Source organism: Chenopodium album, chromosome 11 (genome assembly GCF_948465745.1).
Source record: "Chenopodium album chromosome 11, dcCheAlbu1.1, whole genome shotgun sequence".
NCBI classification, from domain to species: Eukaryota; Viridiplantae; Streptophyta; class Magnoliopsida; order Caryophyllales; family Amaranthaceae; genus Chenopodium; species Chenopodium album.
Window position 1 is genome coordinate 26,307,530 of NC_137844.1, and position 72,089 is coordinate 26,379,618.

Here is a 72,089-nt window from a genome sequence, read left to right on the forward strand (position 1 = left end):
AGACATCAGCCCGGATCTTGCTGTCCACAAACTCACCGTGGATCCTAAAAAGAAACCCATCCGACAAAAGAAAAGAAATCACGGCGAGGAAACAAGTAAAGCAGCAGTTTCCATGGTCAAAAAGCTATTAGACGCTAGGTTCATTCGGCCATATAAAATCCCTGATTTGGTTGCGAATGTTATGCTTGTAAAGAAGCCGAATGGTACCTAGCGCATGTGTGTAGATTACACTAACTTGAACAAGGCATGTCCAAAGGACAGTTACCCGCTTCTAAAGATCGACAGCCTAGTCGACTCCACAGCCGGGCATGCCTTGATGAGTTTTATGGATGCCTAATGAGGCTTCCTGGAAGATCAAGAGAAGACGGCCTTCGTCACTAATCAGAGGTTATTCTGTTATAAGGTGATGTCGTTTGGCTTGAAGAATATGCTGGCTACTTTCCAGCGGATGATTAATACAGTCTTCATTAATTAGATTGGGAGGAATGTAGAGGCGTACATTGATGACATGATAGTCAAATCCAAGCTACAGATAGATCACCTTGATTATCTCCGGGAAACCTTCACCACACTCAGGCGGCATAAGGTCATGTTAAATCCCAAAAAGTGTGTTTTTGGTGTTGAGTCTGGGAAGTTTCTTGGATTCCTGATTAATCAAAGGGGGATAGAGGCTAACCCCAAAAACATACAGGTGGTAATTGACATGAAGTCTCCCTGTACTTTCAAGGAAGTTCAAAAGCTCACTGGTTGTTTGGCTGCGTTTGGGAGATTCCTCAGTCGGTCAGGTGACAAATGCCTTTACTTCTTCCAAGCAATCATGAAGAATACTAGATTTGAATGGGGAGATGATGCTGAGGCAGCCTTTCAAAAATTGAAAGAACATTTACACTCTTTGCCAACGCTTGTAAGCCCTCTTCCTAAGGAGACGCTTTACATGTACTTAGCTGTCTAAAATCATGCCCTTAGTGTCGTTCTCCTAGTTGAGAGAGACGACATCCAGCTCCCGGTTTATTTCATCAGCCATGTGCTCAGAAATGCTGAACTACGGTACCCCATGGATTGAAAATTTTGGCCTCGCCCTTTACATGGCTGTCAAGAAGTTGAAACCTTATTTCCTGGCACATCCGGTTGTGATCTACACAGACCAACCTCTCAAGCGCAAAATGAAAACCTTGGAGTCATCCGGTGGGATGCTTAAATGGGCTATTGAAATGCAAATTCTTAAAATCACTTACGAACCAAGAAAGGCGGTAAAGGGTCAAGCGTTTGCCGACTTCATTGTCGAAATGTTAAGGTCGGTTGCTCCGAACAATCTTGATCAGGTTTGGAAAGTGTATGTAGACGGGAGCTCTACTATGAACGGTTGTGGTGCAGGTGTAATCTATAAGTCTTCTGAGGGGGACAAATATGAGTATGCACTACGGTTCAAGTTCCAAGCCTCAAACAATGAGGCAGAATATGAATCCGTATTAGCAGGCATCCGCATGTGCAAGGCGGCAGGGGCAACAAAATTTGACGCCTGCTCTGACCCTCAGTTGGTCGTTAGCCAATACCATGGTGAATATGAAGCCACCCATCCGGCAATGATCAAATACCTTGAGGAGGTCAAAATTGAAGCTGGGACACTTGAATAATTCCATGTGAGTCAAGTGCCCCGGTCTGAAAACAACCTGGTGGATGCATTGTCAAAATTGGCATCCTTCGCCTCCTGTGATACACCTCGGTCAGTCTTTTGGGAAGTTATGGAAAAACGGAGTATATCTGATGAAGAACCCATTGGAGTACTTGACCGAAGCTCTTCCTGGATGGATGGCATCTAAGCGTATTTGACAGACGGTACGCTTCCTGGTTCACCCTAGGAGGCAGTCGTATTAAAAAAACGTGCTGCAAACTTCTAGATGAGAAAAGGAGAGCTCTTCAAGGCGGGTTTCCTAAAACCTCTTTGAAGTGTGTTACCTCAATAAAGGGGAAAGAAGTTCTCGAAGAGCTGCACGCGGGATACTGCGCCTCTCATATAGGTGGTAGATCTCTAGCTGTCAGGACCGGACGACAAGGTTACATCTGGACAACTCTTGAGTCAGATGCCATGGAGATGGTCAAAAAGTGTGACAAGTGCCAAAGATTTGGCAAGCTCATCCATCAACCGGCTAATGACCTGACAGCAATCCATAGCCCAGTCCCGTTTGCTAAATGAGGCATGGATTATTTTACCAAGTGGGTGGAGGAAGAGGCGGTCAAGAGCATTAAGAAAAAGGATGTCATCTCTTTCATTTTGAAGAACATCATCACTTGGTACGGGGTACCTATGTCTATGGTGTTTGATAATGGCCCTTAGTTTGAAATGCCTCAGCTTAAGCCTTGATTAGGAGATCAAGGGATCTCACATTGTTTTGCATCAGTCGGTCGACCCCAAGTAAACGGCCAAGTTGAAGCCTTCAACAAACTCATCTCAGACGGCATCAAAATGAAAATTGAAAGAGCCGGTGGTTTATGGGCTGAAGAATTAATTCACGTCCTATTGGCCATCCGGACAACTGAAAAAGGGGAGACTAGTGAAACCCCATTTCTCATGGTATACGGTGCTGAAGCCGTCTTGCCCATCAAGTATTATGAGCCGACTCTACGAGTCATGCTTTACGATGAAGAGGCAAACAGGGAGGCCATGTGGCTAGCATTGGACTCGCTCTTGAAATACAAGGGCAATGCCGCCTTGCGTCATGAGATTTACCGTCTGAGAATGACCCGTTCCTACAACAAAAAAGTACACAAACGACCCTTGAAAGTTGGGGACTTTTTGTTACGGAAGATGGAGCAACCGATAGGGCCAATGAGCACGGAAAGCTGACTCCTAATTGGGAAGGCCCCTACCGGATCTATGAAGAAGTAAGAGATGACACCTACTTCCTGGAAACTCCAGACGGCAGGTGAATGCCCAGAACTTGGAATGTAGACAACTTGAAAAAGTACTACTTCTAAGGGTTGTAAATTTTTGTAAATGAAAAGCTTGTCGATGAAAAGTTCTTTTCGTTTTCAGTATTGTTGTTTATTCCTTGGTATACAAGCATAAATTTCCATGTACCGCTTGTACAAGGTACAAACGGACATTGCTAATAAACTATATCATAGTCAACTTAAACTTAAAGAAACGAGGCCACAAGCCAGATGATAAACTGAGCTAAAAACTCGGTGGCTAAACGAAGTCTAACAGACGTGAGGCCTATGGCCGGATGATTTTAAATATTATAATTCGTCTTCTCCAGCATAAGTAAGGCGTCCGGCGACGTCCATCCGAGTGGAATCGTCGCGGAGAGTTACTCCCATCCGGGTGACAAAGTGCTCTGCAACTGTACACAGACGGCAAAGATTGAACGATCAAATTGGTTAACTCATAGCCATCTAACGAAAGTAATCTAAAGGGAATACAAGCGGACTTTGAGACAGGCTGTGTCTAATAACATATCCGGAATTTGCATAATTCCCTTACTTAGATTACGGCTTGAAATTATTAGCCTATACAAAGTATTCCCAATGGGGTAGACAGATGGGTGTATAATTGGATAATAACTACTCCACTTGGGAGTAGGCGACTCGTCTGTTTGTAATGCATCCGGGTGGTTTTGATGCAACGAGTATAACTTAAATGAAGTCATTGTTTCTAATGTACACAAACGACCTAGACTGAGTAGCCTAATTGGTTCACTCATAGAAGTCTATTTTAATAACTTATGAGGGTTAAGTATGCCCTACAAACCTGTTTAAGTGGGGCAGGTGGCCCCCATATGGCCGCTTGTTGTACCTCTGAGCTGTAAAGCCGTCTGTATTTGCAACAAAGCAAAGCAGGCGGGCGAAAGCAGATAAAACATTTTAGTCCGCCTGCTCCTTTCGAGCGAATTGGCGAGAATTTAAGGGCTAAGGCTCGAACATAATATTCATTCGGCCACCTAGAAAAAGGTCCAAGGCCGTTTGTCAAAATAATCGGATGGTCAGTGGCCGGCTGTACGCTTGGTTTGGGGCAATCACCATAGTGATTATTGACTTAGAAATTAGTCATATTCTTTTAAGTATCAAAAATTTCCAAGTCAATCAACCCACTCTTGAACCCAAGCATACAACCGTCCAGGGGAAATAACACCCGGTTCGCCGCCTGTATCAAATAAGATGCAGCCATTCACGCAAACATTTAAGGAGCTTAACTTTAAAGTAAGATTGACCAGATGGCTGGCTGATTCATAAAAAAAAGCTGACCCCTTAACCAGCAAATTAAAGATTTTTACCTAGAATACATCCGGGGGAAACAGAGACATTGTTGTAATAACGCGACTCCTTAGTCGGTAAAAACAAAGATACTCGGCACGCAGGCCGGAAATGTATTTGAAATGGCCATCCGGCCGCAGAAAAAACTTAAATAACCCGACTCCTCAGCTTCATTTCATCTGCCACTTCATCATTGGTCGGATGATGCTCGTTGTGCTCTTCGTCCTCATCCTCATCCTGGACATCCGCCCTATGCTCAGCCTCAAGGTCCGCCTACTCATCAGGCTCATCAGTCGCTTGCTCATAACTATACTCCCAGACGGCGTAATCGTCGTTGGGAAAAGAGACTTCCACACCATTTTCATTCGAGTGACGCAGTTAGCCTCGTTCTCCTGTATTAGCGGCTTCTTCTCTTCTTCAACTCAGGCGATCCACTTGGATGTGAGCTACTTCTCCTGGTTGGCAAGCTTATTTTACAACTTCTCATTTTGGCACCTGACACTATCCGTGTCCCTGCCAACATCTTGTAGCTTCTCCAACTCAATTTTGGTCGTCTTCAACTCCGCCTTCAGCATAGTCACCTTCTTCTAGGCTGCCTCCAAATCTTTCTTGACTTGCAAATTTGCAGCCGCCTGTGAGTACAGGATATCTTGAGTCAGCAACTTAGTCTTATTTACATCATACATGGCTTTGCCAAGATTGGAAGCAGCCCTTAGGTTGGAAGCCCTTACCTCTTTTTGCTTGTCGTTGAATGGTTTTTTAAGACCATTCACTCTCGGCATGGCCTACATCTGGTCAAAAAAAGAGGCGATTAATATGCAGTCGGCCGGTTGAAAAATTGAAAAATAATCTAACTTAAAAAGAAAGTTACCTCTGCCAGATTTGCCATAATGGCATCTAAGTTGAGGGAGCTGACTCCTTTAATGGAGTCACGCTGTTCAGAAGAGACGACCTTGATCATGTCATTGGCTATTTGCCGCGCATTCGACGTCTGAGGAGCATCTGCACATGCAAAATTGGGTGAGAGGCTGGCATAGATCTGGCCAATAGACTCGTTGGCTTCAGAGCTTGATGGCAACTGGCTATAAGTCTTAACCTTGCAAGGGTAAGGCAAAGAATCAAAGGTAGAGGTACCTAGAATCAGGACTAAATTTAGGCGTTCTTTTCCTTCCGCCTGTTGGAAAGACCGCCTAGGGAGCCGGCAACACCCATCGGAGGCTTATCCTTTGAAGTCTTGGACTCCTCCGCCAATTTAAGAGCAGCCATAGCAGCCGATGACTTGCCGCCTGTTGAGGGGTGGGATTCAGATTGACTCGCAGAAGGTTTGTGAGAAATCGTCTTCCGTTGCTTTGTGGGCGTTGGCCCCTCCCCAGAAGCGGGTCGTTTGGGGGGCCTCTGCTCCAAAGACGGCAGTATAGGCGGCTTCACGGATCCTTCCTGAAAAAAACACAACACTTAGCAAAAGCATATAATTCAAGTCCAAAAGGAAATTGGCGGATGCAAGAGAGCTTACATGCTCCAATTGATCTTTGTTGAAGATCTGGCTCTTCTACCAGATCATATGGCAGTATGCGGCGGTTGAGTTGCCAAGCTTTTTCTAGGGTCCAATGAAGACATAGCTTCCTCTGCAAAAGGCCGACTAGGTGGTTAGTAAAACAAGAAAAGTAAAAGTTTAACAAAATGCTCCACAAAACACTCATCCCGTTACCCACCTCTTCCTTTTTCTATGCTTAGGCCTTAGACGGCCAGGAAAAAGGGATCCATAAGCCATTCAAATCTGGGGATGTAGCTATTTCGGATGATCTCCTTCTCAAATCCCCCTTGTACCGTTTTTATTTCAACCTCAAACAGCCTAGGCGGCCTGTATTGTGGCCGCATAACATCCAATGCAAGAATCCCCATAGCTTTGGCAAGGCGGTCGGACGACTGTGTCATCAAGAGCCGGGACATTTATTTTATAGCTGGTCCCCATCATATAGTTGTCCTGGATCTCTTCTAAGTTTTTCCGCATGAGCCTTTGAGTTGCAGCAGAAATGTGAGTAAAGTATGGGGTGTACCACTCTTAAAGAGAGGAAGAAGTCTCGTCCTGGCCTCATTCGACAAAGGTGGCCTCCCCCTCAGATTCCACTTCAACAGCCCCAGGCGGCCTCTCTTCGCTCTTAGAGCCGCCTAAGATAGCATCTGACTGGGATGACCCTTATCCGGAGCCGGATGTCTCTTCGCTAGACTCATTTTCTAACTCATCCAAAATAGAGTCATCCGGTGTAGTTGGGATGCCAGACGGATGATAGGAGACTTCATTCCTAGGAACCCTAATAGGACCCTCGTCCTCTTTATCACTAGACGCCTGAGCTGTCCTCTTAGTTCTTGCCATAGTGTCCTGCACAGACACAGACACGGTCGGATTCGGGGACGAGTGCAGATTGGGGCAGGCGGCACCCCTTGTCCTAGATTCTGCCGTCCTAGGTGACCGGCTGACAGCTCTCCTAGGCCATGCTGTGTGTGTTAGTGATACCATTTATAAAAAGGGAAAAACAAACACGGACAGAAAAGCAAAATATATAGAGAGAGAAAGAGCAGACGATTACCTTGTGAAGTTACTTTTCAAAGTTGCTTGAGCCAGCTATGTCAGACGGTTGAAAGCAAGAGGTAGGCGGAAAGTTTTTTTGGGAAAAGTCAAAGATTCTCTTAGATTCTCTTAGATTCTCTCAAGAGTTTTGTCATGAATATGCGAAAAATGAGGGGCAATAATAATATTTATAGAGGGTGAATCCAAGGGCAACCCTGTAATTTTCCCTGATGGGTGAACAGTAAAACTGACCACCCAATGCATGTGTGACAAATGTCACAGATGCCCCGTGGCAAGTCACGTCACATTTGTGAGGGGCAAATGTTTTGGAAAAAATTACCCAAGACACGTGGCCCTATCATAAGTTGACACGTGTCAGCCTCCGAAAGGTCCAAAAGGATCTCCCACCTAATGACACGTGCCACTCTAAACAAATGGGAGCAAAGGCTGCCTTTCTAGCCCAAATCCCGAGAAGGCCGTATTACGGCGCAACCCACCAAATTAGGTCAGAATGACCTAGAAAGGGCAGTTTTCCCAATGACCCTATAAATAGGAAGATTTCCCCCATTTATGGGGCAGATACATTTATTACAACAACCCTACATTCTCTTACATCAGAGACAACACTTGATGTCGGAATCCGAGAAGATCTCACTCTACTTTTCCGCACCTTTTCGTATTCTCCAACACGTTCTAACTTGATCGAGGCGGAGCTCCAACCACCCGGAGTGTCCGTTATTTTGCTGGTACAGGCACCACCGGATCAGTCATCCAGCTGTAACTCTCCCGAGAGACAAAAACACCTAAAACATAATTAATTCAAAGCCTAGTAACAGGTGAAACACAAGCTGTCATTACAGCACACTAATTCGAAAGTACATGTATATAAAAGATAGAATTTTGCCTCAACACACATATTTTGACTAAGATACAATATTCTATATAATCCTAACATGATAATCTAGAAGATATATTCAATTGGTAACAAAAAATAAGATATTTACATGCTCATAAATTCTATCTAATATCACGTCCTAATTCACGTTGGCAGCACAACTTGTCTCACAAAATCAGTCATTTGGAGGCCTTAAACACCTTCAAATTTTACCCATAATTCATCAAATCGATCGTAAACCAATCCTCTACAATAATATAGAATATAATCATTGAATTCATGGCTCATTCACGACCAATAACCGCCGCAGAAGCTGAAGTCTTATACGCACATAATCAGATTACAAAATCAGTTTTAAGTACCCAAAAATCGTCACAAAACCTAATATAATCATAACAAAATATCATACACCTATTAGGAATTAATTGTAAAATAATTCAAGCATGAAAACATGATTCAAACACCAGAAATCTCCTTAATTGTACACGAAATTCTGACATGCATATCAAGAATGAAAACAAACAAATCAATCTAACCCTAACATGATTTCTACCCATCAATTCAACCCTAAAACCTAGAATTTCTAATATAAGGGAAGAAAGGATAGTTACCTTGGCATATAGGCCACCAAAACAAGAAGAAAAGGACAAAAACACCAAGCACATATAGCAACAACAACACGCACAAACACCCACCCAAGCAGCCCTCTTGAAAGCCCTCAAAGTTCTTCAATTTTGACACTTCAAAAGAAGGGGAATTTGAGCACGAAATGGGGTAGGTTTAAGCAGAAAATTAGACTTTTGATTTCCCCCTTGATTTGCCTTTGAAACCGACGAATAATAGATGGGAAGAGGAAGAGATGTGCTGCGTTTTTTTTTGGTGAAGAAAACTGATGAAAGCTAGCCTTGTTTTGTACGTAAAAGGAGAAGGAGAAGAGGAGGAGTTGGGAAGCCATAATTAGGTGTTATTACTATTGATTAGAGGAGGTTAATTAGGGTAAAATGATCAGCCACTAATCCCTCAAAGCTGCTGTGTAAATCAGCATAAAATGGGCTCAAATGAAGCTCACAAACAAGCCTCATCATAAATCGGTTCAAGGCTCTTCTTTTGGGCTTGATTGAGTGATTACTTTAGGCTTAATAATGGGTTTAAGAAATATAATAAACAAGCCTATCTTAATCTATTTATTCATGAAAATGTTAAGGCAATACCCAACCCATAAATAAATTCTAGTAAGCCGGAAACTAGACTAGGAAAGGAATGTAACGAGAGGCGATTTGAAAATAGATTATATTATTGATATCTCAAAATTAATATAAATAGTAATTAAATTAATACTAATGAAAATAATAATTTAAATTACGATACAAAAATATATATAAAGTTCATATTTTACAGAAAAGCAATATAGAAAGGCGAGATGTGAAACTAACAATATTATTCATCTATAATGACCTGTATAATAAAAGGGCATTATAATGAGTTTTATAAATATAAATTAAAGAATAGTTTATAAACAGTATCAATTTGACAAACGAGTTGACGGAATCACCCAATACAACTTCATTTATCGATACTGATACAATTGAACGTAAAACGTCTTAAAAACTCTAAAATCATTTTATACGTATAGAATTGACACTTTAGTCAAGGAATCACCCATGATGACCCATATCAATTTTAATAGGTAAATATCTGAATTGACACTTAAACTTAAGGAATCACCCTTTAAAGCTAATATAAATTCAGACAAGTCAAATACAGTTTAAAATGATCAAAACTCAAATATGAAACCTTTTAAATAATAACGTTGAATCGTTTGCAAAATATAAGGATATCAAAATCTTGGGATGCCCTTTTAATCAAAATAGTAATTAACATTTAAATTTAGACATTCATATTTAAATAAGAAATTAGGTTTAATAGGTTGAAATGCACATAAAACAGTGGTTTAAAAATACGGGGTGTTACACTCAATTTGGGAAAACTTTTGTTCTTAGATTCTAGAGAGAGAAACTTGGTTATTTGATGAATACTACTTTCAATCTTCCACCTCTTTGATTTTGATTAAAGTTTTGTAAGAATTCTTTACTCTTTCATGCAATTTTAGCTTTTTATTCTTGATATTTGATTGAATTACTTGTTGTTTGTTTGATTTGATTTTTGATAGCTTGTGTATATTTTGAATACAATGTTGATGACAAAATTGGTGATTAGTTTAGTTTTGCTATTCAATTTTGCAATGTGTAGTGAATAGATTACTTGTTAGGGATATGGTGAAGCATGTATGAGTGATAATTCATGGCTAATTGGGGGATTTTGATTGATCAATTTAGTGATTAAATTGGTTGGTGAAATTTATGCATGTGTTTGATATTTTAAGGAGTGATCTACCTTAACTATCAAGCTTTATTGCATAATAGTTTTCATTGATACGACAAAATTGATTTGGAAGCAATTATTATCAATTAATCTTGTTTTGCAATTTTCCTTTGAAGTCACTTGTAGAGACATCTAGCTTGACTCTAGGAAATAGCTCTTTAAGTGATTTTGATTGCATTTGTTACCTTTCCTCACATTGTTTGATTGGTTGAATTCTTTCCCAATTAGTATGATTGTCATGAGTGCATGTGGATTCTAATTCCCTAGCATCCTTAATATCGTTCTTGTATTCATTTTTAGTAGCGTTGTTTAGTTTTTTTTTACCAACCCTTACCTAGACTTCGGGATAACTTACCTTGAGACTTTATCTTATACCTTATTCCCTTGGGTTCGACCCGGACTTACCCCTATACTTATGGTTGGGTTTAGTTATAAGATTGGTTTTGATCGAGGGATACTTAGAATTCAACGACCTAGGTTTTCCTCGCGTAAAAAATGGCGTCATTGCCGGGAATGGCATGGTTATTTGCTATTTTTGATTAAGTTTATTCCATTTTATTTGAAAAAAATACAAAAATATTTTCTTTCTTTTAGGCTACATTTGTAGTCGTGCTACTAACCTTTTCTTTGAGATTGTATGCGTAGATCTTGTGTTCGTTCTCTATTGCCTTTCAATCCGGAAATTGAAAGGACAATTACAAAGTTGAGGGTTGCTAGATATTCTCCAAGTCTAAAAGAAGAGCAAGTCATCATGGGAGATAACCAAATAGTGGCATTGAAGGAGTTAGGAGTTCCGGGAGCTTATAGGTACGAGAGTGGGATTGCTCTACCTACGACACTGGCAAACGACTTTGAGATTAGACCGGCCATGATTACCTTGATAGAGAGGGGTCAATATAGTGGTGCAAAGCATGAGAGTCCTATCAACCATCTTAAGAAATTCGAGAAGTATTGTAACACTATCAAAGCGAGTGAGGTTTCTTAAGAGTTTATTCGTCTTAAGCTTTTCCCTTTTTCTCTCATTGGACGTGCATTGGAGTGGTTGGACAAGGAGGTGAAACCAAACTCCTTGAGAACATGGGATGAAGTGACCAAGGAGTTTATTTCTCAGTTCTACCCACAAAAGAAAACGGCCAAAGCAAGAGCTTACATTCAAAGCTTTAAGCAAAAGCCAAATGAAAGTCTTTATGAGGCATGGGAGGGATACAAAGAATACCAAAGAGAGTGCCCACGCCATGGGATTCTCACCTATCAAATCATCCAAATCTTCTATGGAGGTCTAAGCCCTCGAGGAAAATCTTACCTTGATGCGGGAGCCGGAGGATCAATAATGAACAAGAAGGAGGAGGAAGTGGTGGACGTAATTGCAGATGTAGTGAGGAATTATATGAATTAGCAAGATGATGAGCGTGAAATAACAAGCAAAAGCGGTGCTTTGGTGTACTCGGTTGATCATATCAATTCCATCAACAACTTGTCCTCACAAATCTTGGAATTAGGGAAGGAAATGACCTCTATCAAAGCCAAACTTAAGAGTGCTTCATCTCAAGCACTGATTTTTCCCTCCCAAAATAAGGGGAGAGATACATTTCCTTACCCAAATCCCCTTTCCTCTTCTAGCAACATGTTTAGTGGCTATATGTTTTGTGATTTGTGTGATTCATATGATCATAATGCTTCAAATTGTGCTAATTCTTCTTTTGATGGATGTGATGACTATGTTGGCAATGAGAACAAACATGTGAATTATGTGTCTAATAACAATGTAGGACCTAGATTTGATAATCAAAGAAATAATGGGAATAGGAACTATCATAATGGGAATTTTGATAATTATAACCACAATGGGGGTTATGGAAACCATGGAAACAAAGGTTTCCGAGGGAACTATAACCACCAAGGTTTTGGTGGTCAAAACCAAAGCTAAGGATATGGGAACCATAATCAAATTTATGGTAATCATAACCAAAAAGGCCAAAATCAAGGTCGGGGTAATTGGAGTAATCAAAATCGGGGCAATTTTCAAAACAACAATCAAAGGAGTACACCACCCAGTTTCACTGCAAAGGCTCAAGGTCAAAATGATAGCTTTTATGCCTAATCATATTCTTCTAGAGGTAGTTTGCAAGATGTCATTGAAAATCAAATCAAGGTGTTGAACATTTACATGTCATCTAGTGATAAGAAGTTTAATGACATGATGGCTCATAGTAAGATGTTGGAGAATCAAATTTCTCAATTGGCAAATGTTTTGAAAGAGCATGCTAACCCTTCTTCTCTACCATATCAAGGTTTAGATCCCAAGAGTCCAATTAATGCAATAATGACAAGAAGTGGTAGGATTCTTGAGAATGTAGAGCCTAAGAAAAGTGAGGTTAAGGAGAGTCCTAAGGAAGTTTTGGTTAAGGATGAGGAAGGAAAAAGCTCTTTGAGTGAGGATGTAAGTGAGAAATCAATTGAAAAAGAAAAGGAGAAAGTATGAGAAGTTATCAAACCTAAGCTCCTATACCCCCAAAAGTTCAATAGGCACAACCTAGATGAACAATTTTGCAAATTCATCGAGATGCTTAGGCAACTTCATCTTACCCTTCCATTTACCGATATTATTGACCAAATGCTGAATTATGCAAAATTCCATAAGGATATCTTAAGTGGAAAAAGAACTTGTGATGTGGCGAAAACGGTTAGCTTGACCGAGAATTGTAGTGCAATCATTATGAACAAGATGTCGCCTAAGTTGAAGGACCCCGGAAACTTTTCTATCCCTTGTGCTATCTATAAGATGCAAATTGATAATGTCTTGTGTGACTTTGGAGCTAGTGTTAGCCTCATGCCATATTCAGTTTATCAATGACTTGAGTTAGGGGAACTTTCGCCTACCAATATTACCTTGCAACTAGCCGATAGATCAATTAAGATTCCAAAAGGTAAGGTAGAAGATTTTCCTTTGAAAGTAGGAAAGTTTTTAATTCCAGTTGACTTTGTCGTTCTTGAAATGGCTGAGGATGCCAATATTCCTATCATACTTAGTAGACCTTTCCTTGCTACCTCGGGTGCCATGATTGATGTTAAAAGTGCTAAGATTTCTCTCAAAGTTGGAGAAGAAGAAGTCATTGAATTTGATTTGAATGAAAGCATGAAATATCCTTCTCTTCACTTGAAAATTGCATGAGAGTTAAAATCTTGGATGATATTGTAAATTCTATGCATGAGCACTTGCTCACTTCTAATGATCCACTTGAGTATGTTTTGTTGAATAAAGAAAAGATAGGTGAGCATGGAAAGGAAATGGCTTTCTTTGAAAGAGTCATTGATAAGAGCATGGAAGAGAGTGATGATCACATTTGCATGGGAATTTCAAGTCAAGATGCATTGCAAGTGGCCTCAACTAAGGAACGTAAAGGTGTTCCAATTGTAGAGCTCAAACCTTTACCATCACACCTTAGGTATGAATTCTTAGGCCCCGATTCTACTTATCCCGTTATTGTTAGCTCCTCCTTGAGTGAGAGTCAAACTCAAGAGTTATGTGATGTTTAGAGAAGGCACCAAGGTGCTTTGGGTTATACAATTGATGACCTTAAAGGTATAAGTCCGGCTTTATGTTCACACCATATCACTCTTGAGGAGGGCGCCTCACCTAGCATTGATGCATGTGATTATGCTAGTACTTACAAGGCGCGTTCCAAGGAAGCTCATGACAAGCTTATCGAGAAAAAGGAGTTTTATGTTGGAAGGTCCTCCTCTACAATTTCAAGATGAAGTTGTTCCCCGGAAAACTCATGTCTAGATGGAGTGGTCCTTTCATGGTGCTAGGTGTTTTTCCTAATGGTGTTGTGGAAATTTCTTCATTGGATTCATCATCTTCTTTCAAAGTCAATGGTCATCGGCTCAAGAAGTATGTCGATGGTGTTTTTGTTGGCCTTATTCACAAAATGACTCTTTATGATCCGCCTTAAGAAAGGGTGGAGAACGTAAAGCTAATGACTTTAAACAAGCGCTTCTCGGGAGGCAACCCGACTTTCTAACCTTATTTCCATTTTTCTTTTCATTTTATCTTTCTTCTTGTTGATAGTGGACTAACCAATTTTCTTTATTTGTTGTGATTTAAGGTAGTTCTAATATGATTGAGGTATGTTTGCCAACAATAATCTTCATAAAAATTTTGAAGATGAATTGTTTTTGTGCTTATTGGAAGTTTTGAGTAAGAATTGAACTTTGGTGGGTGCAAGACGGTGGGTTCATGAAATATGGATGTTGAACCCATTGCCAAGGGGTTTAGAAACTTCCTATGTTCGTGTTTATCATAAACATAGGTGACGAAAATTGCAAGAGGCAAAGAGAAACCTCGAGTTGTAAGGCCGCACGCGAGGCCTGCGCGGGCGCGCTGGTCTGTTGCCTACCCCCCTTAAACACATCCCTCTTTTCTCTCTCTCCCTCTCTTTCTTCATTCATTTTGCTTCATTTTTCATTGTAGTGCTTAAGCAATTTCACTACTTTTGCTCCTATATTTCATCAATAGATCATCATTGTTCATTTTCTTTGGTTGATAATCAATTCAAATACCCAATTTTATGCTTTTTAATTAATTTTCTCTCTCCAAAAGTTGGGAATTTGGGTATTGTTGATTGGGGTTTGTAACTTGCAAGTTTGGGATTGTTAGTTATTACTTGTGCCTTATACTCCATTTCATTTGAATTAAACACTCATTCAAGGTATGAATTCTCTATTTCATTTGATTTTCATGATAAATTTCTCACCTTGTATGGTCTTGTTGGATTTGAATGTTATGGTGTATGATCCAATGGTGTCCCTAATTTTCTTATTTCATGTCCCCAAATTTTGTATTCATGATGATTACTGATGTATATATGAACTTTTGATGCTATGGCTTTGCTTGATTGTATTACAATTATTTTTTTACCACTATTGTTGGTCTTCACCCTCTTTGAAATGGTCATAAATGCTTGTAAGAATGTTGTTGCTCACTCTTTATTCTCAAATGGTTTATGAATCCTTGCTTATATTGTGGTTTAAATGTTCTTCCATACTTGTTATGTGACCATTATATTGGTTGAAGATTCATCCATTTTGGTTATGAAACTTGTTGTGAGCACCATATCTTTCATGTTTTTGAAATATTGTCTTGGTTTGTTTGTGTAGATGGCTCCACTCCGACGTCCTAAACGAGCCCACGGCTCTAGTTTCCGTGAGGTCGTTCCACCCCCTCCGAACGTGAGTGAAACTTACAAAATAGAGTTTACAAAGAGCGAGCATTGGGAGAACTTTATTCGGCTTTTCTCCTGGAAACTCCTATCAACAAGGTTTTATGATCGTTCAACAACTACAGTGCTTGGAATAGATGATGATGTAAGGAACCTTGGTTTGGAGGATTTCACTGGCTTAAGTGCTCCAACTTACACCCGTCTCTCTTTTGAGTTCCTCTCTTCTCTCGAGGTGCATGAAGAAAAAGAGGGTGGTGAGCTTGTTTGTACCTTGAATTTTCAACTGTTCAATAATGATCACTCCATCCCACTTTCTTACCTCAATGAGATATTAAAATTCCCCGTACCTTTAGAAGAATCTGAGTATATCTACCCGGCCTTTGAGGAATTGTCAAATAATCATGGGTATAACGAGGGTCGTTGGTGGAGACATACTTCGGTGGAAGGGACATATCAACCTAAATATTCCAAAGCAGCTTCAATCATTCATCCGGCCTTGAGATATTTCAGTAGGTTACTTACCTATGCTTTCTTCTCAAAGGAATCCCTCGGTGCTATTTCTAGGAGGAGTTAAATTTTCTATGGTTGGCGGATCAACCATTTAAAGAAATTAGGGTTATTAACTTTGGGATTCAATTTCTTGATCGATTTGTTAATATTCGTGATGGTGTCTTTCTTTGCGGAAGCATACAATTGGGAGGTTTGATCACCATCATTACTCTTTCTCTCAACAAGAAGTATGAGAAGATATCTTGTCTCTTGAGCCCATCCGAGACCGTCGAGAGAAGTCTTCATCCTATCTCCTCAACACTTATGCTTTGATCAACCAAAAGTTCTTGGAGCGGACTTCTAAAGAGGATTTGTTCATGTGGAAAGTTTCATGGACTGCCAATTAGTGCCCGATCCCTCATCCGGAGGCCACAGCTCCGTGCTTGGACACCCCTCTCCCTTGGTGGCCCAACAATTGGCCTATCGATCCATCTCTCAAGAGGACTCCTCCGCCCAACCTTCGCATCAACCCGCTTGCTCCCGTTTGTACACTCTCTCATGATTTGCCCTCGGTGTCTCGAGGAGGTACTCCTATGATCTCTTCTTCTTCTTCTTCTTCTTCTTCTTCTTCTTCTTCTTCTTCTTCTTCTTCTTCTTCTTCTTCTTCTTCTCAATGTGATTTGCCTAGTTTTCATGCAAAAATTGATTCCATTGCCAATATGTTGAATGCTTCTCCTTTGAGAAATGACTTTGTGCTTGGTTATGACTATCACGCTAGGCAAATCTATGACTTGCATGTGAGGGGAGGAAAGATTGAGCCATATTTGAATTACCCCTACTTCCCGGTCCAACAAGGACCCATTCCCCAATGGGTCCCTTACAATCCGGACCAAGGGCTATCTTTGTGCTACCCTTATTGCGAGGGGCCCAATGTGCCCCCCAATGCAATTAGAGGGACCACTCCGGCCTTCTATGATTATAAAAGGCCCGAAGGTTATGATTTTACCTATGACCCGGCTAACCTTAAACCCTTCCCTAATCCCGTAACCTTTGGTCCATGGGGGCTATCGGGTGAGCCGACTCTTGATGATTGGTCTTACTATTTTGCTAGGGATAAGGCTCGGAAGGAGAGTAGGTTGAGAGATAAAGGGCCAATGTTGGTAGATGATGTTGTTAGCCAAGTCTTTTCTGAGGTCGGTGATGGGAGTACCCATTCTACCCCTTACCACAACGCCGAGTGATACCATATTAGCTACCCTCCCTTTTATGCTTGTTTTGCAGTGATGTTCTTTTTCCTGCTTGTTGCTAGGATTTTAGGCTTGGAGGGGGGTAACTCACTTTAGGCTTGGGGGAGTATTCTTATGACTTGTTGTGCTTCTTTGGTCTCTCCTTTTGCTTTTATGGTTCACTGCGGCTTTGTCTTTGAGTTTCTGTCCCATTTTTTATGATTATTTATGATAATGATTTCTGTCTGATGGTGATGTTTTCTGATAATGATGATATGATATTGGTCTGTTGTTGTAGACACCCAAATGTGTCTTCCCAAAACCAAACCCGGTGATGAATACTTTTCACGTTGAATCTAATCGAATGAAGTGAAAGTGTAAAAAGTCTGGTGTTGCGGTTAGTTTTTTTATTTCTTTTTTTTTCTCTCTGTTTTCGAAAACCTATTTTATGAAAATATCCAATCTAGTTTAGTTTGGTCCATGGCAAGGGTCCAATAATAGTGTAGTTGTATTGGACTCGAAAAGAGCTTTCCAACGATATATTATAAGCCCAATTCCGATGAATAATGAGGAAGTTATGGCCAAAATACTAAACTGGGCCCGGTTTGACTTTTATATGCGGCCCAATGATCTAGAGGAGGGCCCATTGTGATTTATGATTCCTAATGCAATTAGGATTGATTATAGTCTTCTAGAATCTTCTAGAAGGTTCTTTTGAATCCTAATGTGATTAGTATTGATAATTGAGTTTTGTTTTAGTTTTACTTAGAATAAAAAAGGTGTTTTAAATAAAATTACAGTTTTACCCCTCGTGCGCTAAATTTTATTAGAAATAGGAAAACGTGTGGAAAAACTGTCTGCAGCGCCGCACCACAGGTTTTCGCCTGGCGACAGAGTCTATTGCGGCAACAGAGTCGTGTTTTATTCCTTTTCGAACTCCGTTCTTTTTTATCATATTCCTGCTGATTTTCGTTATAAATAGGCTCTTGAAACCTTCGTTTTGAAGGATCTACAATCAACAATCATCTTTCTCTTTCTCTTTCTAAGCTAGAAGCTTTCCTCTCTCTCTCTTTCTAAACCAACTTTCTACAAACAAAATTCTGCATTCACAAGATCTAGACACACCTAGCCAAGTTCGAAGTTGCCTTCGCCCTGGACGTGAAAGGTTATAATTTCTGAGGGTTTGTTCCCAAATCTCTATTTCCATTATTTAATTTAATTGTTTGATTTTATGCTTTTCCTTGAAGTTACTAACGTGTGTATTTTGTTATTAGAAAGAGGTACGAGGCATCGAAGTAAGTAATTTAATTGTTTCATTGATATTATGATATAGAAATTATGCTTAGGATGTTTTATTGCTTCCTAGTATCATGCTTAGGGTAATTTCTAATATCAAGTATGATTAAAAGAATGCTTCCTAATTTCTTTCCTAATATCATGTTAGTATCATGTTATGGCTAAAGCTTTGATTTTTATTGTTTAGTGATATGCTAGGATTTGTTATTAATCTTGTTAGTATCATGCCTAGGATCTTGCTATTAATATTATGCTTTAACATGATTATTTTAATTATGATTGTTATAATGATTATGATGATTATTATTATGTTGCTTGATATGTATTATTATTGCTTGATCACGCCTTTTATGCATATTTAAAGGGAATTTGTACTTGTAATCACGCTTAATAAGATAATTAATAATCTTGTTTAGGCTAATTTGATTATAATTTAAGTGATCGCCAATAATAGATTTATTTGTACATTAAATTCAACCAACATAGATAAACAGGTTTAGGGTTAACCTATTGATTGCATGTTAGTTAGAAAGCGCACATGGATATGAGAAGAATAAAGTAGAGGCCTACTATTAGGGCAGGTTCATTCTCTTTTAGGTTGGATTTATACCTTCATCCCCGAATATCCAGTCATGGTTCCAGACCACTATGGAGTTAGCGATCTCATGGATCGTGAAGGGGTGTAACCTTCACCCTGTGAACGGTTTACAAGTTCCTAAAACTTGTTGGCGACTCTTTTGCTCTAGCTTCCTTCCCTTTGGACACCACCATGCTCAAGTTTGGGGTAATGCTTGAAATATTCCCTACAGTTGTTGATCGTTATTTTCCTGCTGATTGATTGATTTTCTTGTTGGATGAGGTTTTTTCTGCCATTTCATTCTGTTTCTCTGATTCTATGATCATTTTTGTCTCAGCATAGTTGTATCATGTTTTTGCTTGGAAGTGACTAACAATTTTTCTTTGTATATAGTATTTTTATATCTCACCTGGTGTATTATCCTTGCTTTTGCTTTTGGAGCATCGTGACGGTTTATGCTTGTTCTTATTTCTCTACATTAGCATTGCTTGGAGTACTCGGTGAGATCTTTTTATTTCTTCTTTCCCTTTTTCTTTCTTGTTTGCTTAGTTTAGGATTAGTCTAGGAATAGTTGATCGTTCGAAAATTCCTGCCTTGTAACACCATAGAGTGTTTGGGGTTATTGGCGATGTTGCTGAATGACCGCTTGTATGTCGATTGGGTTTTACATGTCTTGCATGCACTCTTTCGCATTTATTTATCTTTTCATTTCCTTTTATTTCTCTTAGTTTTCCCCTTTTTTTTCTTTTTTTTCAATCAAAAATGAAAAAGATAAAAAGATTCTGAGGCTTTGTTTTCATCTTTTTAGTTGTTTTTGCATTTACATTTGGACATAATACCATCAAAACTTTTACTTTTGAATGAATAATTTCCTATGTCGTATTAGCGTGCATGTTTTGAGAGTGTCTTTGGTTGATTCTAGGATAGGGTATGCTAAGGTAGAGGTTTAGACCTTTTGGGACCTTGTAGCCGGATTCCATTGGATTGTGGTAAGAAGGAGTTGCTCCCTTTAGTGGATATAAAGCAAATAGTGAGTTTTTGCTACAACTGTGTGAGGTTTTAATTCTTCTTACTTTCAACATTTCTTGATTGAGTGGCACATAGATCTTTGACTATTTCTTTCCTTATCTAGAATTTTACTCTCATCTCCCGAGATCGCGACAAAGCCATTTAGGAAGGACAAAGGCATCTTTCCGGGGTGGTAATTTTTACTTTTCTAGGATAGTTTTCTTTTCTTTGTTTTGGGTTTACATTTGCCTTCGTGCTAACCATTTGAGCCATATACCTTTCTTTTCAAGCCACATCTTTAGCTTTTGAGCCTTTTGTTTCATTCTTTTTCCCATCTTTGGTTTTTGTGAAGCATTTGGTCTTTATTGTTGGAGTATTTGGTGGATGAGATTGATTGTTTAGTTCTTTTAATGTAAGCAAGTTTGTGTAGTAAATATCTTGTGAATAAAAGGCAAATGTCAAGTTGAAAAAGCCGTCCATAGTTAAAAGAGGCGAGGACATTGCAATAATGTGAAAAAATTGAAAAAATGAGAAAAAGCAAAGAAAATTCAAATGTTTTGGCAAAAGCGTAAAATTGTGAAATATGAAAAAGTTCAAAAATATTTTGGCTTGGGGGGAAGCGTTCTTACGCTTTTTGTATATATGATTGTGATTTTGGCTTTGAATAATAAGCTTGGGGGTGTTGGTGTTTTTTTTTGGTGATTACTTGGTTTTGGTGTTGAGATTTGGCCAATCTTTGCTTCACAATTTAGGTATACCACCAAATTTCAAATTTTAGCCTACCTTCACCCTTTTCGCCCTTACATTAAAACCCTTTTCAAGACCTTTTGACCTTCGTGGTTGAGTCACAAGTCGGTGGAGGGAGGTGTGAGTCAAGCCTATAGAGCGGTGTGCATAGTTAAGATGTCGAGTAGCCCTAAAATCTCTTCTTTTCCAGTTCCTTCGAGGAATCATTGAGATGCTCACTAGAGGTGGATTTGAAACAAGTTGGGAAAATGTGGTAAGATTTTTTGGGATGAAGGTGAATTGTGTCTCATTAGTTCTCTATGCTTAGCATATGTTATGTTTTAATCAACCTTGGATATCTTAGAACGTACATACCCTTATTGTATAGAAAGTTGTTAATTCACTTGCATTTGACCATTTGTAAAAGTCCATTTCAAAAGCTATTTGTTTGAATTTTTCCTTTTTGATTTTACTTTATTTTTAATGATTTGCCTCATTTTTACCTTCAAGAGTTATGGGTCAAACTTTTTGGATACCCTTAAGAGACCTTACTCGTCCTCATTGGCGACTTAGGGGTTTAAAGGGCTTGTTGTAGCTAAAAACAACCGTGATTCCTACGAAAGTGTGTTTTAGTGTACATAATTATCTTTTTCATTTTCTTGTTTGAATAAGTTTTTCTACCTATTTTTCCTTGGTTTTGTCTTGCTCGAGGACGAGCAAAAGTCTATCTTGGGGGTATTTGATGAGTGTCATTTATGGCACTCATTCAGCCTATTTTAAGATGAATTTCAATCGTTTTTGTAGCCCTTTTATCTCTTTTTCTTTAGCTTATATGTCTTTTTCTCTAGTTTGTTCTTTCTTATTTGATCTTCCCTTTTTCTTGCATTTCTTAGGTTTATTTTGCTTTTTCTCTTTTATTTGTTTGCTTTTCTTTGATTTCAGGAGTTTATTGATGTTCAAGGAGCTCAATAGCGTTTTCTCGGGGTTTATAAAGCTCAAGATGCAAGCCGGTCCCTCCTTTTGAAGCTCAAATGTGAAGGAGTGCAAAAACCAAGTCTTCAAAGCCACGCTCTCAAGCTGCGTGGGCATTAAAACCGGTGTTGAACCCACCGTGAAGACCCTTGGAAACTGCAACCCCCAACATGCATCAATTTGAGCGCACGGGAGCATCAACGCACGCACGAGAAGGAGGTGCCATGCTCCCAAGCGCGAGCGCACACGAGGGCGGCGCGTGGGCGTAGAGCTGTGACGCGGCCGCACAAGAGAGAGGAGCGGTCGCGCAGCCTTCCTCCCCCTGTCCCGTACCCATTTTATTCCGGCCGCGTAAGTAGAGGAGAGGGCGCACCTATTGGGGTTTCTTTTTGGACGTTTAACTAACTCCTCCTTTGTTAGTTTTACTATATATAGAATTTCTTCATTTTTTGGAGGGATAATAGATTAGAATTTGTAATATATTTGATTTTTAGAGAGAGAAGCTCAATTTGAGGAAACTTTTGTTCTTAGATTCTAGAGAGAGAAACTTGGTGATTTGATGAATTATACTTTCAATCTTCTTCCTCTTTGATTTTGAACAAAGTTTTGTAAGAATTCTTTACTCTTTATTACAATTTTAGCTTTTGATTCATGATATTTGATTGAATTACTTGTTGTTTGTTTGATTTGATTTTTCATAGCTTGAGTATATTTTGAATACAATGTTGATGATGAAATTGGTGATTAGTTTAGTTTTGCTATTCAATTTTGCAATGTGTAGTGAGTAGATTACTTGTTAGGGATATGGTGAAGTATGTTTGAGTGATAATTCATGGCTAATTGGGGGATTTTGATTGATCAAATTTGTGATTAAATTGGTTGGTGAAATTTGTGCATGTATTTGATATTTTGAGGAGCGATCAACCTTAACTATCAAGCTAGATTTCATAAGATAGTTTTTATTGATACGACAAATTGATTTAGAAGCTATTATTATTGATTGATCTTGTTTTGCGATTTTCCTTTGAAGTCATTTGTAGAGACATATAGCTTGACCCTAGGAAATAGCTCTTTAAGTGATTTTGATTGCATTTGTTACCTTCCCTCACATTGTTTGATTGGTTGAATTCTTGCCAAATTAGTATGATTGTCATGAGTGCATGTGGATTCTAATTCCCTAGCATCCTTAATATCGTTCTTTTATTCATTTTTAGTAGCGTTGTTTAGTTTGCTTAGACCAACCCTTACCTAGGCTTCGGGATAGCTTAACTTGAGACATTAGCTTATACCTTATTCCCTTGGGTTCGACCCGGACTTACCCCTATACTTAGGGTTGGATTTGGTTATAAGATTGGTTTTGATCGGGGGATACATAGAATTCAACGACCTTGGTTTTCCTCGCGACATGGTCTATACCAAAATATATACCAACGGAATTAGTTCCAATATCTTATCTGAAGACAGTAATCGACCCAGATCAAATATCAATCTTTGCTCTTCCGACTGAGCCCCGAGAATATTCCTTGGGGCTAACAAAGGTGGAATCCACGTGATGGAATTACAGAGTACGTTATCCCTCATTTTAATAAAAGTTCATTCACAAATAACACGGTCCGGTGCTACTCTCTATATACGGGTTTTTGTTCATGGTGACTTATTGGTGAAAGGGTCTAAACATGGTGGCTTTTGGAAAGGTTCTGTTGTCATTGTTTGGAATGCACGAAGCATGCATAGGCCTTCGTTCATAGACAACACTAATAAGCTGTGCGAAACATACGCTCCGATGTTAATGGGGATCACAGATGCAAGAACAAGTAGGCCGTGGTTGGACTACGTTCCAAATTGGATTGGAAATGAGTACAGAATGGAAGCAGTTGGACCCAACTCCAGAGTAGGTGGTGTGGTCGTTGCATGGGGTAAACAGGTCAAACTGTACTTTGACCATAGGCGCCCGTGGTTATACGGCCATGTATTAACTTTGAACTCACTAGTAAGGCATCTTCATTGATAACATCCATATGTTGTACATGCCTCGTAATTATATTACTATGAATTTTATAAAATGTGACTTGCAAGCCAAATACAAACTAAGCACGGTTTTAGTTGGTGTGGACATTAAGTCGGGAAAAAGCCACTTGGAAGGTTTTAATAATGAGACGAATATAATAGGGTCTATTTTGAATACAACTATACAAGTGTCATATCATGCATAGAGTGAACATTAATATGTGTTATTTTAATGTTCAATCTATTCCACAATTTCGTGCCGTTTTCGTGAGTGTTTTTCTTTTTTTTTTAGCATCCCTAACTAAATAATGTGTCTGTTTTTAAAAATAGCAAATAATTAGTACTTACTTTTTATGTTTCTCATACAGTATTCTCTACTTTTTATCTTTCCAATAGAATATTTTCTTACTTCTACCATCCTCCTTAAACACCGAGTTTGAATAGAAATAAGGACGAAATAATGGTACGAAGAGAGTATATATTTGTAAAGGGGTGTTCTTTAAACTACAGTATTTAAAATGAAGATGTTTTTGCGTTACCATTTGGAATTAGAATACATAATACTCCCTCCATTTTTAAATACTTGCTCCATTTCTTCATGCGCAGAGTTTTAGGAGAAAATTGAAAAAAGTAATAAAATTTGAAGTTAGTGAGATTGGTTGAAGAAAAAAAATTTATCAAAAACCAAAATTAGTGGAGAGAATTGAAGGACATAATATGGAATTAATGTTGTTGGGTCCACTTGATGAGTTAAATTAATTAAATATTGAAAGAGCTTCCCAAACAAGGAAATGGAGTAAGTATTTAAAAACAGCCCAAAAAGATAAGTGGAGCAAGTATTTAAAAACGACCGAAAAACGGGCGGAGTACTAATCATCACGATGATGCATATAGTCTAGGTCTAGTGTTACAGGTCTCATGCAAGTAATGATGCCTAGGTAGCCTACTCGCTTGAAAAGTATTTCACTTATAACAAGTCATGCATTTAGGGGTCATGCTGACATCACATCAACGTACCATTGCCCTCAATAATCAATCTGAAATTGCCATGTGTCATAACATGCATACCATGGTATGTACCATGCTTATTAGTTTACCTGTACGATGCAATACATACGGGTAAGAGGGAGGTACGACTATCGTCATAATATTTGTCGAGTTTAAAGATTGGCTTTATTATTCTTTTTCAAAGCAATTTTAAAGTATTTTTGTTACATTTCTTTGTTATAATGCATTTTACAATATTGGATTAATTTTTTCTCAATAAGTGAACCAAATAAAGATCAAATTTTATTATTTTAATGTTCTATCTCCTCCAATTTGGTAAAATAGGTTTTACAGGAAATTGAACAATTTGAAACTACAATAGTTATTGGTTTTTTTATTTAGATATGACAATGTAAATAGAAAAGTTGAATGACTGACGAAAATCCCGTCAAATGCGTTGTTCAGAGTAAAGGTGTTCACTTCAGCTTAATTTCAATCCGTTAAGCTTTATCCAGTTATTTTATTTCAGTTTAATTCCACTCCTAATTTCCTTCTATATAAAATATACTTTCTGGCTCACTTTAGTCATACAACTGTATTAAAATAATTTGAATCATAATGTAAAAATGTGTCAAAATGGCGACCTTGTTAAGATGTTGATGTGACCACACATGAAATAGTAATTGGGGCTATTTGAAGGAGTCTAGGTGGAAAGTAGCAATGATGATAAATAGTACCCTAGTTGCAGTAGGTGTAGAGTGGTGATGATAAATATGTGGGGATAAGTAACAACAAATTCGATAGACTTAAGGTACAAAATCGAGTGATGTGTGCGATGTGTATAGAGGTGCCAAAACCGAACAAATCATCTGTTTCGAACGGTAACCGATCCTTGACATGAGAAATTCATGACCTAAATCTGATCAGTAACCAACCTGAACATAAACCGACATCTATTTGGCCGACTTGAACTCAACCCGTACTCGAATTGATCCGTATTGAAATCAAACCTAAACTTATTTAACACAACTTGTACTCAACTCGATCCCAAAATGACTCGACAAATAACCGATTTTCGGATATGTTTTAACCCGATTTAATATTAACCCGACTTGATGTTAAACCGATTCCATTTTCACATGAAAATAATTATAAAACTAATTTTGACTTTTTTTTCATGTACTTATATTACTATATATTTACAAATTTACTAATTTTTTAATAAGTTAGAAAGTCTAAAACTCTAACAAATATCCTATAAAATTTTAATTAGTAATAAAGTAAACTATTGAAACTCGTAGCCTCAAGATATTAAACAATTTAATAGAAGTTACTAAAAAGTAGGACATTCTTTATTGTGTCTTACCATATTTTGTTAATGCGAAGATGTAACGGAATGATTTGTGTCTAATACATGTTGGTTATTTGTCTTACACATAATAATAAAATGTTACTTTACCTACTGAATAATATTGTTCAGATCCGTGTGTTGGTTATTTTGGCAAGTAGTTTTGTGAAATTTTGTAGTCATAATTTGTAAATTTGAATTAATAATGAATTTTCCGCCCTAATGAGCTATTCTGAGGAGACAGAGTCACCTAGCCCATATATATATATATATATATATATATATATATATATATATATATATACACACGTGAAGACAAAATGAACATAGAGGACATTAACTATGAACATAGACAAAATGAACATAGGAGATATATATATATATATATATATATATATATATATATATATATATATATATATATATATATATATATATATATATATATATATATATATATCTATACGGGAAGACATAATGAACATTAATTATGTCTAATGTTTCCTCTATAATCCCAAAAAGTGAACAAACTTAGAGAAAACCCAATCTTTCATTGCTCTTATGATTTTGTTTATCCCCCATGTCAACGCGAAAAGAAAGATGTCTCAATAGAGGACATTCAAAAATGTCTTAAAAATGCACCAAATCACTTTCGATACATGTTGGGGACTCTTACTCATAAAAAGAGGAACCGAATTTTGATGAACGCACACCAACTCGCCGCCATTGAAATGAATGAGGATGTGGTGGGTGGCTTTCGTTTCCATCTAGAGTATCCTTTTTTAAAGCCAATTTTGATTTTGTTTCCCCTTTATTTTCATAAACATGCGTATTGTTTGATGTATTATATGCTTGATTTATACACTTTACCATTCACATTTAAGTTGTCAAGATTAAGAGATATTGTGTCTAAATATGGGTTGGTTAAGTATGAAAGGGAGCTCATGTATTTTGGACGCTTCTTAAAGCTGTTCATGCCATTGGACGTATGGGATATTGTTTTGAAGGAACATCTATCCACGCATGGAGATGTCTACGCTTTGTTTACTATGCGGAGGGAATTTTCTACTCAGCTACATGTTGAGCCGAAGGATACTGTAGCAAGATTGGAGTGGGTCCAATTCAATGACGAGAATTGATTAGTTATACGAAGAAGCTGATGATGAGTACGATTCTTATGTTTCCATTATATGTGAAGCAAACGGTGTATAGCCCGATGTGGTGAAAGGAATATTAAAGAATCTACCTGTATTAGAGACCTATTTCCCACTCGCCTATGCTGAAAACCTCGTAGAAGCGGCCATCAAGCATGCCGAGAGATTTGGATGCATATACCTATGGTCATCGTGTGAACCGTGTGACCCAGATTGGCTAGATTCATATCCCGATTGCGATTGGCCAAGTGGTAGTATTCCATGATTAGACCCATTAAACAAACATTGGAGGAAGGTCGTTAATGTTGTATATTAATTATGGTCGATATAGTATATGATATCCAAGACTCTACGCTGTAGTAGTTGCATCTTTGACTCTTTGTAGGTTTTTTTTTTTTTTAAATAATTTTATTTTTCGAAGTGACTCTTTGTAGTTGATTGCACTCAGTTTGTAATACCAAATATAATCAGGTTTTATTTTAAGGATTGTAATTAGACGGTATCAAAACTGAATGTCAACATATATATATGTGCTGCGTTATGAACCTTATGATAGTATATGTATTCGCTCAATGGAAATGGAATAATGAGCACATATCCAATGCATAGATTTTAAATTAATATCATCATACCAATTTGAATTGAAAAATAGGTCAATGAGGTAAAATCATATTCACGTTCTTTCAAATATCATTACAATAATAAGTCTATATTATTAGGTGTTATTTGGTTGACAAATAAAAACATGAGAAGTTACAAAAACATGAGAAGTTGGAATTTTTAGGAATTGAAATTATTTGGAGAATTTTGGTTTACAAATTCATAAGAAGTAGTAATTCTCATAAATTCCCACTTCCCATAAAATGGATGAAGTAAGTTTAACCTGGTTATTTCCATAACCAGATTATTGGTTTTTTTTTCCCCAAAATTTTATCTATCTTTGTGTTTCAATTATTCTTCCACAATCTTTCTCCTAATCACCACACTCAATGGTTAACGATTGGCTATGGTAAGGGGATCTAGGTAAGTGGAACTTCCTATGGAAATTTCCATTTCCCTCGGTTAACCAAACACTTTTTAGAATTTCCTAGAAAATTCAATTTCATTAGAGATAAAATTCCAAAGAATTTGCAATTCCTACACTCAACAAAACAATCCATTAATATATTACTCGTATCACTGAGGCATTAGAATACGGCTAGGCATTACGCGAATAAAACATGCACAAAAGTAAACTCTTGGGGTTGGTTGATGGGAAAGAGATAGTGTAAAAATAATATAAAAAAAAAATTAAAGAGATAGAAACTTATTGTATAATACCTTCGTCCCATAATTTAGTTCTTGTTTATACTTCAGATAGCCACAATATTGATTCTTTCTATATTCTTGAATAACATTTAAAGACCATTATACTCTAACTTTTTTAACTTTTCCTTCTTACAATACAAAAGACGGAGAAGGAGATCCATACGGGAATGAAGGGGATTTGCTCTTCCCAATCCTGGTTAGTTTCTGTTATTTATGCTAACATTAGACCCGACGCGAGGCTCAATGTAATTAAGCTCTAAATAGAAAGTATGAAAGAAAAAAGCAAATCATGAAGTTTGCTTCACATTTATGCTTGAAGTTTGGTTCACATTTGTGACTATAAGGAATAAGACTCATAAAGGAATTGGCTTAAACCTCTCTCACGTAGGAGTGTTTAAAAATTGATTTTACTGTGTGCCAAACCTATTTCCCCAAAGACTAGGGTTAGAGATGTGTGTAGTGCTTGTGAAATGAATCTCAACACATGTACCTTCTAAGCCCTACTTTATACTCTCTCCCTTACTTTATTTTTGGCATATTGCAATTTTTGGGCAAAAATTTGAAAAACTTTACCATAAATTACCAGTAATCTATAAAAGATAATATAATCATGAGTGGTCTTGTTAAATTCGTCTTATTTTGTACATTTTTAATATCACGGTTTTATTATTTTTAGGGTCAACTTCAGGTATTACGTTATTTCGGGAAAAACATTTCAATCTACTTTGAGTAGGGTCATATTCGAGGGGGAGGGCCAAGATCAAGCCAACTACAATTTTTGGGTCGGTACAGGTATGGTCGGGTCAATTTAAGATTTCAGTTTCAGGTTGATATTTTTAAAGTTAATTTCGAGTCATCATAATCACTTAGAATTGAGTCGCTTCATTGTGTCTCGGTCAGCATTGCCAGGTTTATTATTAGTCGACATAGGCACCTTGCCCTTATAAAAATGTACATTTATATGGGGACACACACAACATTACCTATTTCAAATATTTTTTCTATCAAATCTCAAAAAATGAACAACATTAGAAAAAACCCACCCCTCCATTGCTCTTATGATTTTGTCCACCCCCCATGTCGACGCGAAAAGAGAGATGTGCCTATTGAGGACATTCAAGAATGCCTCAAGAACTCACCAGATCACCTGCAAGACATGTTGGGGACTATTACTCTTAAAAAGAGGAACAAAACTATGATATACGGGCACCAGCTCGCCACCTTGGAAATGAGTTCCGATGTTATGGGTGGAATTCGTTTCCATCTAGAGTATCATTTTCGAAGGCCGTTTAAGTTATTATTTCCCCTTTATTTTAGACTACAAGCTTATTGTATGCTATATTATATGCTTGATTTATACATTGTACCATTAACATTTTACTTGGCTGGAATAAGGGATATTCTGTCCAAATGTGGTTCAACTAACTGGGCAAGCGAGCTCAAGTATGTTAAGCGCTTCTTGGAGTTGTTCATGCCATTAGACGAATGGGAAGACACTTTGAAGGAACTAATATCAACTCATGGAGACGTGAACGCTCTGGTGACTATGAGGAGGGAATTTTCTACTCCGCTACATGGGGAGCCGAAGGATACCGTAGCAAAATTGAAGTAGATCAGGTTTAGTGCCAAGAGATTTCAAGATATATTCATGGAAGATGATGACGAGTACAGGACTTTTGTTTTCATGATATGTAAGGCTAATGGTGTAGAGGCCGATGTGGCGGTGGAAATAGTGAAGAATTTACCAATTTCTGAAACCCAATTCCCAGCGGCGTATGTTGAAAATATGTTTCAAGAGACCATCAACCGGGTCGAGAGATTTGGGTATACAAACTCAACAGGCTCGTCTGAATCTGATTCAGGTCCCAATTAGCTAGACTGATAGTGGTCCTTTGAACCCAAGTTAGATTAAGGCAGTTAATGTTCTGTAGTAATTATTTTGGTTATGGTTTTAGATAGTTATTGTAGTTCTTAATATAATTATGTAATCCAAAATGTGAATGTTTTGGACGGGTTACCTTATTAACGGATTGTACGTTGTTTAAGTAGTTAAGTATGCAAATCCAATGGGGGTTTAATTAGTTGCACTTTGTAGTTTATCCCCTGATATGATAATATGGGACATTGATATTATTCTTTGCATTAAACATCAATATATAATGTATATAAAGAGAATGCAATATATATATATATATAGTACTATAGGGAATTATTTCAAGCATCCCACACTTGAGCCCTACTGTGATCATACACTTAAGTATGGTGACGTCCATAGGGAAGGAAGTTAGAGTAAAAGAGCCGCCAACAAGTTTTAGGAACTTGTAAATCGTTCGCAGGGTAAAGGCTACACCCTTCACGATCATAGAGATCGCTAACTCCATAGTGGTCCTGAACCATGACTGGATATTCGGGGATGAAGGTACAAATCCAACCTAAAAGAGATTAAACTTGCCCTAAATAGGCCTTTACTTTATTCTTCTCATATTCATGTGCGCTTTTCGTTCAACATACAATCAATTTATCAATGCTAAACCTATTTAATCTATGTTGGTTATGCATAAATAAAACTATTATTGGCAATCACTTGAATTAAAATCATATTAGCCTAAAATCAAATTATTAATTATCTTATTAAGCGTGATTTCAAGTACAAATTCCCTTTAAACCAGCAAGAGATGGCGTGATCAAGCAATAACAATAAATATATCAGTAAACATAATATTATTAACAACAAATCATCATAATCTTAATCTCAATCTCATTAAAGCATAATAATATTATCAAGATCCTAGGCATGATAGTAATATGATTAATAATAAATCCTAACATTTCACTAAGCAATAAAGTTCAAAGATTTAACTCTAACATGATACTAACATGATATAAGAAATAGGAAGCAACCTAAACATGATTCCTGAAACATACATGATATTGAAAATATTAGTTAATACCCTAAACATGATACTAGGAATCATATATAAAGACATCCTAACATGATACTAGGAATTAAAATAATCTAAGCATGCTTTCTAAAGATATATAGCAATAAAACAAATTACTTTGTTGCCTCGTATCTTTTTCTATCAAAACAATACACACATTAGTAACTTCAAGGAAAATATTAAATCAAACAATTAATTTAAATAATTAAAAAAGCGATTTGGGACCAAACCCTTAGAAATTATCAACCTTTCACGTCTAGGGCGAAGGCAACTTCGACCTTGGCTAGCTGTGTCTAAGTCTCGTGATGTACGAATGGTATTTTTGAAAAGGCAAGGCTTAGAAAGAAGGAGAAATATTAAGCTTCTAGTTTTGAGAGAGAATGAATATAATAGATGATTGTTGATTTTTTGAAAACAGGGAATAACGACCTTATTTATAGAGAAAAATCATCCGTAAACGATAGAAAAGAGTCAGTCTTTGAATCGGAATAAAATTCTTTTTGACGCAGCGCGATAGGATTATTGCGGCGTGATAAAAACAGTTTTTTGCATATTGTTTTTATCATAACTTTTGATCCAGAGGTTGAAATAAGGCATATAATATGTGGTTAGAAAGCTGTTGAAGTCTACTTTCTAACCAAATTGGAATTAGATAAAAATATTTTCTAGAATAAAATATATGGCCGAAATAGTTGAAGGGTGTCAGTTTTGGATTGAGTTTTGTATTTCTTTCATATCTTTTTCGTTATAGTTCGGAATTAATATTATAATTTATCATTGGAAAGATAATTTCAAGAGATATCTAACCATTTAAGATTTGGACAAAAATAATATCTGACTGTCTTTGAACGTCTTTTATTTCGAATAGAATTAGGACTTTCAAAAAGAGGAGTTTTATTTAATTTCAAACTCTTTATCTTATCTTTTCAAAAAGGATGATTAAGATCTTTTAGAAAATCATAGAAGCTTCTAATTAAACCTAATTGTTTTAGGAACATAATTAAGATTAATAGACCCTCCACATGATCATTAGGTCGCACTCGTTTGGACCCAGTTTAGTCTTTTGGCCATAACTTCCTTATTATTGATCGGAATTGGACTTATAATATATCGTTAAAAAGCTCTTTTCAAGCCCCATCCAACTACACAATTGTTTGACCTGAATTATGGACCAAACTAAATTATATTGGATATTTTTCATAAATAGGATACGAAATGAATGATTTTCGAAAACAGAAATGAATTATTTTTATTAAAATATTTTAGAAAATAGAAGAATTCACGAGACTCTTTCACATTTCACTTTGTATGATAAACAATGACGTGAAAGATATTCATCAATGGGTTTGGTTTTTGGGAAGACGCAATTTGGTGTCTACAAATATCAACAAATGACACTAGTACATAATTGAGTTTATGTAACACGTAATTGGTAACACTTCTTGAAATGCAAAATATTAGATTTATAAGTAACACTTTGGTAACACTTTATTAGAATGTAACACTCAATATAATACTTTTAACATAAGTAACATTTCATAATAACACTTTTTAAATTAGTAACATTTTATGGCAACACTAAGAGGTGTTACATTATTTTTTAGGTGAATTAAACATTTAAAATAGAGGAAACGTTAGTGTTAATACCAAAATTTCATTAAAAAAAAGCTGGGTACTACCGCCAAAGCAATTTAAAAAAAATAAAATTTGGCCTCAATCAACTAAGGTCCCGTTTGGCAAAAGTAGCGGTAACGGGTAGCTTTTAACAGTCGACTAGCGGGTAGCTTTTAAGGTAGCGAGTAGCAGTGAATTAGTAGTGGGTAGAGGTTAGCTGTCGAAGTAACGGTTAATAGTATGAGTGTTTGGCAAAAGTAGCGGTTGCAATACCAAAATATATCAAAATTCATATAAATATTGTTTTAGAAGTAAAAAAAATTTGCCAAACGCTACCCGCTACTTCTAAATGCTACTATTTTTAAAGTTTAAGAAAAGCTACCTAAACGCTACCTCTATCGCTAACCGCTACTAGAATCGCTACCTTGGAAAACACTCTTAAATTTTTTTAAGTAGTGTTTTGACCGGCTGGTCAAAACGCTAACCGCTACCTCAAACGCTATCACCAAATAAGGCCTAAAACCACCAGAATCTAAGAAAACCAAAAAACATTCATGTAAAAAAATAATTAAAAAAAAATCTCTCAATTTAACTTTAATTTCCTCCTCCTAATAATCTTAGGGCCCGCTTGGATTGCCAGTAAAAGGAGGGTAAAAGTTATGGGAGGAAAATTTCAGAATTTTTTATTTGCCTGGATGGGGAATAACATTTTAAGAGGGTAGTATATTCCCCTAAAAATGGGAGTACAAATTACCCAGGCCCCCCCTATAGTAATTTATTTCCCCTGAACAACTTTGATGAGAATATTATGTTGATGATTTTTTGTATCAATATATTATTATTGTTGCTTGATATTATTATTATTATTGCTTGATCACACCCTCTCTTGCAGGTTTAAAGGGAATTTGTCCTTGTAATCACGCTTAATAAGACAATTAATAATCTTATTTAGGCTAATGTGATTATAATTCAAGTGATCGTCAATAATAGATTTGTTTGTGCATTAATATTTAACCAACATAGATTAAAAAGGTTTAGGATTAATATATTAATTGTATGTTAGTTAGAAAACGCACATGAATATGAGAAGAATAAAGTACAGGCCTATTTTTAGGGCAGGTTCAATCTCTTTTACGTTGGATTTGTACCTTCATCCCCGAATATCCAGTCATGGTTCTAGACCACTATAGAGTTAGCGATCTCATGGATCGTGAAGGGGTGAAACCTTCACCCCGTGAACAGTTTACAAGTTCCTAAAACTTGTTGGCGACTCTTTTGCTCTAGATTCCTTCCCTTTGGATGCCACCATACTTAAGTGTATGATGAAAGTGGGACTCGAGTGTGGGATGCTTGAAATAGTCCCTACAGTTGGCAAGAGAAGGGTTGAGCAAAGGAGGGGTGGAACACAAGGACTTCCCAGCAGGTCACCCATCCTAGTACTACTCTCCCCCAAGCATGCTTAACTGCGGAGTTTTGATGGGAATAAAACATTTTGTGCCCGAGCATCCGAATTAAACATTTTTTTTTCCAATTGGTTATTTTTTTAAGGTCTACGTGTCTCAAACAATTTCCCATCACAAAATAACCAAAAACAAAAAAAAAAATCCGAATTCGGCAAACAAGGGGTGCAACACGAGGACTTCCCCGGAGGTCACCCATCATAGTACTACTCTTGTCTAAGCATGCTTAACTGCGGAGTTCCGAAGTGATATGGTGCATTAGTGCTGGTATGATCGCACCCATTTACTTATAGCGCTAATTTGTATTTATATCCTTTCTAGTCCCTGATTTCTGTCGAAATGACATAACTTCGTGCGCGATCGTCTAAATTAAACATTTTTTTTTCAAATTGGTTATTTTTTCGACATCTACGCGTCTCTAACCATGTATCATCTCAAAATAACAAAAAATGAAAAAAAACCCCGAATTCGGCAAAATAGGGGTGCAACAAAAGGACTTCCAAAGAGGTCACCCATCCTAGTACTACTCTCTCCCAAGCACGCTTAAATGCGGAGTTCTGATAGGATCCGGTGCATTAGTGCTGGTATGATCACACCCATTTACTTATAGAGCTAATATGTATTTATACCCTTTGCAGCCCCTAATTTCATTCGAAACGCCGTAACTTTGTGCCCGAGCGTTCGAATTAAACATTTTTTTCCAATTTGTTATTTTTTCGAGATCTACGCGTCTGAAATAATTTCCCATCTCATAATAACCAAAAACGAAAAAAAAAATCGAATTCAGTAAACAAGGGGTGCAACTCGGGGACTTTCCAGAGGTCACCCATCCTAGTATTACTCCCAATCAAGCATACTTAACTACGGAGTTCTGATGGGATCTAGTGCATTAACTCTGGTATGATCGCATCCATTTACTTATAGTGCTAATTTGTATTTATGCCCTTTTTCAGTTCCTGATTTCCTTCGAAATTCCATAACTTTGTGCTCGATCGTCAAAATTAAACTTTTTTTTTTCAAATAGGTTATTTTTTCGACATCTACGCGTCTCAAACCATTTCCCATCTCAAAATAACAAATAACGAAAAAAATTCCGAATTCGGCAAAAAAGGGGTGCAACACGAGTACCTCCCAAGAGGTCACCCATCCCAGTACTTCTCTCGCCCAAGCACGCTTAACTGCGGAGTTCTGATGGGATCCGATGCATTAGTGCTGGTATGATCGTACCTATTTACTTATATTGCTAATTTGTATTTATACCCTTTCCAGCCCCTTATTTTCTTCGAAATGTTGTAACTTTGTGCTCGATCGCCCGAATTAAACATTTTTATTTTCAAATTGGTTATTTTTTTCGAGATTTACGCGTCTAAAACTATTTCCATTTTCAAAATAACCAATAACAAAAATAAATTCCGACTTCGGCAAAAAAGGGGTGCAACACGAGAACTTTCTAGGAGGTCACCCATCCAAGTACTAATCTCGCCCATGCACACTTAACTGCGGAGTTCTGATAGGATCCGGTGCATTAGTGATGGTATGATCGCACTCATCTACTTATAGCCCTATTTTGTATTTATACCCTTTTTCAGCCCCTAATTTCATTCGAAATGTCGTAACATTGTGCCCGATCGTCCGAATTAAACATTTTTATTTTCAAATTGGTTATTTTTTTCGAGATATACGTGTCTCAAACCATTTCCCATCTGAACATAACAAAAAAACGAAAAGAAATTCGGAATTCGAAAAAAAAAGGGTGCAAAACGAGGACTTCCTAAGAGGTCACCAATGATAGTACTACTCTCGCTTAAGCACGCTTTGTGCTGGTATGATCGCACCCATTTACTTATTGCGCTGTTTTCTATTTATACCCTTTGTATCCCCTAATTTCCTTAGAAAAGTCGGAACTTTGTGCCCGATCGTCTGAATTTAACATTCTTTTTTTTTAAATTGATTATTTTTTTCGAGATCTACGCGTCTCAAACAATTTGCCATCTCAATATAACAAAAAACGAAAAAAAAAATTTCGAATTTTGCAAAAAAGGGGTGCAACACGAGGACTTCCCAAGAGGACACCCATCCCAGTACTACTCTCACCCAAGCACGCTTAACTGCAGAGTTTTAATGAGATCGGTGCATTAGTGCTTGTATTATCTTATAGCGCTAATTTTTATTCATACCCTTTCCAGCACCTGATTTCCTTCGAAATGACATAACTTTGTGCCCTCTCGTCCAAATTAAACATTTTTTTTTCAAATTCGTTATTTGTTTGAGATCTACGTGTCTATAAAATTTTCCCATCTCAAAATAACCAAAAACGAAAAAATATTCCAAGTTTGGCAAAAAAGGGGTGCGACAAGAGGACTTCCTAATAGGTCAACTATCCTAGTACTACCCTCGCCCAAGCATGTTTAACTGCGGATTTCTAAAGGGATCCGGTACATTAGTGCTGGTATGATCGCACCTATTTACTAATAGCGCTAATTTGTATTTATACCCTTTCCAGCCCCTAATTTACTTCGAAATGCCGTAACTTTGTGCCAGATCGTCTAAATTAAACTTTTTTTTTCATATTGTTATTATTTTGAGATCTACGCGTCTTAAACCATTTCTCATCTCAAAATATTCAAAAACGAAAAAAAATTCCGAATTCGGCATAAAAAGGTGCAACATCAGGACTTCCCAGGAGGTCACCCATCTTAGTACTACTCTCGCCCAAACACGATTAACTGCATAATTTTGATGGGATCTGGTGCATTAGTGCTCATATGATCGCACCCATTTACTTATAATGCTTATTTGTATTTATACCCTTTCCAGCCCCTGATTTCCTTTGAAATTTCGTAACTTTGTGCCCGATCGTTCAAATTAAACATTTTTTTTCAAATTGGTTATTTTTTCGACATATTCGCGTCTCAAACCATTTCCCATATTAAAATAACCAAAAACGAAAATAAAATTCTGAATTCAACAAAAAAGGGGTGCAACACGAAAACTTCCCAGGAGGTCACCCATCCTAGTACTACTCTCACCCAAGATCAATTAACTGCGGAGTTTTGATGAGATCTAGTGCATTAGTGCTGGAATTATCGTACCCATTTACTTATAGCGCTAATTTCTATTTGTACCCTTTCCAGCCCCTAATTTCCTTCAAAATGTTGTAACTTTGTGCCCTATCGTCCGAACTAAACATTTTTTTTTTCAAATTGGTTATTCTTTTTAAGATATATGCATCTCAAATCATTTCCCATCTCAAAATAACTAAAAACGAAAAAAATTCCGATTTCGGAAAAAAAGGGGTGCAACACGAGGAGTTACCAGGAGGTTTCCCATCCTAGTACTACTCTCGCCTAAGAGCGCTTAACTACGGAGTTCTGATGGCTTCCAGTGCATTAAAGTTGGTATGATCGCACCCATTTACTTACAGTGCTAATTTATATTTATACCCTTTCCCGTCCTTGATTTCCTTCGAAATGCCGTAACTTTGTGCCCGATTGTTCGAATTATAATTTTTTTTTTTAAATTGGTTATTTTTTTTTGAGAACTATGCGTCTCGAAGAATTTCCCATCTTAAAATAACCAGAAACGAAAAACAATTCCGAATTCGGCAAAAAAAGCGTGCAAAACCAGGACTTCCCAGGAGGTCACCCATCCTAGTATACTCTCGCCCAAGCATGCTTAGCTGCGGAGTTCTGATGGGATCCGGTGCATTAGTTCTGGTATGATCGCACCCATTTACTTTTAGCGTTAATTTGTATTTATACCCTTTTCAACCCCTAATTTTCTTTTGAAGTGCCGTAACTTTGTGCCCGATCGTCCGAATAAATTTTTTTTTCAAATTGTTTATTTTTTCGAGATCTACGTGTCTCAAACCATTTTCCATCTTAAAATAACCAAAAACAAAAAAAAATTACGAATTCGGCTAAAAAGGGGTGCAACACGAGGACCTCCCAGGAGGTCACCCATCCTAGTGTTACTGTCGGCCAAGCATGCTTACCTACAGAGTTCTTATGGGATCCGTTAAATTAGTGCTGGTATGATCGCACTCATTTATTTGTAGCGCTAATTTGTATTTATACCCTTTCCAGCTCCTGATTTCCTTCGAAATGTCGTAATTTTGTGCCTGATCATTGAATCTAAACATTTTTTTTAAAAATTGGTTATTTTTTCGTTATCTACGCGTCTCAAACCATTTCCCATCTCAAAATAACCAAACGAAATAGAATTTTGAATTCGGCAAAAAAAGGGGTGCAACACGAGGACTTTACAGGAGGTCACCCATCCTAGTACTACTCTCGCCGATGCACGCTTAACTGTGGAGTTCTAATGGGATCCGGTGCATTAGTATTGGTATAATCGTTCCCATTAACTTATGGCGCTATTTTGTATTTATACCCTTTCCATCCTCTGATTTTCTTCGAAATGCCGTAATTTTGTGACCGATTGTCCGAATCAAATAATTTTTTTTTTCAAATTGGTTATTTTTTTGAGATCTACGTGTCTCAAACCATTTCCAATCTCAAAATAACCACAAACGAAAATAAATTCCGAATTCGGCAAAAAAGGGGTTCAACATGAGGACTTCCCAGGGGGTCACCCATTCTAGTTCTACTCTCGCCCAAGCACACTTAACTGCGGAGTTCTTATGGGATCCGGTGCATTAGTGCTGGTATAATCCAATCATATAAATCATCCTCAATACACTTCACTTTGGCGGTTGCTGATGGTTGTTCTGGGCTATTGTGAGTTGCAATTGGTGTTGGATGTGAGCAGAGGTCGTGCGTGCAGGGGGTTGATGGGTGGCTATGACTTGCGATTCGTGTGAGAACAGGCGTTGTGGTGGCTATTGTAAATTGTTGCGGTTAGGAGCTGCTTTGTGTGGAGGAGATGGTGGCAGGCATGGGTCGAATTGATGTTGATTGTGGTGGTTAATTGTTGTTGTTTGGTGGGGAATTGGGAGCATGGGAGCTGGTGTTAAGTGCGGAGCAGGGGAAGGAAGTTGTTTGTGTGTTGCTTTAGGGTGGTGTAGGATAGTGAAGGGTGTGGTGAATGTTTAGGGTGCAACAACTTTGGGGCTTGGAAGCTACTTGGATTAACACATTTGACTCAAACCCGAAACACCAAACACGACCTACAACAAAAGCACGAGTGGATTATCAAGAGATAAAATAAAATAAAATACAGATACAATAAAGTAAAATAAAATAGTAAAACTTAATGAAATAATAAAATCAAACGAAATTAAATAAAATAAAGAAAACAAACTAGAAACTAAAAGAAAATAAAAGAAGGAGAAAAGCGAGAAGATTATTATTCACTAGAACCAAGACTTAAAACATTAGAGAATAGGAAACATATATATATTACGATATTAAACTAATAAAATCACTAAAAATTACCAAAATACACTACTACAAAAAAGGCCAAAGAGACCCGTCCAAATAAGCCAAAGAGACTGCTTTAGAGGCAGTCTCTAGCTAAGCGGTCTCTTTGGCAAAGAGATTGCTTTGATAGAAGCGGTCTCTGGAATAAAAAACTAAGACCGCTTATTGCTGAAAGGCGGTCTCTAGAATGAGAAAACTAAGACTGATTATTGATGTTAGGTGGTCTCTCTTTTGGGAAAACTGAGACCGCCTATTGAACTTAGGCAGTTTCTATTTTTGGAAAACAGAGACCGCTTATCTAACTTCACAGGTATCTTGGTGTCATATAAAAAGAAAAATAAAAAATTAATTTTTAAAACGTAAATTAAAATTACATTTCATCAAATTAACTAATTGATTTTTATAAATGTAAAATCATCATCTTAATTATTTTATACATGATACAGAGTAAAAAATTATACAAAACCCGTAATTGTAAAAAATAATTTTAAAAAAACCCCTTAATCTTCTTCATCGTGAACTTCAACAAGTCATTCGTGTAGATCTTTGTCTTTAGCTTCGAATATGAACCGATCCATATGAATGATATGATTATAAGCTGCAATTAACATATAAGAATTAGCATAACCCAAAAAATTATACATATATAACTAGATCATCATAAAATCCAAATTAAATCTAGAATTTCTTAAGCAATTTCAAAAGTCCGAAATTTCATAAGCAAATACAAAACCCAAAATTATAATGACGGAGTACCCTAAAAAAACTACTCTACATATCCAATTGAATTGATGATTATCAATGAAAAAACTTGCGAAAAATGTAAGAAAAAGCATAACTAAATAAAAAAAATTTACAACAAATTCGCTGAAATTGATCCTCTTTAATTAATGAGGTAAATGAAATAAATTGTGAAATGAGATCTAAATTTCACTTTCAATATACTCTTCCATTTGGTAGTTTGCTCAAAGTGAAAATGGAGTTTTCTTATAAAATTAATCTCCAAAATTTACAACCAATTCACCAAATAAATTACAGAAACAGAATTCATAAAAAGTACCAACAAATATGAAATTGAAAATCAACTAATTCAGAAAATAATTATAGGGAAAGAAAAGATGAAGAGGGGGGAGAGAGAGACAAACCTTTGAACCCAAAGAGAAAGTATCGAGTGTTCAGAGCAGGGGATGTGTGCGGCGGCGAAGATGTTGGTGGTATCGGGGCTGAGATGAGGATAGAGAATAGGCGAAGGAGTGTGAGTGTGATTGTGAGTGTGATTGTAAGTGAGCTGAGAGTAATGGAAGTGCAAAGGGGATAGGTGGTTGCGGAAGGAGAGGAATAAGAAGGCAAGAGGCTGGAAGCAAGCTAGGGTTTTCAAGGAGGAGAGATATATAAAAAAAATAATCTATAAAAGAATGGGTTGGGCCGTTGGGGTAAAGGGCATTAAAGAGAAAATGATAAAGAAAAAATAAAGCGCAGCGTGAAAAGCTGGAAAAAAAAAAAGCAAGAGACCACCTAACTTAAATAGGCGGTTTAAGGTGTTAGGTCTAGAGATCGTTTTTTTAAGAACACAAGTCTCCCCATTTTTATGTAAAAGATAAAAAAATTAAGAGAGACCAGTTATCTTTCATAAAGGATCTTCATTAAGTTTCAAGAAATCCTTTATTTGTAATATTGAGTCTCTTGAAAACAAAGACACCCGTTATTGAAATTAACGGCCTTTTATCTTGGGTCTCTTTGGCCATTTTTGTAGTAGTGATACTCAAATAAGAGATAAAAGACGAGAGTAAGAAAATAATAGAAATAAAGATTAAAACAAGGAGAATTATTGTAAAATAAACCCAAAAACGACTCTAAAAACACCCCTAAAAGTGACATAAATGTCACTTATCACATGCACCTACAATCCAAAATCTAAACCAAGCATCAAATTGGCTCTGACAACTAAAAACTTCTAAACCAGGAAAATCTAGTTAGTAAGCAGCACTAGAAACAACCATGAGCCAACTGAATTAAATATGTCTTGGATCCTTGATATTAGGTAGCTGGAAGCATTTCTGCAACAAACAGATGTTATTTTCTACCTTTTCACTATACTCAATATTCTTTTGTGCCTGAGAATACCAAAATGCTACGAATTAGCTAACATATGTAACCAAAACATAGAGATTTAAGAATAGAAATGAGAGATTAAGGAAGAATAATTAGACATATGTTAAGCAATTAGAACCCTAAATTGAAACACCCACAAAGTATATTTTCAACGAATTGCAGTTCGGCCCAAATTGGAAAAAAACAAGAAAATCTAAGACGGACCAAAATCAACAGTAATTAAAGCGAAAAAAACCAAAAATGTATTTTAAATTCCCTTCACCCAACAGAACATACAAAAAAATGTAGATTTTAATACAATGGCTTTCTACTACTACACAATAACTAAAAATTCAAATGCTATTTCACAACATATAAATATAATAAATCAAATTTGAATGGTGTTTTAAAAAAAATGCATGAAATTGATAAGGGAAAAGAATAAGATTACCTTAAATTGAAGAAATTAACAAGGAGAGGAAGGAAATTATAACTGGCTTCGGAGAGGAAGGAAATTATAACTGGCTTCCACCCAAATTCGCTAAGATCGTATAAGAATGAAGGAAAATGATGAACAATTAGGTTTAATTTGTTTGAAGTGCTGAGATCTAAGAGCGAGAGAGAGAGAACGAAAAAGAGAGAGAATGCGCGTGGATATAAGGCAGTTCCTGACTTTTTTTTTTTTAATTTTCCGTATAGACCTTTTTGGGTTGCCTTGAGTCACGTGCAAATCATACATGGTTGTCGAGGCTTTTTCTTGTCGATAAACTAATTCGACACATAAAAGTGTCAAAAAAAGCGAAAATTTATTTTTAGGCTGACGCCCCATACACAGCGTCGAGCTAATAACGTCCATAAACTAACGGATTTGTAGTAGTGATATGCTGAAATTCAACAAAATTAGAGCAGAATTATAATCATATAGCAGACTCAGATGGTTAATTACATAATATAACATAAAAATTAGATGCATCATATAGCAAACTCGAATTTTCAGTATAAAAATTAACATATTCATCAAGTTAGAAGAGTTATAAGTCACACAAAACAACTCAAAAACAGCAGTTTTCCATAATAAATGAAGAATATATATAAGAAAATTCAAGCAAACCCATATATAAGCATATTCATTCAAGCAATACCTTCCTAATTAATTAGATGCAAAACTTTTAGCTATCACCTCTTTATCAATTTCAAGGACGTCTTGTTCAATATCACAATCATAACCACGTAACCAATTTTGTGTGGTAACCAACGCCTCAACATTCTTAGGCAAAAAGCGTACTCCTAAACTTGTTTAAAATACGACCACCCAAATCACCCATGCTAAAAGAAGATTTAGAGGCTACCGATGTAATAGGAATGACCAAAACATCCCTAGCCATCAGCTAATATGGGGACACACTAATTTGAGATTCCCAATAATTGATAACATCATAATTCTGCCCTTCATAAATTGGTTAATGAGGCGTATGCAAATATGACTTAAGCTCCATCAATGGGCGACTTAATGGGCCATCCACATCATCATCATCAACATACTAGAAAAGTTCAAACAACATGCATTTATTAAATAACAAAAATTAAAACATACAATTATTATTTTTGTAAACCACAATAAACAAAAACTGATTACCTCCTTGAACATATCATCATCTAAGTTACTATTTGACTTATCGATCCAAGTTGGGATGGAGGGGGGAACAATTGTACTTGACTTAAAATCGAAAGACATAAAAGAATAAAAGTTATACAACTCCAATACGACATCTTCAATCACCTTTGCCTTTTTAACACATATATGCCTCCTCAACATAAATCATTTTTAACATCTTCCTCACTCGAACAAGCTTATAGCGAGGATCAAGAACAATAGCAATTGAAAGCAGTGGCGGATCCAGGGGGGTTCATAGTGGTACAACTGTACCCCCATTCTAAAAGGAAAAAAATGTAATCAAAGAGATCGCCTGTTATATAAAACATGTCTCTTAGGTACAGGCATAGAAAACAAATCTGACGAGACTAACGCGCGTCATTCTGCAAAAGAAAATAGAAAGAGACCACCTCATGAAAGTTAAACAAGAGTTCTCTTTTCTTCAATTTACTAAAATGAACTTTACACTTTTAATATTTTGTTTTGTGGTACTTTTTTTTTTCTTAATTTTTTTTTTATTTTTTTTTATTTTTTTTAATTTTTTTTAATTTTTTTTTAATTTTTTTTTTATCCAAAGCACTTAAATTAATTATTTGTACAAAACTTTTGTATAATCATAGTAGTAATTTTTTTCTTGTCTTATTCATTTTTTAATTTATATTACAATGTTTCCATTCATATATCAAATATCAATTATTTTAATTATTATCTTAATAGTCTACAAAAAATGTTAGTTTACTTCATTATATTGTTAATATTGTATAATTGTCTAAAAATAAGAGTTTGTGCTCTATTAGCTCTAAAGTCTAAACTTAAAATGCTCATCAATATACTTTTAGGTTTTTTTTTTCCTTTGATAAAAATTTCATATTTTAATTACTCTTGATTAATAACTAGTATGCCTTAATTTGTGTTGTCATATATTAGATTGCGATAAGATATTAAAGTAAGTGTAATTAGTTATATTTTAAATCATTTTAAGTATTTTTGTCTATCTATGTACAACAGTTAAATTAAAAATTTATTTAAAAGTTTTATAAAATTGTAAGTGTATGACTTAAATTATATTTTGTATTAGACTGTACGAAATTAGTTTATTTGTTTGGTTCAATTATGGATAACATTAAGGAGTAAAGGGATACATTCAAATAAGATGGTGAAAATAATAAATAATTGATGTAATTTTAATTTGTTAAAATTTGCATTTTTTTAACAAGTCGAATTTCGTACCCCCATCACTACATTCCTAGATCTGCCATTGATTGAAAGGATCAAACTACATTCATCCCAATAGCCCTCAAACTTATCAAGTATAACTTTTTCCATGGGTGCAAGTTTAGGGTCTATATGGGCTTGACTTATTGTGTGCTCAATTTTCAAAATTAAACACTAGCAAAATACAAATTTTCAATAGGATATTCTTAACATGAAAATAACACAATGATTTCAAAAAATGGCTTTAGAAAATTACATATTTTTGTAAGGGTATCCGATTCAGCATCCGAAAGTTTGAATTTATAACCCATAAATTTATTAGTAACCACTTTCAAGGCTTCCTTTGCTTCTAAAGATTTTCGAAGCATAGTATAGGTGACATTCCAACAAGTCACAATATCAAGACATAACTTACCATTAAACACACAGTTAACCTTAGGAAGAGCACGCTCAAATCGAGTAAGTCTAGAGTCTGAAGAATCAATATATTTACAAACTGCACGCAATTTTTGAACACTACTATCAACTTCTTTTAAATCTCTTTGAAAAATAATGTTCAAGACATAAGTAGAACATCAAATAATATGAAAAAAAAAAACTACCATTACAAAGAAGAGGAGAATTTAACATTAAATCTTTCTTCAAAAGGTTGACCATAACATCCATGGATTGAAAATTATCAACAGTCATTGCAAAAGCTTTACCCAAAAGGTTCCACTCCCCAATAAGTTTAAACACAAAATTTTCTATCTCAACACTAGTATGCGAAGACCACAATATCTTAAATTCAAATTTTTAGACCTAAGACACCAATTTTTATCAACATAATGTGAAGTTAATGTGAGATAACCTCGATTAGTGCATGTTTTCCACAAGTCACAAGTGAAGCTAACTTTACCATCAATTCCAGAAAAAGACTGCAACAACAAGGATTTAAAATTATCATGCTTAGCTATACAATATTTCAAAATAGTGTTTCTACACACATGCTTCACGTTGGGATTCAGATTCTTAAAAACTTCCCTAAGTCCATGATGCTCCACAATACTTTAAGAATTGAATTGCAAAATTATAGCTCTGGTAAGCAATTGTAAATTACAAATTTGATTAAACAGGGGCTCAACACCACTTTCATGATTTGCAGGATAGTGTGGATTTTTACCCATGCATGTCTTATCCGGTGTTCTATATTCATTACCGCAAACGTTGCATCGAGCATATTATATCAGAGCAAGACCAACCATCTTATCAAAAAAGGTGTAATGCCTCCAAACATCTGATGTTCGTCCATGCTTACTACCATTAGTGGTAGTGATTTGGTGTTGAGTAGAATCTAGATTCTTAATAGTGTATTGAGAATCTATAGTTTCAAAATAATCTTGTCTGTCCTTATCATAATTATAAAACTCTTGCTCCATTGCTAAAAAAAACAAAAACACAAAGTAAATGTAAGTGTTCACTGAATATCACTAAATACCATAGATTCAACTGATGTGATGCTTAACATAGAACATTAAATACCATATATTAACACACAACATTTAATGACAGCATATATTAACTTAAACTAAAACAAAACAACACATTTTAACAACATTCATCATGCTAACAAGACGTTAAACTCAAAGAAAGTTGCATAGCTCTCCGAAGTTCATCATATTCCTTAACATACCTAAGCTGAACTGTAATACAATGAATAACAAATCTTGAGTTGTAAGACTGCTATATAACAAAAAATAATGAGCAATTTGACTAAAACCCAGATAAAAATAAAAGGAGAGAAGTAGCATTTCCTAACAACTTCATTCAATAAAACCCAGTTCATAAACCAATCAAAAAATGAATAATTCGTATGATTTGCAATCTCAATTGAATAATGCAAAGTAAACTAAGACATAATTTGCCAAAAATATAGAATCCTATAGCTCACTTTAACATTCATAGCTACAACAGTATAAATCACCTTTCTAACTTTGAAAGAAATCGACCATTAGAATCATTCTAATTTGAGGGTATGTCATTGGCTAATTCAAAACCCACTAGACTCAAATGCCCACCAATACTCAAAAATTAAATTTTATAAACAAATGCCCACCACAAACAAATCCGTCAAAATTTAATTAACAAAGTACCAATTATCTAGAAAATAACCAATTGACCACTATACGACATACAAGTAGGATAGCTAGCTGCTATAAGTTCTCTTAGTCTAATTTTATAATTTTAACTTGTTCATTCATTAAATAAAAACAAGACAATTACCTTGGCCCTCGAAACCCTAAGATTAGGATTAATGAATGCCAATGTCATTAGCGAAATAAACATAAAAAACGAAAGAGATTTTTTTAAAATTGAATTTATTTATGAATAATGTCCATTTGCTCCATGAATTACTCATTAAAGGTCCGCTCACACCTCGAGATCTTCTTTGATATTAATATTTATAAATTGTAATGGTCAAATTTAGTGACACGGAGTCACAGAAATAGATACGAGTACTATTTGAGTCTACCTTTTCCATCTTAAATTAGAGATAAATACGTATCGAGTGGGAAACAATATCTTATTATGTTGGTGCAAAAATGCAAACTAGTTAATTATTATACTTATTAACTTTTATTACAGATCATATAGATTTCTTTTATCAAATTACCTAGAAATAGTCAATCAAATATCAATGATACAACAACAAATAAGAAGAAAACTTCAAAAGTACAATATTTCAAAGATAAATGAATACAAACCAGGGAGCTTAAGGGAAGATTTGGAGAGACAAATTATGTTTTGGGGCAGCAACGTTTGAGTTTCTGAGCACGCAGCAACGGATGAGATTCTGGGCAGCAACAATACTTCAAAGTTCAGGCAATTACAATGAACGAATTGATAATGAGAAGATAATAGACAAATGAGAATGAAGAGAAGATAAATGAAAAATATGAGAATGAGATGAGAGAGAGAGGAGCAAGGTGTCGTGAATCATAAGGGATAGGGAGTGAAAGTGATAAAGTGGAGAATTAGGGTTTCAAAAGATATGTGATTTAAATCTAGCCATTGATTTTTTATTCTTCAAATGTCAGGCTTTAGATTATAATTGTTTCATTTTTTTTATTGGATAGGTGAAGATGGTAATCTGTGTTTGTTGTGGGAGGAAGAAGTTAACCATAAAGTGTTTTTAATTTATGGTTTGGAGTAGATGATGTTTGTGTGTTGTATATTCATATATACAAAAAAAATACTCCCTCTATTCTTATTTTTTTCCCCATTTGATTGGGCACGGTCTCCAAGATGCGTATTAAACGTCTATATCTTTATTTTTCATAAATGTAAAAATTGTAAAAACGTGATATTAATAAAATATATAATGAGATGAGTTTAACAAGACCACTCATGACTAAATTATGTTTACAGATTAACGGTAATTTATAGTCAACGTTTTCAAATTTTGACCGTTCCCCAGAAAAGATAACGGGGCAAAAATAAAGGGACGAAGGGAGTATTAAAATAAAAGCTGGCGACGGTGTAAATCATTATACTTTGAACTACACGAACAATGATATTTAGCTAATCTTAAGACTACAACTCAAATTATTGATCCAGTCAAAATAATGTTACTAATCCATAACTTTGTACTAATAACTATTTAAATATGAGAATATGAGATGGTTAGATTTTATGTGTATGTATCATCGATTGAGCGAATCAATATTACCTTGTTAATCATTAATGTTTTCTTTCATCATACAAATCAAACTACTTTGTAATATCTTCACAATTTTATGCAAATATATAATGATAAACAAGTCTTAATTATCAGTGTTGTTGACTAATTAAGTATCGAATTACATACCAAATTGCAAATTTTGATGTCACAACTCATCAAATCATGATTATAACACTATCAATTAAATGATTAAATAAGAAGTAGGTAATAACCTGATAGCACATAAAACAACAATACATTAATACACTAAACTCTTATAATCTACTTCGTAATAAACTAGTAATTAGTATGGCAAAACTTGAAACATAACATGTTATGTATTTATATAATCAAAGAGAACTTGTTAACCAGCAAAAGGTTAGCAAGTACTATCAAATTTCAAACCAAAACCGTTTAACTGCCCGAATCCAAATGACTCGATAAAAAACCAATTTTTTGAAATAAAAAACCAACCCAAACCGTAATTTAGTAAATCCGAAATGGAACCGACCTTAAATAATGTTAAACCGTATAAGAACCAAAATTGTTAACGAACCGAATCAGTTATAAACCGAACTAAAATAAAACTAAACCGAAAAAGAACCGAACCGTTTCTAACCCGAAACCATTTCCAACCTAAAACTGTTTGAAGAGGGATAAAAACCGTTTACAGCGAACCGTTAAAAAACCGCAACCCGTCTGCATTGAACCGTTTACAAACCAAACCGAATTAAATCCGCCCAAGAATAAACTGAATCGAATAAAACCGAGAATTTTTTAAACTCAACATAATCCGACCCGTAAGACACTTGAACGTATTTCAAACCGACCCAATTTCAAACCGAACTAAAACCAAACTATCAACCCATTTTGACAATACTACCCCCAACCATAGTTCTTTCTTCTTCCTTTCTCTTTTCCCATCCCCGTTGCACCTCCCTTTCTAGCCACATGCGGCGCTGCCGAGCACCCCTACCACTGCGTCACCTCCCTTCCCCGCATCCTCCGCCCCTGCCTCACCCTAATGCTTTCCCCGTCGAAATCAAGAAAAAACCCGCATCATTGCCATCTACCTTGACTTTTCTCTCTCCTCAACCTCTCATTCCGCCATTGCCGACGACCTCCAAGCTTTGCACCTCCAAATCCTCACCACTATCTCTCCTCTCACCTCCGCCTACATACATTTGGCAACACAAAACTTTCTCCTTTTCTCTCTCCTCACCTCCATGGCAAGTTTCCATACGACGATGACCTCGGCAACGAATGGTTCGTCGTCTTCCTCCTCTTTCATATTTCTCTCTTATTTTCTTATCTTTCTGTTCGTGTTTGGAATTTTGATAGTGAGTTTCTGATAATTAAAGCCGCCTTTCATCTTCCTCGTTAATTGGATTAATCTATAAAATTCTAGTAATCGCGTTTTTGTTCGGAAAAATGAAGTTCATATAATCCAAAAAAGAAGTTTCGTTCTCTTTCTACTTCCGGTAGGGGTGGGAATCGGGGAAGAGGGTACACTGGTTGGTTCCTGCAAGGGAAAGGTGGCTGATTTTGGCATCCTCGAGAAGTGATTTTGGTGGTGATGAGAGGAGAGAGAGGGTTGATAAAGAGAGGGGGTGCTTGTTTTGGGATTGGGGTTTTTGTGGTGGGGTCTCTAGCAGGGGAAGGGGTTGAAATGCCATTAGCCAGGCTGATCTTAGTGCTAACGAGAAAGGGGCTGGCGGTTAGCTGGTGGCAGGGAAGGGGTTTGGATTTTTTGTTTCTTTAAAAAAATTAATTGAAAGGGTACTAATGTAAATCAATTGTTACTTAACCAAGATTAACCCTAGTTAATTATTTAATGATATTAAATATTACCATTTTTTTAGTAATATTAATTCGTGATTACCATTGATAATCAAAATTTTTAGATTTTACCGCTCAGAAAAAATAAAATTTTGTGGTTACTAGAGATAATTTCCCTTTAATAAATAAGTTAAACAGATTGGTTTTGAAATTATGCTTGAATAATTTGAGCTTTGAAAGGTTTCTTAGAATGTTTAGCTTCAACATAAATATCACATTTATGACCATTATCAATAAGACTAGGAATTAAAGACATGTTTTGTAAGCATGTGTATGTTCTTATCTAGCATGCCAAAGATCAATAGTCTCAACAATATAAGCAGAAGTGGATGCTTTATTAATATAATCAGCATCAAATACAGTTTCCAAAATAAACAGTCCACTAGACAAATATCCCTTCTCTACAAATTCCTTATTACGAGACAAAACTACCAAAATTTTAGAGTAATTGAAAAATGTAATATGCGAAAATTTGAAATATTTGGAAATTTGTACAATAACAAGAGATAGTGGGAAATATTTTTCGCTGTTTATTAATCCCCCACGTTACATTGTTATATATGTTGGATGGGGCACACATATTAAGGAGGAAAGAGCGAATGAGAGAAAATGATAAAGCAAATAGGGTACACTAAGAATCCAAGGTATAAACCTTACTTAAAAAGGATACGTGTCAACTAAAAATAAACTTCTCAAAAAGAATAAATGTCAACTAAAAATAACGGAGGTAAGTAGTATAATGGTACTTTCTCTCTCTACATTTCCTTAATTAATTCCACTAAATTTCCTAGGGACCATATCCAATTCCGTTTCCTTGTCATTTCTTAATAAAGCAGATATGTTGGATGGGGCAAAATAAACGGGATAGAGGGAATATTTCTAAAAATTGCACCGAGTATTGAACATGTGCTTTGAATTTAAATGAATATGACCTCAGAAGTGGTGTTGAACTAATAGGCCATGATGTTGTAAGTTGGATCTTGGTAGCCGAGTTTGCATTTTACCACCCTCAAAACACTATATATTATATTGAACTACTCGTTTTTTCATTTAATTTAACCACCTACAAAAAATGCAAATTTTATTATTTTTTTATTTATTATTATTATTATTATTTTTTAAATGGCACTTAACGGTTTCCTTAACAGAAATAATAAGGAGATGGCAAAATGCCGAAATCTAATTAGTTTTTTTTTTTTTTCATTTTTTTGGAGTTTAAGTTAAGTATGGTATTTTGAGGATGGTATATACCAAATTTCCTACTAAAAATGCATAAAGTCAAGTTTGGGGTGCTGCTTATATGACATATCATATGATTTTGAAAATTTAAAACCAAACACCAAAAAACAACAGTGATACCAAAAATGATTGGTTGCAGGTTTTTCTATGAAACACGTTTATTTCCGGTCCAAACAGGTAGGCACACTACACCGTGCACGTGCCACGAACCGAGCTAGTCGTCTGGCCGGACGGCGGTGGCCGTGCGTAGGAATGCCTCCTTCTAGCACACAACACAAGAAATATTACTTCAAACATCCTTATTTAAAGTTTCAAACCCTCTTATATAAACCAAGTAAAACTCCCTTCAAACATTGGTGAGAGAAAGACTCTTTCCTCCTAACAAAGCAAGTAAACCTCTTTTTTCCCTTAGTATTATTTTTAACAAATTGCACGAGTATTGAACGTGGGCCTTGAATTGAAACGAATGTGACCTCAGAAGTGGTGTTGAGCTACTAATTAAGCAATGATGCTGTAAGTTGGATCTTGTGGTACCCAAGTTTGCATTTTAACACCCTTAAAACACCACATTTATATTTAACTACTCGTTTTTTCGTTTATTTTATTTAATCACCTACAAAAAACGTAAAAAATCTATTTTTTATTTTTTTAATTTAAAATGACACTTAACAATTTCCTTAATATAAATTAGGAAAATTTGAAAAATACCAACAATTATACCCATCTTTATTACAAAACCATCAACAATTTTTTTTTTAATTTACTACCAATAATTTAGAAATTGTTATATACACCCAGGTGTATGGTGTAGCCAAGGGTATTATTTGCTCATTTTAATGATTATTACTCATTTTATCATCAAATAAGAAAACAAATATCTTTGGGTGTACCATACGTACACTCGGGTGTATATGACAATCTTTACCAATAATAGAGGTGAGAATCGAGAAAAGAGAAAGGGGAATGGAGGGAGATTGAAAAGTGGGGCCCACTATGACGTCATTGGGCAAACATGTAATTTTTAAGGTTTTGAAGAATAGTTGGTGGTAAATTAAAAAAAAAAAAATCGTTGGTGGTTTTGTAAAAAATGGGTATAATAGTTGGTGGTATTTTTCAGATTTTCCTATAAATTATTAGGAGATTGCTGAAATGTCGAAATATATTTTTTTTCATTTTTGTTGGTGGTTAAGTCTAAATATGGTATTTTGAGGAGGACATTTTGAATTTTGGTACCTTGAAAATGGACCTAGTTGAATTTTCGCACCCATTTAATTTTTTAATTTTGGTACCCATCAAATTGTAAAAATATAGGTTTTGGTACCTCCGTCCATGTTCCGTTAATTTTTCCGTTAGTGAGGTCCTGCCACCTTCCAGCCACCCGTTAGCCACCTTCCAGCCACCCCTTAGCCACGTAACAACTAGGCACATGACCACCTCGTCTCGCCACCACACCACCACTACCAAAACCACCCCCTGCACACACAATTCGCAGCGGCGATACTCCATCACACCACCAGAACCTCCAATTCGCACTAGCATCGCTCCATCACACCACCACCACCAAAATTACCCCCTTTCATGGATGAACCAGCCATCCCTCGCAAAATAACCATCATCACCGACCATCTCCTCCACATCCGCACACAACAACTGGCCCCCGAAACCCTATAACCCACCTGAAACAACCCAGAAAACCACCCGTTTTCTGGGTTGTTTAAAAACCCCAAATGGGTTTGGTTTTACGGGTTGTTTCAGGTGGGTTATAGGGTTTCGGGGGCTATGTGAAAAGGGGAGGATGGTTATTTCAAGGAGGGAGGGGGCCGGCGAACAGGGGGGTTGTTTCGGCGAGCGGTGGTTGTTTGGACGGTTGTTGCGGCTAAGATTCGAGAAAGGAAGGGAGGAGGTAGGCTGTTGCGGCTGAGATCGGAGGAGGGAAAGAGAGGAGGTGGGCTCACCGGCATCGGGGGAATGTTTGGGCGCCGGCAACCGTCACAGGGAGGGGGAAGGGTGGCTAAGAGGGAGGGGGGAGGGGTGGCAGTGGGTGGTTGGTTTTTTTTTAAGTTTTTTTTAATAAATTAATTTATTAAAAAAATTAGATTATGGGCCACACTAATGGAAAATTTAACAGAAGTTGGACGGAGGTACCAAAACCTATAATTTTACACTTTGATGGGTTCTAAAGTAAAAAAAAGTTTTAAACGGGTACGAAAATTCAATTAGGTCTATTTTCGAGGTACCAAAATTCAAAATTTCCTTTTGAGGATTGTAAAAACAAATTTTCCTACTAAAAATACACAAGAGTCAAGTTTGGGTTGCTGCTTATATGACATACCATATGATTTTAAAAAATAAAAAACCAAAACTAGAAAACCACAACAACACCAAACGAACCCTAAACGATCCATTTAAAATAATAATAATAAATAAATAAAATAACTGAACCTAAATGATTGGTTACAAGTCTTTCCATGAAACAAGTTTATTTCCATATTTATTTTTTCAATTTTTTTTGACATAACTAGTATTCAGCTCGTGCCATACATGGGTTAAACTTGTATTGAATTATTATTGAAAGAGCGAAATGTGATAATATTACAACACCAATCATAGTGATAGAAGTTGATACAAAAGTTAAACACTAATTGTGAATTTAAACAAAAAAAATTATAATGATAGATTTGTATCTATGAAATAAGTTGTGCATAGATAAAAATCTAAAACATTCAACGACTTATAAACAAAAAAAAAAAAAAAAACCAATGACAAATATTGATGATGAATATACTAATGTACTATACATACAAATTCAGTACATGCTATTCAAAAAAAAAAAAAAACACAGTACAACATGTGCTGTTGAAAATTCAGGGCAAAATACAAATTCATCTTCATGATAAAACGTTCCGCGTTTATCATAGAGCTATTTTAGTAATATCAAGCAGACGTGGATGCCAATAGCCATACACGTATTTCCATGACATGTTTATAAATCCACGTAACACATTACAGTCATCATGCCCCATTTGAACGCCGTCAAATTTTTTTTAAAGGTAGATAGATAGAGGATTTAATGCAATCACAATCCAGATCTGATTGAACAAGTGATATTCCAAAAATTATAGCCTTGAACCTTACTCTCCCTCCACATCTGCCGATCACCGAAAAACATTAATACGGAGCTCCATACTCATCGATATAAGTCTTAATATTTACATATGAAATGTGTGTTATGTTAAATTATAATTATAATCCGTAATTTTTAATTTTTTGATTTTCCAATTAAGTGCCATCTAGCGTAATTGAATGAGTTGAGTGTGCTTATAATGGTAACCGGATTAGTGTTATTATTATGCTGTTGGTAATTGCTAAAATTGTATAAAAACTCGAAACCAATATAAGTCATAACGAGGAATTGAAGAATTCGCAATGTGCTAGGCAAAAATGTGTGATTTAAGATGTTTTCTGGATGTGCAGTTCATAGATTAAACCTATGGGAAACCTAATGAAGGATGTGGTTGAACATGTGAAATTAAAGGAGGTACGTTTTGTAGGATGATTAGATTAGGGTGGTATTCGATTTTTTGTACTATCGTACAGTAGGATGGAATTGATTCGATCTTCAAATGAATTGGCTGTAATTGAAAATATTGCTACAGGTACCATATGGTGGTTGTTGTAAACAACTAATAGAATTGCACCCTGCCTTATTTAAGGTAAAAAATGCTCTAAGATTGTTGTAATTGTAGGTAAAAGAGGGAATTAATTGTGTTGCATGAGTTCTAATACTGATTTCACTAGGTAGGACAATAGCTTGAGCAAGGGTGGTCTTGTGAAGGCTAGAGGTCAAGTTGTGAGAGAGCATTCAAGATCTATAAGTAGAGTAAGTGTTCAGGAGTATGAGTTATATATTAAATTTTGCTTTTTATATTTAAGTCTATTAGCAAAACATGCATTGCATGGTTTGTTGTTGGTATTTTAAAATAATGTATAGAGATTTGATTTGCACATAAGGACATGATAATTAAATCTGATTTTGCAGCCACCCAATATGAATTGTTGCATTAAGTCCTTTGGTCACATTTGTAAGAAATTTGATGTTACAAGGACTAGATGGTTGAACGAGATGGGTTTTGGAGGAATTCAGGTTTAGGGTCAAATATGTGCATTGCTGATCTCCTAATTGGCCCTTAGTCTTTGTCTCTATACGCTTGTGTATTGGGGCATTCACGGACACATTTCAACTTTGTAGTATACCACCAATTCCTCACATCTTACACTTGAGGGTTTTATACAAGAAACTTCCTGGCCAAGTTCCGGGATATCATATGGTGGATTATACTCCTTATGACGCTCGTATGGCCAAGCACGTAATATCAGGCCATTTTGGTCTAATACCCCAAAACTCTATTGTCTGTACTTGGAATGTTAGGGGAATCGGCAAACCCTCCCTAATTGAAAATTTTAATGTCATGTATAGGAAGCATAAGCCTATGATTGTTGTTTTGCTAGAGAAAAGGCATGGTTATGAAATTATTAGGAAGCTTGTTAAAATACTGCCTAGAAAGTATTCGTTTGGATTATCTACCCCTCGAGATGGATTATGTGGAGGTGTAGTGTACTTGTGGAATGATGACTTTCTTGTGATAGAACCAAAGGGTGTTCAGGCTTCTTCTATAAAGGTCGATTTGTACTTTAAGGTGAGTTTTATTTACAATTCAATTTTAATTAAACCATTTCGTATACTCCTATTTACTTATTTAATACTTATGTAAAGGGCTATCCAAATGCTCGAAGGTGTCTTTTTAGACAGAGGCTGTCTCCTTGGGTTAAGTATTTAGCTTGGGAAATCCATCTGCGTGTTGGATTTGTTATTGGAATGTCAAAAATTTTGTTTCTTCCTTTTTTGTCAAACTTTTGTTTTTAACATGTTGATGATAATTATTGCATTTCAGGTTTAGTATTTATGTAGATGGATAACTTTCAATAATTGCTGATCGGGATTTAGTAGGTCGTTGGGACTACCAACCCAAATCAAATTAACTACTTATAACCTAAACTACCCTAATACAAATATAGGGGTAAGTATAGGGTCGAACCCAAGGGAAGCACGCAAGCTAAATATCAAATTCACTAAGCAAGAGTCAAGGAAAGGATAATTTTGTTGGTTTTTGGATAAAAAGTACTAAGACTACAAACAAGCAAATATAAAGAAGATTAAAAATCAAGAGAGAACGACGCTAGGGGTACGAGGGTGTCAAACATGATTAGAAAGAGGTGAATAATGATAGTTATCATGAAAAACATGCCAAAGAACTCAAGATCCTACCTAAACAATTCATTCTCATGCAATGGTCTAGGCAAATCAATGAAAAAGCCCTATGCTAATAGAATCATTCTCATGCATCCTATTAGACACTAGCAAAATCAAGAGAATAAAGAGGCACAAATCATAAAACTCTATTTTAACAACTCATTTTCATTCAATCATCAAAAAAAGGTGATCTTGATCTAGTTCAAATCATTTTCATGCATTTAAACTAGAAGGCAATCAAATAAAGTGCAACAATAATCTCAAGACATTAAAAATCAAATCTTTCATCAATTTAAGGCATGTATTCAATCCAACCATCGTCATTCTTCCAACATTCAACACATATTTTCCACCCCTTCCCCTAGATAAGAAATTAGCCTAGAGAAGGGAGATTAAACATGATGATAAAACTAAATGAAAACAAAATAGACATGGAAGCAAACATGATAAAAAACAATCAAAATACCAAAGATTCCAATCCACAAAATAGATAGAAATAAACAACTAGAGTGCAAATAAACTAAGCTAAGAGAAAGGATTAGAGATTACTAAGTAGGCAATGGTAGAAAGATTAAAACTTGCAAGGTTGCTTGATTGATTGAAATGAAACTTGAACCAAAGTTGCATACATGAAGATAACTTGAGTAATACTACACTTTCTCTCCCTAAGATTAGGGTTTAATTGTCTTCTAAGATAAGGCTAGATGCTCCACTAATCTACCCTACGACCTATATATATAGGTCCTTTAAAAGATACAAAAATACGAAATAAAAAAAAAACTGAACTTCAGCGGTGCGCGCCCGCGCATATACACTGCGCGCCCGCGCAGATGTTGTGCGTGCGCCCTCGCAGATCTTGTGCGCCCGCAGATCTATGGGTACGGGGATTAGACCCATGGATGCGCGCCTTCGTTCAGTAGTACTGCGCGCTCGCGCTTGAAGAGTGTGCGCCCGCACACAAGGCGCGCACAAGGCGCACACAACTCCCTGTTTTGGCTCTGCTTCTGCTGCTGTCTTGTGCAGGTTCTCCCAGGGCTGCACGCCCGCACATAACAAAGGCGCGCGCCCGCACACAAAGCGCGCAAAACCTTCTGTTTGAGTTCTGTTCTTGAAGCCTTCCTGCGCGGGTTCTCACAGTGATGCGCGCCCGCACACAGGGGATTTTGGGGGTGAATTGCTCTTCTTCCAATGCCTTGATTCCTACAAAACAAAAACAAAGAAAACAAGGAGAAAGGCAAAACAAAGAAAAGAAGGACAAAAAGGAGAGAAAAAGGGGACAAACAAGCTACAAATGGGAGGGAAAACCCGTAAAAAGAACACTAAATCGTGGCATAAATGCCACTCATCAAATTCCCCCACACTTGCTTCTTGCTTGTCCTCAAGAAAAGGAAAACAAGGCAAAAGACAACATACATAACAAACACAACATGACAAGGTTCAAGAAAATCAATCAAGTACCATGGTGAGAAATGCTCAATTCGGACTCAAATATACTGACATTGATCAAAGAATACTTACCTTTCTCAATTCAAGAGGGAAAACACGCTATAAGATGCTCAAGGTTGAAAGAGACAAACCTAAGCTAAGCATAGAGAACTAATGATTTCATCCTCCGCCCTAGCCCCATCCAAGACGGTCCACGTTCTCTCCGCTAGCTTCAATTCATCCCCTAGTTAGCTCCTCATGATTCCGCGAGGGAACCGAAAAAAATTAATTCTATGTTGAACAATGAGGCTATCCCGACATCTCAACTATGCATACTCTCTCCATAGGGTTGAAATCCATCTCCCTCCACCGTTTCCTTGACCACGCCCCTCTAAAGTCCAAGGGTCTTTGTTAAGGTTGTAACGTCATGGCTAAAGGTTAAGGTTGGGAATTAATTTGAAAATTTTGGTGGAAACTCCTAAGTGAAGCATAAGACTGGCCATCTCTCAATAACAACATAGGAATCTAACCTAAATTTCAAATCACAACCTTCAATACAAATTACATGATAATACTACTCTTTTTGCAAGATTTTCATTCAACTCAATTTTTCCTTCTCTTTTTCTTTTCTTTCTTTCCTCATCATTTTTTTTTTTTTTTAGAATGGTGTTTGGTTTTCATACATTACAACTTCCTTGCCAAACCTTTTTGCATGCTTTGTCATGAATAAACTTTCAAGACCTCATTCGAACCAAATTGCACAACTTCCTTGCTTAAAACCAAGACTCTCAAACTCGAACCTCACAAGCCGATGCTTCACTAACTACAAGGGTTGGTAGAACATAGACCGCTAGGTTTGTAATGTGGTTTAACCAAGAAAGGGGAAATAAGGCTCAACATGGCTAGCAAGAAGGTATAAGTCAAATAAAAACCAAATTTGTAACAAAACACAAGGAAAACAAAGAAAAATGAGAAGAAATGCCCTCTTCCTCCTCTAGAGTTATATGATCACGATCTTGGGAGCTAGATACCAACACAAGGATTAAGACACGCATAGTTAAGGATCCAAAATGCCACTCAACAAAAGTGATGGAGGCTTGAACAATAAACGCTCACAAGGGATATGAAAATAAGCAAATACCAACCAAGGGAATCCTATTCACTACGGAGAGCAACACCATCTTACCACTTTCCCGTGAACTAGGGGTTCAAACGTCCTCAAGAGTTCTAAATCAGGCTACCTTAGCTTAAAATGCGTCTAGTTTAACCCTAAGCACTCTCAAACCGTGAAGACCCTCTTCAACTAGGAAGGTAAGCATTCAAAAATATGTCATAACAAAAGCATATAGGTCCACAAGTCCAAATAAATGAGCAAATTCTCAATTTTCAAAAATTTTTCTCTTGTCATGATTATGAATGTCACATAAAAGAAAGAAGAAAAGCAAAACACAAAGGAAAAGGAAGAAATTAGAAAGGTTCATAAATGAGGCATGTAAATCATATAAATCCCAATCGACATACAATGATCGTTGAATACAACATCAACGATCCCAGGTTCCTTAGAACCAAGTCAAACAACCTCGAACCATTCAACTCCTTCCTAAACTAACCTAAGCTATGCAACCAATCAAATATTTAAAGAGTTGAGAAGGAGAATTTGTCACCCAATTACGCTTAGCAAACGCAAATCCATAATCGTTGAAACTCCATTGCTCGGAAAAATTTGGGGAATGCGCCAATAAGCCCTACAAAATGTCAAAGACCAAAACAACTCGGCAAATATTTGGTTAGTAGCAAGAGAAATATATACAAAGCAATAAAGAGAAAACAAAATAGAGAAAAGAAACTACTAAAGAAAAAGAACGAAGAAAAGAAGAAAATGTTTGGATTAAAGGGGAATTTGGATTTTCGAAAAAAAACGGGAGCCAAAACAACACAAGGTTTCATTAAAAACATCATCATCATCATTTTTTGAAAAGAGGGGAAGGAACCTTCCAAAAAGACACCTATTGGCCCAAAATTGCGCCCCATAAGAACAAAGCCCTTGAATGAAACAATAAATAAGCACCCCCCACACTTGAACGGAAAACCGTCCTCGGTTTGAACAAAGTGGAAAAAGGGGTAGGAGGAAGGGCTAAACTCGGCCCGAGGGCTCTAGTCCTCCATGTGAGAACTAGAGCCCTCTACATATGGACGCCACTCGTAGTCGACGTCGATAGGAGGGCCATGGGGGTCCCAACCACCGGTGTAACCCGGTGGAAAACCACGGTTCCGGTACAACTCTTGTTGGTAGTCCGAAAGAGGGTCGAATGGAGGGGGCATCTCAAGAGGCTCGGATGTGTACATGGGGTAGTTGGGGTCCCCACGGTAATCACACCCCCCCGTTGCCTTGTAATCGTACCCTTCAGAGGTGGGGTAGTTCACACGGGGGGCCCCTTGAGATGAAGGCCCGGACCAATAGGGCCAAACCGGTTGACGGGGTGTGCCTTCAGCATGCGGTTCATCGTAAGAAGGAACCGGCCCCTATTGGGGCGGAAAATACGGATAGTTCACCGGTGGGTCAAAGTGCCCTTGGTTTACATGCCAATCATAAATGTTGGCATTGTAAACCGAGTACCCATCGGCGGCCTCCGTCAACCGGTTTACTTGCATTGAAAGGTTTTGGAAAGCTCGCTCAAGGTTAAAAGAAGAAGAGGAAGAGGCCATACCTCCCTCGCTAGAGGAGGGGACGCGCAAACCTTGGGATCCCTCCCCATACTGAAAACCTTGTAGTTGAAACCCTTGTTGTTGTTGTTGTTGATGAAACTGTTATTGCTGAAATTGCTGTTGTTGGAATTGTTGTTGTTCTTCTTCTTGCTGTTCTTCTTGTTGTTGTTGTTGTTGTTGCTGTTGATGCCGCTCGCGGATGATCATGTTTTGCTCACCTCCAAGAGCGTTGGGAAGAACACCATTGTCCTTAGGAATCTTCCACACATTCCTTGTGTTCCTCTCCAAGGAAGTGCGGCTCGGGTATGGAAGTATGCAATGGTGCTCCCTCTCAACGCACCAATCGTGGAAGTTGTTCACATCGTCGGTCGGTTGGATGAAGACCGACTTCCGCAAGTATGAGATGTCCACGAACATATCTCTTTCTTTTCCCACCCTTGTGCAAAAAGTGAAAAGAACCTCACCCCCTAGCTTCGAGGCAATCCTTGTTATCATCCCACCTAGGGCAATCTCTCCCGTCTTGTTCCCATTTTTGATTGCCTCACAACATAGCACAAACCACTACCCCATGTTGAGCCGCCCACTCAACTCCTCCTTTGTGGCGACCCAAAGAGTGAAGAGCTCTTCATGAGAGAGCTTGCTCAAATCCTGTATGCTGAACACCGCAAACCCCAAGATGCGGTGTAGGATGCGGAGTACCGGATGGATAATTTGGCTAGCCACCGAGTACCGAGTAATAAACTCATCCATGTCGGTAATTGTCCGCCACCAACGGAAAGCGTCGTACTCGGGGAAGAGCTCGGTGGAAGGGGCAAGAAGATCGGCGTCGGGGTTAAAGTCTAGGAGTTCATTTAGACGCCGAAGAGAGATGACATGGCAGGCATTGAAGAGTTGGAAGGAGATTTGGAACTCGTTGTTTCCAACGGGTTCCTTCTCAAAGGAAGCTAGGAACTCGTAGGTGGGTTCCTTGAAGGTTGGGTAATGGCGCTGGATGAACTCACTCATCCCAAGATTATCAAGAAGGGACCGAAGGTCCTCATCTATCCCCAAGTCACGCATTGAGCGTTGATAGTAGTGTCGGGTGGGGTTAAGCTTGCGTTTGAGGAGTGTTTGATGGATGGGAGCATGGTGTCGGTTCACAAATTTTAAGGTGGGAAGAGAGGATTGTGCTTGGTTTAGATTTTGAGAGGAGGGTTGGGGTTCATCAACTGATATTCTAGGCTCCTTTCTACTCCTTCTCCTACCACTCATCTTCACCAACTTTACTCAAAAACCTAAAGAGATACCGAGAACACCACGGAGTGATTCCAACACCCAAAAATACCAAAACCTTCCCACAACAACAACAATTGAAGCCTTTGATTTTGTTATCTGAAAAGGGGTTAGGAGCAACAACTTTCCAAGACACAAATATCACAAGCAAGAAACAACTATGAACAACATTAATCCAGGCCAAAATTTGCAATACTCAATCGCTAAAGGGAGGATCACTAGGCAAATTTCAAAATCAAGCATAAAAAACTCTCAATCAACATACATTTTCAATCTCTCATGCATTAACAATCTTCAATGCTCAAAATCAAGCTAGTGATCACTCACACAATTCTCAATATCCAAGTCAAGTAATTGCTAGCCAAATTTCATGAAAACAACAATTTTCATCAACAATACTCACAAATCATCAAGAAAATCTCAACAAAATCCACAATTATAAGCTAAACTATCTCAAAATCACACAAAATTCATACAAGCTCAATTCTTGCTTAACAATCCTAAAACATGATCTCATCTAATGAATTAAGACTACAAAGTACCCAAGGATTAGGATTATACCACAATTGAAGAGCTTGAAGACCTCCAAGAGCCTCACGCACCACCACCTCGACCACCAAAGAGCCACCACGAGTTTGGTGAAAAATGGATGATTTTGAGAGGGGAAAGTGATGAATTTGTGAGAAAAGTGAGGGAATGTAAGGGATTTGATGAAATTTCAAGGAAATAAGTGAGTTTAGAGGGGATTTGGGAAATTAAGGCTTGAGTTCTTGAGGAGAGAGAGTGGGAATCGTGAATGATTTTGGGAAAATGATGAAAGAATCGGGGAAAAAGGAAACTTAAGCCCCGATAAACCCAGATATGCGCGCCCGTGCAGGTATACTGCGCGCCCGCGCAGATGGCGCACACATGTCGCGCAAAGCCTTCTGCCAAAATCTGTATTTTTGCCTTCAATCTGCGCGGGTTCTCCCAGGCCTGCGCGCCCGCGCAGATGTCGCGCAAAAGTTTCTGCCATGATTTGTTTTGCTGAGCTTCCCTGTGCGCGGGTTCTCCCAGGCCTGCGCGCCCGCGCACAGGGTCTTCATCGAAAGCTTCTCTTTAAATGCTCCTCACTCACTTCTAAGTCTCCAAACCCCAACTTAGCTCCATATATAACACAAAACGGCCTCCAAATTCCCTCCAAACACGCACCAAAGTTGCAAGTGCCTACAAGAAAAGAGGAAAACGGAAACCATAAGACAAAAATCAACCAAACAACCTACCAAAAACATAGAAAATAGTAAAAAAAAAGGATTCAAAAGCCGGGTTGCCTCTCGGGAGAGCTTCTTTATAAGGTCATTAGCTTGACCGTGATGAAAATCCATTCAAAAGGGTGGCTTTGGACCCAAAGGGTCTAGCCTCAAACACTCAATCACACCAACTTCCTCCTTGCAGAAATAGTGCTTCAAACGAGAGCCGTTCACCATGAATTTGTTTCCGTCGGCATCCAACTCAAAAGAACCATAGGGAGTGGTCTTTGATACAACGAAAGGCCCCGACCACTTCGATTTGAGCTTGCCCGGGAACAAACGAAGCCTTGAGTTGAAGAGTAAGACTTTGTCCCCAACTTTGAAGCTCTTGTTCCGGATATGTTGGTCGTGCCACTTTTTTATCTTCTCCTTGTAGACTCTTGAGTTTTCATAGGCATCATCTCTAAGCTCCTCGAGCTCGTTGAGCTTTAACAATTTCTTTTCACCCGCCAACGACAAATCCATGTTTAGCTCTTTGATGGCCCACCAAGCTTTGTATTCTAGCTCGACCGGCAAGTGGCAAGCCTTCCCATACACCAACCTATAGGGGGTTGTACCAATGGGAGTCTTGTATGCCGTTCGAAGAGCCCAAAGAGTATCGTCAAGCTTTAGGGACCAATCTTTCCTTGATTTGTTTACCATCCTCTCGAGGACATTCTTGATTTCACGATTTGACACTTCCACTTGCCCTTGCGTTTGAGAATGGTAGGGTAACCCAACTTTTTGATGAACACCATATTTCTTGAGGAGAGCTTCCAATTGCTTTTTGGCGAAATGAGACCCTCCGTCACTTATTAGAACCCTTGGTACCCCAAACCTAGGAAAAATTATCTTCTTGAGAAGCTTGAGAACAACTTTGTGGTCATTGGTAGGAGAGGGTATAGCTTCTATCCACTTCGTCACATAGTCAACCGCTACCAAGATGTAAAGGTTCCCACATGAAGAAACGAACGGACCCATAAAATCCACTCCCCACACATCGAAAGGCTCTACCTCAAGAATACCTTGTTGAGGCATCTCGTCCCTCTTAGTGATGCCACCACTTCTTTGGCATCGGTCACATTGCATGATGAATTTATGAGTATCCTTGTGCATTGAAGGCCACCAAAGTAGAGATTGGGAAATTTTTGCTACCGTCTTGTCAACACCACCATGTCCCCCACATGGTAGTGAGTGACAATGCTCAAGGACCCCCTCAATTTCATGGTCGGGGACACATTTCCTAAATAGACCATCACCACATTGCTTAAAAGGGTAGGGATCATTCCAAAAATATCTCCTCACTTCTTTGAAGAACTTTTTCCTTTGTTGAGAAGAGAATTCCAGAGGCACTACTCCACAAGCAAGGTAGTTGGAAATATCGGCATACCAAGGTGTAGAAGACGCTACCATAGCCATTAGAGCTTCGATCCCCATCTCATCATTGACCGGAACAACCTCCTTGTTTTCAATTGGAAGCCTTGACAAATGATCCGCTACATAATTTTCCGCTCCCTTTTTATCTCTCATTTCCATGTGAAAATCTTGAAGAGAGAGAACCCACCGGATCAAGCGAGGCTTCGCTTCCTTTTTAGTCATGAGGTATCGGACCGCAATGTGGTCCGTGTACACAATGACTTTGGAACATATGAGATAAGACCGGAACTTATCAAAAGCAAAGAACACGGCTAGCATCTCCTTCTCCGTTGTTTTATAGTTCTTTTGAGCTTCATCAAGAGTTCTACTTGCATAGTAGATGACACATGATCTTCCTTCCTTCTTTTGACCAAGGACGTCACCTACTGCAAAATCACTCGCATCGCACATTAGCTCAAAAGGCAAGCTCCAATCCGGAGCTTGCACAACAGGAGAAGAGATAAGAGCCTCCTTGAGCTTACGAAATGCCTCAAGGCAAGCCTCATCAAAGCTAAAAACAACATCTTTCTTGAGTAATTCGGTCAAAGGTTTGGCGATTGAGGAGAAATCTTTTATAAACCTCCGGTAGAAACTGGCATGCCCAAGAAAAGCACGTACTCCCGTGACGGAAGTAGGAGGGGGCAATCCCTCAATCACCGAAACTTTGGCCGGATCAACCTCAATGCCATTTTTTGAAACTTTATGACCGAGGACAATGCCCTCCTCGACCATAAAATGGCATTTTTCCCTATTCAACACCAAACTCGTCTCTTGACACCTTTGCAAAACTCTTTTAAGGTTAAAAAGACAAGTGTCAAAAGACGAGCCACCAACACTAAAAACATCCATGAAAACCTCAATTTCTTTTTCAAGCATTTCGAAGAAAATAGAAGTCATGCATCGTTGAAAAGTAGAGGGAGCATTGCATAATCCGAATGGCATTCTTCGGTATGCAAATGTCCCATATGGACATGTGAAAGTAGTTTTCTCTTGATCTCTTGGATGGATAGGGATTTGGAAAAATCCGGAATATCCATCCAAGAAGCAAAAGAAAGCGTGGTGAGAAAGCCTTTCAAGCATTTGGTCCATGAAAGGGAGAGGAAAATGATATTTCTTTGTGTTTTTGTTCAATCTCCTATAATCAATACACATTCTCCACCCGGTCACCGTCCGGGTGGAGATTTCCTCTCCCTTTTCATTCTTGACAATAGTCATTCCACCCTTTTTGGGAACCACATGAACCGGGCTCACCCACTTGCTATCGGAGATAGCATAGATGATGCCCGCCTCACGTAGTTTCAAAATTTCTTTCTTGATAACCTCTTGGAGGTTGGGGTTCAACCTCCTTTGAGGTTCTATGGAGGTGGAATGATCGTCCTCAAGATGAATACGATGCATGCAAAGAGAAGGGCTAATTCCCTTGATATCATCAATGCTATACCCTATCACATCCTTGTATTTTCTCAAAACATCAAGCAATTTTTTCAAATTAAGTTCATCAAGGGTAGCATTGACAATAATAGGGTATTTTTCCTCCTCGTCAAGATAAGCATATTTCAAATAAGGGGGGAGGGGTTTGAGTTCTACCTTGGGAGGAGGCTTGGAACTCTCCTCCGATTTTTCCTCCATTGATTCAAGCTCAATTTTGCCTTGTTCATCAACTTCCTCCTTTGAGGATTCCTCCATTGCCATGACAAATTCTTTGGCTTCTTAAGAGTGGAACTCTTCATTGCATGTTAGAGCTTCCACAATTGGATCTTGAGGCTTCATCATAACCCTTCCCAAACGGTCCAACTCCTCATTCACAACATCAACCCGGTAGCACTTTTCAACCATAGGGGTCTTTAGCAACTTGGAGAACTCAAAAACTATCTTCTCATCGGCCACTTCACATGTGATGGTGTTGTTTTTGCAATTGATGACCGCCCCCAAAGTCTTAAGAGCTTCCCGACCTAAGATCAAAGGTGTATCCACATCTTCCTCCATGTCCATCACTACAAAGTCACAAGGCACATAGATGTGTACCACTTGAATTGGAACATCCTCAAGTTCTCCACAAGGTAACTTCACCGAGCGGTCGGCTAGTTGAATGGTATTCCTTGTAGGGATCATCTCAATATTGAGTTTTTGAGCAATGGATAAGGGGATTAGAGTAACACTTGCTCCAAGATCAGCCAATGCACCCCTAGCTTCCATGTTTCCAATTTTCACCGGCAAAGTGAAACTCCCCGGATCTTTCTCCTTCTTGGGCATTTTATGTTGAACAAGAGCACTCACTTGGTGTGGAAGGGTGATAAGCTCATCATTGAGCTTCCTTTTGTTGGTGAGGATGTCCTTGAGAAATTTGGAGTAAGATGGCATTTGTGTCACTACTTCAAGAAAAGGGATATTGATGTGCAAGTTCTTCATCACACTTAAAAATTTTGCAAACTTGTCATTCAACTTCCTCTCCGCAAGCCTACTTGGAAAAGGAACCGGTCCATCAAGGTTCCTAGTCTCACTAGGAATTGAAGTTGTCTTCTCGTTGTTGACCTTCTTCTTCTCCGAACTTCCTTCGACCTCTTCACCTTCTTCTTCTTCACCTCTCCTATCTTCATTCACACTCTCTTCTCCTCCCTTCTTTCCCTCACTATCCCCCTCATTTGGACCATCATAGGAAGTTCCCGACCTCAAAGTGATTGTCTTGCATGTATCGGGTTTTTGGTTATGAGAAGGGTTAGGTTGTGGTTGTCCGGGTAGTGTTGATGGTGAATTGAAAGGAGCCCTCTCGGCCAATTGAGCTAGTTGTGAATCAACCATCTTGTTGTGAGCCCTTATTTCTTGCATTTGTTGCCCAAAAGTTTGCATTTGTGCATGCATGGCTTGAAGGAGTTGTGTGGGTGTTGGCTCCGCTTGAGGTGCTTGTTCATGATTTCTTTGGGTCCCTTGGGTTTGATTGTTGTATTGGTTTTGGTTGTTGTATTGGTTGTTCCTAGGGTAGCTTCCTCTTGGGTTTTGGTTTTGAGATGGAGGTGGATTTTGGTATTGGGGGTTGGAATTGTAAGAAGGTTGAGCTTGTTGCCCCATTGTTGAGGTTGAGATGCAAACCCGGGTGGTGGTTGTCTCCAAGCTACTCCACCACCACCTCCTCTAAAACCGTCTTGTCTTGTGTTGTATGCCGCCACATGCTCGGGGCTCAAACCTCCACAATAAGATGTATCATGGTTCGTTCCTCCACAATTTTGACATGAGAAAGAGTTGACTTGAGAAGAGCTTGCTCCACCACTTGAGCTTGCATTAACACTTGTGTTCAACTTTGAAAGCCCTTTTGTGAGTTGCTCAATTTGATGTTGCAATTGATCGACCTTCTCCAATTAATACATCCCACCTTTCTTCGGTGCACTCCTTCTTCTACCTCCCCAAGAGTAGTTCTTTGCTACCTCCTCGATTGTTGCTTCCACTTGATTTTGAGGGATCTTGATTAGTTGTCCACCCGCCCCCGCATCCAAGTTGGCTCTAGACATGGGCTCCAAACCATCGTAGAAAAACCTCATGAGCAAACTTTGATTGTATTCATGGTGAGGACATGCTTGTACCAACTCTTTGAATCTCTCTCAAGCTTCATTAAGACTCTCATCCGCTTCTTGTTCAAATGATGCAATCTTCCTTCTCATCTCGGCGGTCTTCTCCTCGGAAATGAACCTCTTCAAGAATGCCTTAACTACCTCCTCCAAGATGTGAGTGAGTTAGGCTTCACTTGCTTCAACCACTTCTTTGCTCTACCCGAAAGAGATTGTCGAAATAAATGCATCCGGATGTACTCTTGAGAAACTTGGTTGGTTTGAATCATGGCACATAGCTCAAGGAATCTATCAAGGTGCTCTATAGGATCTTCACTTGTAGAACCCGAAAATTGCTCCGATTGAACCATTCTTGTATATTGGGGATGAATTGTGAAGTTAGTCTCCGTGACGGGTAGCAAAATCCCTCCCGTGAGCTCATAATCCTCCGGATTACCAAACTCACGAAATAAAACATCATCTTCTTGTCCCGCCATTGATTCACTTTGCGAACTAGAAGAGTAAGAATCACTCCCACTATAAATTATAGCACCAAGTCCTCTCCCTTCTTCTTCAAAAAGCCTACGGATTTGTCTCAAAGTTCGGTTGATTTCTTGGTCAATTTGATGGGTAGGTGGTCCTTGAGATCTTCTAAGCATTCACCAAAGCTAAGCAAACAATTAGCAATGACAAGTATGATAGAACAAAACAAAACAAAAAGAAAGCAATTAAAATTACTCTAACAAAAGCAAATTAGACACCAAACAAGCCGCTTCCCCGGTAACGGCGCCAAAATTTGATCGGGATTTAGTAGGTCGTTGGGACTACCAACCCAAATCAAATTAACTACTTATAACCTAAACTACCCTAATACAAATATAGGGGTAAGTATAGGGTCGAACCCAAGAGAAGCATGCAAGCTAAATATCAAATTCACTAAGCAAGAGTCAAGGAAAGGATAATTTTGTTGGTTTTTGGATAAAAAGTACTAAGACTACAAACAAGCAAATATAAAGAAGATTAAAAATCAAGAGAGAACGACACTAGGGGTACGAGGGTGTCAAACATGATTAGAAAGTGGTGAATAATGATAGTTATCATGAAAAACATGCCAAAGAACTCAAGATCCTACCTAAACAATTCATTCTCATGCAATGGTCTAGGCAAATCAATGAAAAAGCCCTATGCTAATAGAATCATTCTCATGCATCCTATTAGACACTAGCAAAATCAAGAGAATAAAGAGGCACAAATCATAAAACTCTATTTTAACAACTCATTTTCATGCAATCATAAAAAAAGGTGATCTTGATCTAGTTCAAATCATTTTCATGCATTTAAACTAGAAGGCAATCAAATAAAGTGCAACAATAATCTCAAGACATTAAAAATCAAATCTTTCATCAATTTAAGGCATGTATTCAATCCAACCATCGTCATTCTTCCAACATTAAACACATATTTTCCACCCCCTTCCCCTAGCTAAGAAATTAGCCTAGAGAAGGGAGATTAAACATGATGATAAAACTAAATGAAAACAAAATAAACATGGAAGCAAACATGATAAAAAACAATCAAAATACCAAAGATGCCAATCCATAAAATAGATAGAAATAAACAACTAGAGTGCAAATAAACTAAGCTAAGAGAAAGGATTAGAGATTACTAAGTAGGCAATGGTAGAAAGATTAAAACTTGCAAGGTTGCTTGATTGATTGAAATGAAACTTGAACCAAAGTTGCATACATGAAGATAACTTGAGTAATACTACACTTTCTCTCCCTAAGATTAGGGTTTAATTGTCTTCTAAGATAAGGCTAGATGCTCCACTAATCTACCCTACGACCTATATATATAGGTCCTTTAAAAGATACAAAAATACGAAATAAAAAAAAAACTGAACTTCAGCGGTGCGCGCCCGCGCATATACACTGCGCGCCCGCGCAGATGTTGTGCGTGCGCCCTCGCAGATCTTGTGCGCCCGCAGATTTGTGGGTACGGAGATTAGACCCATGGATGCGCGCCTTCTCTCAGCAGTACCGCGCGCTCGCGCTTGAAGAGTGTGCGCCCGCACACAAGGCGCGCACAAGGCGCACACAACTCCCTGTTTTGGCTCTGCTTCTGCTGCTGTCTTGTGCGGGTTCTCCCAGGGCTGCGCGCCCGCACATAAAAAAGGGGCGCGCCCGCACACAAAGCGCGCACAAGCCGCGCAAAACCTTCTGTTTGAGTTCTGTTCTTGAAGCCTTCCTGCGCGGGTTCTCATAGTGATGCGCGCCCGCACACAGGGGATTTTGGGGGTGAATTGCTCTTCTTCCAATGCCTTGATTCCTACAAAACAAAAACAAAGAAAACAAGGAGAAAGGCAAAACAAAGAAAAGAAGAACAAAAAGGAGAGAAAAAGGGGACAAACAAGCTACAAATGGGAGGGAAAACCCGTAAAAAGAACACTAAATCGTGGCATAAATGCCACTCATCAATTGCAACTTACACTTTGTTTACTTAGAAAATCACACGAAACAAGTCAAATGAATAACTTAATTTATTTTACAATACACCAAAGTTCTACAACTTAGTTACGGGCAACAACATACATCCCAAAAAAATCCAAGATACAATTACAGCTAAGATCATTACTATGTTTCGCCTTGACAACAAAATTATTTGTGAATTGTAGACACCCAAATGTGTTTCCCCAAAACCAAACCCAGTAATGAATACCTTTTGCGTCGAATGATTATCGAACGAGGTGATAGTGTGAAAGGTCAAGTGTTGCGGTTGGTTTTTTAAAAATTCTTTCTTTCTGTTTTCGAAAACAACTCTATTTTATGAAAACAGCCAATCCAGTCTAGTTTGGTCCACGACAAGGGTCCAATAATAGTGTAGGTGGATGGGGCTTGCAAAGAGCTTTCCACCGATATATTATAAGCCCAATTCCGATGAATAATGAGGAAGTTATGGCCAAAATACTAAACTGGGCCCGGTTTGATCTTTACATATAGCCCAATGATCTAAGGGAGGACCCAATGTTAATTATTATTCCTAAAGTTATTAGAATTAATGATAGTTTTCTAGAATTCTCTAGAAGGTTCTCTTTAATCCTAATAGAATTAGAATTAATAATTATATTTTGATAAATTTTATTTGGAATAATATATTATTTTATGTAAAATACGATTTCAGTTTTCATACGGACTTTACAAATCGATTTTGATTGATAAGTGGACTCCGTGTTTGAAAGCGCGTAGGAATCCAGGCTGTCGCCAAACGACAGGCTTGTTGCCATGCGACAAGCCTTGTCGCCACGCGACAGGCCTTGTCGCCACGCGACAGGCCTTGTCGCCACGCGACAGACCTTGTCGCCAAACGACAGGCCTGTCGCCACGCGACAAGCCTTGTCGCCACGCGACAGAGCTTGTCGCCACGCGACAGAGCTTGTCGCCAAGCGACAAGGTCGGTTTTGCAGCGACATAGTGGAGTTTTATTCCTTATCTAATTCTACTTATTTCCGGAATGTTTTCTTATAAATAAGGTCCTGAACCTCCGTTTTTATGGATCTACTATCAACAATCATCAATTCACAATCATGTATTTCTCTAA

At 37.4% G+C, this 72,089-nt stretch overlaps 1 long non-coding RNA gene, 6 other non-coding genes and 9 pseudogenes across 7 annotated transcripts; 1 reads left to right on the forward strand and 15 right to left on the reverse strand.

Annotated features, from left to right (window-relative positions):
- Positions 1–11,236: 11,236 nt before the first annotated feature.
- LOC145569662 (small nucleolar RNA R71) lies at positions 11,237–11,342 on the reverse strand. Its single transcript, XR_014096227.1, has one exon. It is a non-coding gene; the product is annotated as a small nucleolar RNA R71 (small nucleolar RNA).
- A 23,256-nt stretch (positions 11,343–34,598) lies between these two features.
- LOC145569602 (5S ribosomal RNA) lies at positions 34,599–34,717 on the reverse strand (annotated as a pseudogene).
- Positions 34,718–34,915: 198 nt separating this feature from the next.
- Positions 34,916–35,034, reverse strand: LOC145569642 (5S ribosomal RNA). Its single transcript, XR_014096214.1, has one exon. It is a non-coding gene; the product is annotated as a 5S ribosomal RNA (ribosomal RNA).
- Positions 35,035–35,230: 196 nt separating this feature from the next.
- LOC145569707 (5S ribosomal RNA) lies at positions 35,231–35,348 on the reverse strand (annotated as a pseudogene).
- Positions 35,349–35,546: 198 nt separating this feature from the next.
- Positions 35,547–35,665, reverse strand: LOC145569524 (5S ribosomal RNA). The gene has a single exon (XR_014096121.1). It is a non-coding gene; the product is annotated as a 5S ribosomal RNA (ribosomal RNA).
- Positions 35,666–35,865: 200 nt separating this feature from the next.
- LOC145569754 (5S ribosomal RNA) lies at positions 35,866–35,984 on the reverse strand. Its single transcript, XR_014096288.1, has one exon. It is a non-coding gene; the product is annotated as a 5S ribosomal RNA (ribosomal RNA).
- A 796-nt stretch (positions 35,985–36,780) lies between these two features.
- On the reverse strand, positions 36,781–36,899 carry LOC145569625 (5S ribosomal RNA; annotated as a pseudogene).
- A 195-nt stretch (positions 36,900–37,094) lies between these two features.
- LOC145569694 (5S ribosomal RNA) lies at positions 37,095–37,213 on the reverse strand (annotated as a pseudogene).
- Positions 37,214–37,411: 198 nt separating this feature from the next.
- On the reverse strand, positions 37,412–37,530 carry LOC145569671 (5S ribosomal RNA; annotated as a pseudogene).
- Positions 37,531–37,729: 199 nt separating this feature from the next.
- Positions 37,730–37,848, reverse strand: LOC145569683 (5S ribosomal RNA; annotated as a pseudogene).
- A 200-nt stretch (positions 37,849–38,048) lies between these two features.
- On the reverse strand, positions 38,049–38,166 carry LOC145569542 (5S ribosomal RNA). Its single transcript, XR_014096138.1, has one exon. It is a non-coding gene; the product is annotated as a 5S ribosomal RNA (ribosomal RNA).
- A 196-nt stretch (positions 38,167–38,362) lies between these two features.
- Positions 38,363–38,481, reverse strand: LOC145569648 (5S ribosomal RNA; annotated as a pseudogene).
- A 197-nt stretch (positions 38,482–38,678) lies between these two features.
- LOC145569589 (5S ribosomal RNA) lies at positions 38,679–38,797 on the reverse strand (annotated as a pseudogene).
- A 200-nt stretch (positions 38,798–38,997) lies between these two features.
- Positions 38,998–39,116, reverse strand: LOC145569565 (5S ribosomal RNA; annotated as a pseudogene).
- A 1,033-nt stretch (positions 39,117–40,149) lies between these two features.
- On the reverse strand, positions 40,150–41,290 carry LOC145568763 (uncharacterized). The gene is made up of 2 exons (XR_014095937.1): positions 40,963–41,290; positions 40,150–40,415 (listed from the first exon to the last, which is right to left on the reverse strand). It is a non-coding gene; the product is annotated as an uncharacterized LOC145568763 (long non-coding RNA).
- Positions 41,291–68,503: 27,213 nt separating this feature from the next.
- On the forward strand, positions 68,504–68,608 carry LOC145569599 (small nucleolar RNA R71). Its single transcript, XR_014096187.1, has one exon. It is a non-coding gene; the product is annotated as a small nucleolar RNA R71 (small nucleolar RNA).
- The last annotated feature ends 3,481 nt before the right edge of the window (positions 68,609–72,089 follow it).